This window comes from Magnolia sinica, chromosome 3 (assembly GCF_029962835.1).
Source record: "Magnolia sinica isolate HGM2019 chromosome 3, MsV1, whole genome shotgun sequence".
NCBI lineage: Eukaryota > Viridiplantae > Streptophyta > Magnoliopsida > Magnoliales > Magnoliaceae > Magnolia > Magnolia sinica.
In genome coordinates, this window is record NC_080575.1 from 22226314 (window position 1) to 22298402 (window position 72089).

The following is a 72089-nucleotide window of genomic DNA, read 5'->3' on the forward strand; positions in this document are numbered from 1 at the left end:
ACACATCGAATTTCAGCCCTTGGAACCTTGTGGAAGTGTCCCAATGGACAGATCAGCCACCAAATCCCTAATCTAGGGCCCACCTGATCTCTGGATATGCTTCAATTTTGGTCGCAACCCCTTAAATTAAAGGACACAATGGATGGATGGAGCGCATGAGAGACGATGTGCACCGAACCCAGGCTAGCGGTCAACAGATCGCGGACTGAGCCCGCCCGAGCCAGCGTCCGCCCAAGAACATTGTCCGCAAGGTGTGGACACTGCGACTCTTTGTGGGCCACCATCTTGGCCTAGATGATTAATTTGGACTATCCATTGGAACCCCAAGGTCCATCTTACCTAGGCCTAGGTGACGGAATTCCAGAAGACAGCATGTATCGGATTTCAACCATCCAAACGGAGGATGGATGGCAGTTTGAAGAGCCCACGGGCCACACCGAATCTAAGCCAAAACAGTCCATTTTCAACCGGTTTTTCAAGATGCATCCGGTGGATGGTGTGGATTTCTTAAATGACAGACGCAGTGGGACCCACCAAGCATCAGCGTAAGCCGATTTCTGCATGCCCTGTGTCCTTAAAATCTGGACGCTGTGGGCCGATTCATGATCAAGATCGGGATCAAATCAATGATCCAGACCATCCAAACTCTTGTGATGGTGGTCCTAACTCTGTCCAAGAAGTCAATTTTGAGAAATTTGGACAGTTAGACTCCCCAACTCAGGCCAAACGCAAGATTTTTCAGCGTTTTCTTGATACACAAAAATAAGGCATGAGTCTGGTTCTTCTACGCATTGAACTGCGTAAATTGAGTCGATTCTATGACTCTAGTTGACCGACTACAATTGCTACAGAGAGAGAGAGCGTAAATTCCATTCAAGTTCTGGATGTGGAGCAGAGAGAAAAAGAACTAGACATGGAGCAGTTTGTTTTTCTTAAACAGAGTTTTTCTCTCCTTTGTCTTTTTTTTGGTTGATTTATGCTTTATTTAGGGATTAGTTAATTATGGTCATGATTTGCTAAACCTCTTAGCTAGGGCTAATAGGTGAAGCTTGTGGCGTGATGGGAATGATTTTATGGCTTTGATTCATGTTAGACTAAACTAATGTTGAATTTAGTTTGATTATAAGGAATACCTTTAGTTTTTAATGGTTTGTTGTGACTGAAATTACAATAGATCTGCGATGGCTTTAAGTATTTCCTTTCCATTATTTTGATTGTGAAGATAAGAAGCCCTGTTGTTCACCATTGTCCCTTGGATATGGTTGGATGATGGAATCCTTTCTAACATTCATACATCTTGCTGATTGGTTATGGATTGGTTTAATTCTATTGTTTACTTTGTCTCATGGGCATGGTTTTGTGATGGAATAATCTCTAATTCTCATACCTCTCATCTCTTTGAAAACTAGATCGAAGGAAGTTCAGATTGAGTTTTAGTGATATATCTTCCAACTGGATGAAGATGGGACTCGAAGTTTAGTTGAGTTCATGAATCAAGCGTAGATCTCCCTGATCTCTACAAGTGGATCCTCTCAATCCCTAGTTTTCCCACTTTTAAATTCTATAAGTTTTAGTTTACTATTTCACCATTATTCCCTCATGTTCACTTTATTTAGATTTCATCTTCTTCTAGTTCTAGTTCTGGTTACTTTCAAATTATGTACAAGGTTCAATCCCTGTGGATTCGACCTCGGTCTTACCGAGATTATTACTACATCACAACCCTATACTTGGGGTGTGAACAATACACCAGATCGCCACCCACTGGATGCACAACCATGCAAGTGGAAGAGACCTCACTATCTGCCTATCAATATCGACCCAACATTGCGGTCTTACTTAAAGGAGTCGACACTGTCAACCCCTCTCTAGCGGACTCTGTCAGTAATTTAGTCGATCAGTAGAAATTCTCGGCCACAAAGGAATGCGATGCACCAGAATCAAATAATACACATGTAATGCATTCAGAAATAGGGAGGGTACCCTCGACGACCCCTCATGATGACTGAGAGTCTTGCTGGGTGGCGTAAAACCTAGCCTAAGTCGGCTGGGGAGGTGTTTGTCCCCTCTGAGGGTGTTGTTGCCGCTACGGTGGCCTATACTTCTGTCTCGGCTGCGGTTGGGGTCTCTGCGTCGGAGGTGTCTGCGGTCGCAATAATACAAGTCTCGGGTCGAGTCGACTTAGATATAAGGGATGCGACTTAGGGTTGCATGTCAACACCAGTTACATGTCGCAGGTGGCCGAAATTCAACGGGGAGGATCGCGGGAGTCTAAGGAATGGTACGGACTAGGATACGGGTCTTACAATTATACTTCTCTTCAATAAAATGCTCCTTGATAAATCTAAAAAGTATTAAAACAACCCACTCCCAGATCAAGAACAAAAGAACAACCCCGATGTCATCCGAAAATGCCTAATGGATTCGATCAACCAATCCTAGATCAAGAACAAAAGAACAACCCCACCCTCCAAGATGCTTAAACAATCCCCCGTACATGGCCAATCATGCACAAAAAAGTCAAAAGAAGACCCCTCGACTTGTGATAAGAAGATGATTCCCATGGCCCCTAATAATTGCAAGTAAGTCATGTACCAACAAAATCATTGATAGGCAATGGAAACATCACTATCAGTCGTCCGTGAGTCGACGATTAAGGTCTACAAATCCAAGTAGTAACTGTCATTCTAGGGGGGTTGGGTGTGAAAGTCAAACAGTGTGAGGTTCTGAAGCTCCAGGCAAGCGGCAGTCCAAGGTCTTCAGAATTCCCTAATGATCTTTGACACGTAAAGGTTTTGCCCCACTCAAAAGGCCCTCCAGGGAAGAAACCATCTATCGAGGAAACAACCAACATATAGAGTTGGGTGAGAATTAAGGACATCCAACTATCCCTTGCACATAAAAAGGGTGTCTGGTCTCCTAATTTCTTACTCACATATCAACCAAGCTCAAATTCCCTTCCACTCTACACATTTTTTTTAAATTATTTTTTTAAACGCACGCACGCACACCACCACACACTCACGCCGTAGTGGAATTTCACCACCTATGGGTACTCGAACCCTCAACCAGGTGTTGAAACTCCTGGGAGCCTACCACCGGAGTAAGAGCAAGGACCCTTCCACTCTACACATTGCTAGCATATATGCAACACAAAACCGCGTGATTTCTTTCACTTTTCTTTGCATGTTTTATCGCCTCACTTGCCTACCTAGGGTCTAGAGCTCTATGATGTAAGGTTAGGATTACATCTGATTTTATTTAATGCGTTTTTATTTATTCGCATGCCCAAGGTCACTTAACTCTAAGAAGTCAAGGTTAAATAATTCATTAGTCATACTTGTCCAACCCCTTACGGGTTATGTGAAGCATGTCTAGCTAATGTCGAAAGTTTACTAAATTTCATTAAAAGTCACAAAATTCCATGACGTAGAGACACACGTTGTACGGGCAAGAGCAAGTGCCTAACCCTTTCATCTTCTGTCACCAAGACCTTTACCTAGAATCTACGATCGCAGACCAATCTCAAGAGTCAATCTTTCGGCTTGAAAGTGATTATATGGATCTTAGTCGGCTATAAATTCTGAACTTTGTTTAGCTAGTGGATACTTTATGAATTAACATGCCCATTCCTACTTAAGTTATGATTCTATCACTAAACACAACTAAGGAAACAAAAGAACCCAACCGCAGGGTGCATTCACTCTCGACGCGTAACATCGTTCACAATATGTTATTTATACATTATATTTATAAATGCATATTGATCTTAACATCAACTACACTCATTTATTTATTTTTAATTAAATTATAAAAATAAATTAAATTTAAAAATAAAAATTGATAGAATGTTATTTATGTATTTATGAGTATATGCCAATATTAACATTAATCACACTCATTTATTTATTTTTAAAATTAAACTAATTTAAAAAAATATATTTAAATAATTTTAAAATATATGTTTTTAATAAATAAACTGTACATTGTAAGACAAGTTTGGCTTTTGAATGAATTAGTTGTGTTTTCATAAATATCTTCTATGATTTATAAATTATTTGAACTGATTTTGAATTTCATGTTTGTCAAATAATGTATAGTTTATGATGCTATACAAATGAAACTTATTATGTATGCTTGTTTTGTGATTTTTTTAAGTTATAAGTGCGTATTAATGTCTTTTTTCACATATCCTAAAGTTTTATTGTCAAATTCAATTAATCAATTTCCAAATGTTTTCTGAAAATAATAATACATTATGCAATACATACGATATTTCTCATGCAATACCCAATATATTTCCGTGTCCCAAGGGTACAATACACGCGACGATGCCAACACTAAAAGCATTGTGGATGAGTAGATCAGGTTGATGTTTCTGACAATCCATCTTTATGATGGATGGCAAACAACAATTTGATTGAAATATGTCCAAAAGTACATGTAACAAGCTTAATTATTCAATTGATGGCCATTAAGAAAAGTCAGATATTATTGGATTCATGTGCACACGTGTGTATGCATGTGAGCATTTTAATGTATGTATGTGGGATTAAGAGTAATTGGAAGTCAAAAAACTCCAAACCACATAAATATATGTGAATGACAGGCTCTTCATCTTCGCTTATTCAAATATTTTTGGATTGATGCACCTATGCTTGTAATAGTGAGCGACTGAGATTCTAAATCCATGTACATGGCTCATAGGATGAATGGATCCCAGCTTGATTTTATTTCCAACAGCTCTAAAACAATAGAGCTAAAAGAACATAAGTTTCCTTTCACTTAGTAAGTCTTACTAGATAAGATAACCAGAGATTAAACCTTGAATCACTCACACATGTTATGTTGTCTTTACCAACTCTACTAACAAGCTAGAGACAAACAATCAAAGGTTGATATGTGTGCATGCAAAGAGAGAGAGATTCACCCGTGTACTGTTTTACATGGAGAAAAATGCCAACTCATGTTGTAGTAGTTAGATCTTTTCTACATTGAGATTGAGAAAAATGCCATTGCATCATTAGATTGGTAGCCATTAGCTCTAATGGCTACGGATTGCTTCTATAGCAAAAAGTACATACAACTACGGATAATTGAGGGAGCTTCAAATGAAATTGAGCAAGCCTAACATGAAATTGAGTGAGCTTCACATGACATTGATCGGGCCTAACATGAAATTGACTGAGCATCACATGAAATTGACCGAGGTTCACATGAATGTATTTGGTCTATCCACACTGTCCATCCGTTTTTCCATCTAATTCAAGGGGTTAAGTCCAAAATCGAAGCATATCTAAAGATCAAGTGGATCATACCATAGGAAACAGTGGGGATAATCATTTCCACCGTTGAAACCTTGTTAGGTCCCACATTGATGTTTTATTTGTCATCCAGCCTGTTCATAGGATGATGTAGACATGGATGAATGGAAAACACAGATACAAGCTTGATCCAAAAATTTTATGGCCCACAATAAATTTTTTTGGTTTAGGTTTAGGAAAATTTGATCAAATATACTTATAATGCGTGCTTTCTTCGATGGAGGCACCATTTTCATCCTTTCTTAACAAACTAAAACAAAGATAGAAGTAACAGTTTGGTGGAAGGGTATTCTTATATGAAGAAGAGAGAAGATTTCAGAAAATGGGTTTTAGGTAGGGCTGTACACGAACCGGGCTAGCCCGGTTAACTCGCTCAACTCGGCCTGACTCGGAACTGAGTTCGGTCCGGGAAGGGCCATTTTCTTCAACTCAAAACTGAGTTCGGGCCGAGTTCGAACAGGTCCCAGTTCAGCTCGACTCGGCTCGATATATATATATATATATATATATATATATATATATATATGTGTGTGTGTGTGTGTGTGTGTGTGTGTGTGTGTGTATATATATATATATATATAATTTTTCCTAAATCCTTACCCTAACTATTTGAGACAGAGAAGTGAGAACGCCACCCCGACCCATGAACTTGTTGTAAGGTCCGAAATTGGCCCAAACTCGCTCGATTGCTGACCGAGCCGAGTTCGGGCTGGACATGTTGGCTCGGTGACCGAGCTAGGCCGGGTTCAGGCTGGGTATGGCTGGTGACCGGCCGAGCCGGGTTGAGCCTAGTTCGACTCGGTTTGGCCCGATGTACACCCCTAGTTTTATGTAGATGGGTATTGCTGTATGAAGAGGAGAGAAGAATCTAGAAAATGAGTTTTTGCTGAAAATAGATTCTTGCAAAAGAGGAGATGAGAAGATTACAAAAAATGGGTTTGTAATACAGGGTTTTTTTATCTAGAAAAATGCAGTGGTTTAGTCTTGGAAAGTAAAGTTTGGGAGCATTCAAAAAAGTTGGTGGATGAAATGTGAGATTTACAGTCGGAAAATTCTCTCAAAATAAAAAAAAAAACTTTAACACCATAAAAAGCATATCATCATTATCACGGGAGCAGATTATCTATTAGCCGGGTAACACTTAGGACCTGTTTGTTAAATCTGAAATCTGAAGTTTGAATCTAAAGTTTGAATCTGAAATCTGAATCTAAAGTCAGAAAACTAATAGTGAATCTAGAAAAACTTGTTTGTTAACTAACGTCTGAAATGTTTGAAATATATTAATTTGACACATTTACCCATATGAAACAATTGTGATTAAATCCTTACCTTTAAAAACTCCATGAATTTCACTTAAATGTTTATTTGTCATCCAACCTAAAAGGTCACAAACAGCTAGATGAAGAGATGACACAAATATCAACATGGTCCAAAGCTTTTGTGGCCCAAAATAATTTTTAAATGGTCAGTCACTACTATTTCCTATACAAAGGTCCATCTAAGATTTTAAGGTAATTTATTTTTTGGATCATGCCCTAAAATAACCTTTCAATATAGATGGACGGTATAAATGTAGTCACATATATCATAGTAGGCCCCACAGTCAGGGTCCCACCCACCTTGGTGGATCCGGGGTCGCACCAAATTTGCTCCTCGAGATTGGGGAGGCAGATTGGCTAGTTACCCTGCCACTAGCCAATGGCCATTAGTCAGTGTTCAGTGGGCTCCACCATGATGTATTCATTTCATCAGCTCTGTCCAGCTCTGTCCATCCATGTTTACAGGTCATTTTATGGCATGATCCCAAAAATGAGGTATACCCAAATCTCAAGTGGATCACATCATAGGAAACAATGTTGATTGATTGCCCACCATTAAAAATTTATTGGGCCCACAAAAGTTTTGGATCAAGTTGATATTTGTTTTTCCCTTCAATATAGGTCTGTATGACCCAATCAACAGGTTGGAGATCAGATAAACATTATAGTGGTCACTAAGAGATTTTTTATGGTGGGCGCTTAATCACTATTGTTTTCCTTTGTTGTGGTCCACGTAAGATTTATATATGCCTCATTTTTTATATTAATGATCTATTAAATGATCTGAAAAAATGGATGAATGGTGTAGATGAAACACATACATAATGGTGGGCCCACAGAGTGTTCACTCCCCAAGTGCAGGGTTGTGATGTAGTAATAAACTCGGTGAGACCGAGGTCGAATCCCAAGGGACTGATACTTGTACGTTACTTGATACTAGGTAGAAATAGAACTAGCCTAAGATGAAATCTAAATCGAATGGAATTTAGAGAATAATTATGAAATAATTATGTAAAACTTAAGAGAAATCAGAGATCAGAAACCAGAGATTCAGAGGATCCACTTGTAGAGATCAGGGAGATCTTATGCCTGCTTCAAAAATCATGGAAATTAAACTGAACTTCCTCTGATATAATTTTAAAGACATGAAAGGCATATGAATTAGAATGGATTCCATCACCAGACCATGCCCATGAGACAGAGTAAACAACAGAATTAAACTAATTACTAACCAATCAACATGCTATGAAGGTTAGGAAGGGTACCGTCATCCGACCATGCCTAGGAGACGATGGTGAACAACAGGGCTTCCTGACGTCATAAACATAAAAAAAGGATAGGAATATGTTCAAAGCTATCGCAGACCCATTGTAATTTCAGTCACAACAGACCATTAAAAACTAAAAACATTCCCATTAATAAATTAAAATCCACATCAGTTCAGTATAAACAAAAAAGCACAAGCGAAAGATTCCCCCATCAGACTACAAGCTTCACCTCTTAGCCCTAGCTAAGAGGTTTAGCCTGATCTAAACATGATTAGGCTAAATCTCTATTAAACAAAAAGAAGAAAGAAAAGGAAAAGGAAACAAATCTTCTACTCTCTCTCTTCCACGTCCAAAAAGCTTGGCTGCCCTCCAGATTCAATGCCCTCCTCCACGTTTTGGAACTCTTTTTATAGCTGCTGGAGTGGCTGGAGTGGTGGAAATTAGATTTGGAAAGCTATCGCACGCGCAGCGAAAGCCTTTCCGTAGCCAAGTTCGGGGCTTCAAGAATCGCCACTTTCCTCGCTTAAATTCCAAAGAAACACTGTCCCTTAGGACTTTCTTGGGTCCTCTACATGATGGACGGTTCAGATCGTCGAAAATATCGTGATTTGGGCCATGCAACTCCCTGGAAATTCTGGTTTTCATGGACGCACGCTGTTCGCACGTCATCGTGCTGACATGTTCGGTGGGCCCCGCAGTGATGCTTTTGATGAAATCCACCCCGTTAATCAGTTTCCTCTCAAAATTTTGGTCAGAATGGACTGGTTTTTTGTCTAGTTTTGATGCAGTCCACTACTGTTTTTCTTCCACCGTTCATCTTGCGTTCTCTGACAATTCACGTGTGTACAAGTGCATGGGACCAAAAGGCGAGCTTGGTGAGGGTAGTAGCTACCCCCTTGATGCAATGAACGGTTCAGATCATCGAACCAGATGATGAGTAGAGCCCACTAGCCAAAAACGGACGGACAGCATCCGTCCGCTGTTCCTGCGTAAGAAGAAGACGGGTCAGCCCGTCTTTGACCGGGCTGACCGTCTGGTGCACGGCCGGTGCGTGTACACTATGTACATGCACTGTATATGTAGGGTCTACTGTGATGTTCGTGAGACATCCGCTCCGCCATTTGATGTGTCACTCTATTTGAGGCGTTGAGAACAAAATTGAAGCATTTTCAGATACCAGGCGGGCCCCAAATCACTGATTTATGGGCTGATCTATCCGTTGGGCCACTTCCAGAGGGATCCAATGGCTGAAATTTGACATGTATAGTTAGTTTTTGGTCCTCGAGCCATGTATGAAGTTTCGAGCTGAACAGATGATGGAAACCCAGTGATCTTGCATTTTTGCTGACTTTCAGGCTGCTTAAGCTTCAGTTTCTCAATTTTTGCGGATCCCTGGTATGTAATTCCATCGATCTTGGTCCCCTAGAGTTCGTCCCTTGCCTTTGATGTCATCAGAGCATTGAATCTATGCTTTATCATCCTTTTTTAGTCTAAGCTCATAAGTACACTCTGCATCACAAACACGATTAAATCAACCATTAAACAGTATTATGCTTGTAGATCCAACTATTTGACCCTCAACACAGAGCACCAACCACTAGCCACATGACTAGTGGTACCGTCATTGGCCAAACCATGTCCCCCATGTGTGAGCCGGATTTCATGGGAAAGCCTTTCCCAGGAAGTCCACCGCTAGAAATCTAGGTGGGGCCCACCGTGATGTTTGTGTGAAATTCACCCCATCCATCTGTTTTGTGAGATCATTTTAGGACATAGTGCTAAAAATGAGCCATATCTAATACTCAAATGGGCCGAAAATGTGAGGATTGGATGCCCAAAATTAAAATATTTATGGGGCCACAGAAGTTTTCAATCATGCCAATATTTGTGGTTTGAGTTTATCTCACTAGGAATGACAGTATGAACGGTATTAATGGCATGTAAACATCACTGTCAACCCTGGGGAGGTTTCAACGATAGAAATTTTCCTACCCACCTTTTCCTTTAGTGCGGCCCACTCAAGTCTTGTATCTTCCTCATTTTTTTATCTCAAGTCCTAAAATGATCTCAAAACAGGGATGAACAGATTAGATTTATCGCAAACATAATTGTGGGCTCCACCTAAGATTCCAGCGCACGAACTTCTTGCGAAAGGCATTTGCATATAATTTGCACCCAAAATCTAGGAGAAGATTGTGTACTACCCCACCAAGATTTACCTAAATATGGACGATTAAGGGCTTTGTGGCTACCCCACCAAGATTTACCTAAATATGGACGATTAAGGGCTTTGTGGGGCCTACCATGATATATATATATATATATATATATATATATATATATATACACACACACATACACACACACACACACACACACACACACACACATATATCTATTTATCTTTTTTCATATTATTTTAGAAATTAAGACAAAAAACAAGGCAAATCTAAGGCTTAGGTGGGCCACACTATAAGAAATTGTGGGAACTGAGTGCCTATCATTGAAAACTTCTTGGGGCCACATTGTTCACACCCCAAGTGCAGGGTTGTGATGTAGTAATAAACTCGGTAAGACCAAGGTCGAATCCACAGGGACTGATATCTGTACGTTATCTGAAACCAGGTAAAACTAGAACTAGACTAAGATAGGATCTAACCAAATAGAAATTTAAGGAATAATTGTAGAATAATTATCTAAAACTTTAAGAAATTCAGAGGAAGGAAACTAGGGATTCAGAGGATCCACTTGTAGAGATCAGGGAGATCTTATGCATGCATCAAGAATCATGGAATTCAAACTGAACTTATTTGATCTGGTTTTCGAGAGATGAAAGGTATATGAATTGGAATGGATTCCATCATCAAACCATGCCCAGGAGACAAGGTAAACAACAGAATTAAACTAATTACCAACCAACCAACAATGTATGAAGATCAGGAAGGGTACTGTCATCCTACCATGCCCATGGAACAATGATGAACAACAGGGCTTCCTGACTTCATAAACTTAAAAAGGGGAAGAAATATTCAAAGCCATTGCAAACCCATTGTAATTTCAGTCACAACAGACCATGAAAGACTAAGAAAAATATTCCTTGAATAATCAACTTAAACTCAGTTCAGAAATCCAAATTAAACGCATGAGATAGTGTCTCCCATCTCGCTACAGGCTTCACCTCTTAGCCCTAGCTAAGAGGGTTAGCCACACATGGATAGGCTAAAATAAACAAATAAACAAAGGAGAAAGAAGAAAGGAAACATGGCAAGAAGTTTAAGTGAATAAGAAGAGACAAACTTCTCTTCCCTTTCTCTCTCTCTCTCTCTCTCTCTCTCTCTCTCCCGTTCAGCCTCCAGATCTTCTCTTTTTCTCCCTGCCGAACTGCTCCAGCACTCTCTCTTCGCTGCTAAACTTCTGCTCTGTTCATCTGCAGCCACGCCAAGCCAAGCTCCACGTCCCTTTGCTTTTACGTCCAACCGTAGCTGCTCCTCTACACGCTCCAGCCGTGGATACCTCCTCAATCCTATCTCTTTTTCCTCATATAGAGCAGGAGGTCCGTGCGGAAGGCTGGAGTCCGCGGACGAGTTAGCTGCGGAAGAGTTCTTTACGCACAGCAGCCAAACTCGGAGCGTTCCCCTCTTCTTTTTCTTTTCTTTCCTTCCAAAAGGACAACGTCCTTTGGGAGATTTTTGGCAGACCTACGTGATGAACGGCTCGGATCAGCCGTCCGATCGCCCCCACGAACGCGCAACTCGCCGTAAAAACCGGACGGCGTCGGTTGCGAAACAGAGTGCGTTACGTACTTACGCTGGCTGATGGTGGGGCCCACATGGCTTTCGTTTTGGGAAATCCACACCGTCCATTCATATCAGCTCGAAAAAACAGGTAGGATTCACTGTTTTTGGATAAAAATCGGTGCGGTCCGGGGATGATTTCATTCAGCCGTCCGTCGCACGTTTGGGGCAGCTAGAGATCAATATCCATTGTATAGTCAAATTCTGTCGCCTAGGACTTGGTGAGCAGGCCGTTATGGACTCGATGAATGGCTTGGATTCTTTATTTGGCCAATGGGTGGGTCCCACAGGAAAGAGCCGCAAGTTTTTCTTCCTTCCGCAGGGAGGAATTTGAATCGGAGAAGGAGAGCTCGGTCAGTGCTTGCTGACCGAGGTTTGGATTTTTGGTGTGCGCCCGGTGCACCTGCACAACGTGTACGTGCACTACTGTATGGGTCCCACAGAGATGTTTGTGAGAAATCTACTCCGTCCATCTGGTTCTTCACACGATTTAAGGCATTGAGACCGAAGATGAGGTGTATCCAGAGATCAGGTGGGCCCCAGATCAGAAACTTGTGGGCTGATCTGTCCGTTGAGCCACTTCCACAGCGATCCAATGGATGAAAATTTACATGTACGGTTCATTTATGGTCCTCAGGCCACGTATGGAGTTTCGAACTGAACGTGTAAGACCCGTAACCTAGCCTGTACCATTCCATAAACTTCTACGGTTCCCTCTAGTCGAGTTTCGGCGACCCGGGACGAGTAGATAGCATTGGCGCATGCTCTTGAGTCACATCCTGTAAACCCGAGCCGACTCAAAATGAGACCTATGTCATTTTGACCGTGCCGTCGCCGCGGTTCCGACGATACGTCTTGTGCGTCAATACGATGCTCAGATTATAAGATCCGGCCCGTGCATTATCTAGGCCGTTGATCGCTTGATTGTGGGACCCACCTATTCCTATTGTTGTACTTCCCTAGAAACATTAATTACTATGATGTCACCCTAGGGGTGACATCACCCTACCATACCACCTTACCTTCCCTTTTCCCCATAAGTCAAACTCATTAATTCCCATTACCTCACCATCCCTCTCTCCCATCACTCCCTTACATCATTTCTCTCTTTCACTTCTCTCCATTCCAAGCAATCCCTCCATGGAGCAACCCACGTCCATTGCTCCCATGAGAGAGCTAGTGTGGCCCACCTCCCTATCTCCCATCTCCACCATCCAATGATCATCTCCACCATTGAAATTGTTTCTTTGGGGCTCTATCATGCATTGGCGGAAGAAGGAAGAAGAGATCTCGAGGTGGGTGCTTCTTTCTCTCTCTTTTTCTCTCATTAATTTGGTATGATAATGTGGCTGTGTGGCCCATCTGGATGTACCCCACCTTGATGTATGTGATGTCCAAGCCGTCCACCAAATGGACCCTACGGCCGTCCAAGCCATGTGGGCCCCACTTAACAGCAATTGGAAAACATAAATATAAGATTGACCCAAATCAAGTGGGCCATGTCCATGTGGACCCCACACGTGGGACCCACCTTCAACAATACGTGCACACGGTCCGTCCAGCGTCCCTGGACGCTGGACGTTTTTCACAAGTAGGAGCAATGCACAATATATCAAAAAAAAGAGAGAGGGGGGAGAACTTTTGGGGCAGGCTACTTATGTAGGCCCCACCTTGATGTAAAAATTGAATCCACACCATCCATTTCATTTCCAAGCCAATTTTAGGCGTTGAGCCAAAGAATGAATCCAATCCGATTTTCTGGCGGGCCCTGGCGGGGGAAACAACTTTTTTTACCTTTAAGATCCATTAGGACCCACCTTGATGTCCCTACCCGCCAAAAACATACTGCATAGCGGACTCGTTTGATCCGTCTTAGGCCATGGAATCTAATGGACGGAGTGGATTCTCAAGACACGGGCCTCACATATGAAAAACCTCAAAAAATAAAAATGAATAAAAATAATAATAATAACTACAAGGACACGCTGCTGCAGCAGGCGCTGCTGACAGCAGCAGCGTGCGCGAGTGCTGCTGGCGGACGGACAGGCTGACCTCACGGCCATCAACGCCATGCATTTGATGGGTCCCCTCGGACCAGGTGGTCTCCCCAAAAATCAGCCGTATACGGAACTCAGGTGGGCCACACCATATAAAATCATGTGAAGATATGCCTAAAACATATAAAATTACTTGGTGGGGCCTACCTGAAATTTGGATGCAGATGAAACTTGTTTTGGACCCCTAATTTTGTGTGACACATACAATGGACGGAGTAGATCTGATTAATGTGGGTCCCACCTAGGATAAATAAATAAATATATGTATGTGGCATGCATTTGCTACTTGACGTCCAGAGGAGTCTGGACGTCCAACGTGAAATAGGGAGGGCCCCCTTGGCCTCAATTGTGGACACTACTATGATGTATGTTCTACATCCATGCCGTTCATTTAATAGGTCCCCTTTTATGATGCGTTGGTTCCAAAATTAACAAAAAGTTCTCGAATGGCCCACACGATCACCTTTCATGCGGTGGTATGCCAATCCACTTGGAATCAACTGCTGGGTGAGACCTGCTGCTTGGATCCACCTGAAACTCGGTTTGGACCCTTAAATTGGTGGGACACACATAATGAATGGGTTGGATTTGTGAACTACATCATGGTGGACCCCCAGGACCACATAACCATACCCAAAAAAAAAAGAATAAATTTGGTGGACAAATAAATATTACAGTGGGCCAAAGGCCCACGTGACCTTATGAACTGGTTGTATGGTAAGTAAACATTGCAGTGGGCCCCTGGCCCATGCGACTTTATCAACAGATTGGATGCAAGTAAACATTTCAGTGGGTCCCATGATCATGTGACCCTATCACAAGGTTGAAAAAAATAATAATAATAATAATAAAAATAAAAATAAATAAATAAATAAATACTGTAGTGGGCCCCAGGTCTGTATGACCTTATCAACAGGTTTGAATGGAAATAAACATTTTGGTGGGCCCCAGGTCTATAAGACCTTATCAACAGGTTGGATGCAAATAGATGTTATAGTGGCCCAAGTTGGATGATAAATAAATATTACAGTGGGCCCTAGGCCCATGTGACCCTATGACTAGTTTGGATGGAAGATAAACATCATGTTGGCCTCATTTTGGATGGACAGTATGTTGGGCCCTAGGTTGGGTGGAAAATAAACATTTTGGTGGGTCTTACTTAAGACTTATTTATGTATGTGTTGTGTCCACAACTGTGGACCTCCATCATGGAACATGTGACTTATCTATTCCTTCCATCCCTATGGGACCCACTATGATGCATGTGTTTCATCCAACCGTCCAACCATTTTTGGAAAATGATCCTTTTTTTTAGGTTTGGGACGAAAATAAGTCAGATTTACTTATCAAGTGGACCATAGTGCACGGTGAGGATTGAACGGCTATCTCTGAAATCTTGAGACCCTATGATTAGATTAGATGGGAAATAAATGTTATGGCGGACCTTGAAAATTTTAGTAGTGGAAATCATTATCACCACTTATATTGAGTGTGGCCCATTTAACATACATGGGGCCCATTGATGTGGTCAATTTGATGTATGTATGACCATGTTATGAGGCCTACTTTGATGTATGTTGTGGCCCATTTGTCAGGCCCACTTTGATGTATCTTTATCTATGCCATCCAGGGCAGGCACCCCATTATGATATATATATTAGGGCCCATGGGTCGAGGCCCATTAGTGCTGCCTATTTGATACAACCCACTTGATGTGTACGAGGCCCATTAGGGCGGCCCATTGATGCAAGGCCTATTGTGACATGTATTAGGCCCATGACGCGTGACCCATTTGATGTGTATAAGACCCATGGGTAGGGCCCACATATTATGTATTTGAAGCCCATGAGCAGAGCCCACCTGAGGTTTATATATGGGCCCCATTAATGTGGCCCACTTGTATTTGAGGCCCACGGGTTGCGGCCCATGGGTCGTGGCCCATTGTGATATATACTCGGCCCATACGTCGTGGCCCATTGAGATGTGTTTCCGACCCATTTAGTGAGGCCATTGTGAAATATTCCTACTCTTGTGATGAGGCCCATTGAGATGTATTTTTGGCTCATTGATGCGGCCCACTTGTTGAATTGAGGCCCATTGGTGTGGCGTGCGGCCCAATGTATCGACCCACCGTGATGTGTAGGTCCACGTGCTGTATGTGTAAGGCCCACCTGTGATGACTATTTGAGGCCCACTTGTTGGATATTTGGGCCCATCTTATGTTTGACTCTATGTGGACCACTCCTTGGGAGCAATGTTGGTTAAATGTCCACATTGCTGGGCAGTGATGGTTGGATGTCCACATTGTGACCCTTCCTTAGGCCTTATCAGGCCCATTCTCATCATTCTCTTAGTGGGTTAACCCAAATAAGTGGGCCCCATTTACCATGGACGGATGGCTCCATGCTACCAGATTTGATATAACCATGGTCGAGGGCTGATCTTTATATTATGATTGATCAGATGTTCATCTATGGACCCAGTCTTGTCTATGTGACCGGTCGTCGGTGTTGATTATCGAAGCTGATTGTCGGTGCTAATTATCGATGTAGATTATCGGTGTCGATTTGTCGAGGTAGATTGTATTGGCCGGTTCCGATTGTCGAGGCCGATTCTGAGTATCGAATTCGATTGCCATGGCCGATTGTCGAGACCTGCATGATGTATATGTGACCCGTAGTTGAGGGCCATTGTGATATGTATTAAGCCTATGATGCATGGTCCATTTAATGAATTCAAGACCCATGTGTAGGGCCCACATGTCCTGTGTTTGAGCCCTATGGGCAAGGCCCATTGTGATGTATTCATGGCCTATGGGCAAGGCCCATTGTGATATGTATTAGACCCATGAGCAGGGTCCACCTGTTGTGTATATGTGGCCTTTGAGTAAGACCCATTGTGTTGTATATTAGGCCCTTGTGTGAGGCCGTGGGCCCATTATATGTTTGACTCTATGTAGGCCATTCCTTGGGGGCAATGTTGGTTAAGTGTCCACATGGTCGAGGTCGATTATCGATGCTGGTTGTGGATACCAATTATGAGTATGTGACAGCATAGCATCATGATACATGCCCATACGCATCATCTGCATGTTTGTTATGAGAGGTGGTTGATCATTGCATATGTCATTGAGCATGTTGTTATGAGACTCCCTGATAGGTGGAGGTTATCTCACATGAGCACACGGTATGTGCAGGACTGATGCATGACTGGATTGTATGACTCATGCATCTCGCATTATGATTATTATACGCCCTAGCGACATCAGGGTCGTAGCCTCCACAGACATATCGTGGATGGCCAAATAGGACACCGGAAATGTTTGGTTCTAGCATACGGGCGCCATAGATGTCCCTGGGTGAAAATTCCTAAACCTCCGTGGCCCGGAGACGCCCCAACGTCGAGACCGAGTGGCTGCCTGAGCGCCCGAGTGCCAAATCCCCGGAGGCCGCGGCTCCCACTGTGTCGTGGTCGGTTGGAAAGGGGTGTGGCCTTACTCGCCCGAGGGTAGGGGGCAATACTAGGCCGAGTTTGACCAGCTCGTGAATGGGTCCGCTATCGACGTCTCGGGTAGGTAACTCGATATTGCAGGCGGATAGTGAGGTTTCTTATGCTCACTTGGGTTGTGGTGGGAGAGCGGCGGTGCCATTTGGAGTGTACTAAACCCGGTGATGATCCCAGAGATGAACCGTCTTGTTATGTGGATTTAGTGAGCAGGAGTTGCATACTCATTCATGCATTCATTCATTCACTATCTACTCGGGTTGGTGGTAAGCAACTAGTTGATACGTGTGCCTTCGCAATGGCCAGGATTTCGGTTGGGGCGCGCGACTAACCTGAGATCAGGAGTCTACCACATTGAGTCTGACTATCCAAATTTAGGTATGGGACTGGTTTGGATAGAAGTCTCTTGTGATGGACCCCATAGCCTGCGATACTACGTACTACCATCCCGACTTCACACTCCAGTATGGTCATTCCATCCGCACCGCATATTGCATTACATCCGCGGCATACGATATCTTGGGTTACTGTGTTTCTACATTTATATGGTTTAGATATGGCTGACGTGTTTGTGAACACATAAGGAATTATATACCCAATTGCATTTATATAGTTATATGGTCTAGGTACGACTGATGCTATTTGTGTTACTCATCAGAAATGTATATTGTATTGCATCCTCTACATTTGATATTTGACTCTTTATGACTCCTCGTTTGCGTAGCTGTTATATATTGCGTATATATCGATTGGCTCATGGACTTGTTCATATTTCCGCTTACTCTGTTATCGTATGATCTATGATCTTGTGAGTATTTCTGTTTACTCAGATAATTCATGATCTTGCTAGTATCTTTGCTTATTCCGATATTGTACGGTTTATGGATTACCAGTACTTCCAGTTTGTATGATAATGGCATTGTATCGAATACTTGGCACTTACCTTGTGCACACACTTACACCACCCTCTAAGCTTTCTATAAGCTTATGCACGATAGATGCGTGCAGGTGTTTTTAGGTTGCAGCAGCGTTGAGCTTGGAGCGTGCAGTTGTATTCTGGAGTTTTGATTTCGATTTATGTATTTCCCTTTCAGCATTGTATTCAAATGATTATATTAGTGGATATGTGATGATGATGTTGCCTTTATGATTTGGGTATACTTGTGGTTATGCTTATTACAAGATAAATGTACATTGGCAAAAAAAAAAAATCCTCCTTGTAGGATCCCAGGATCGGAATCTGGCGTGTGAACGCTAGGATCCGAGAATGGGGTACTACGGAGGCTGTCAGCACCAGATTCGGCAATCGGGATTTCTATGAATCCGATTTTCGGGTTTGGGGCGTGACAGAACGGATGGTGGGAACCCGGTGATCTTGCATTCTGGATGCTTTTCAGGCCACTTGAGCTTCAATTCCTCGATTTTCTTGGGTCCCTGATGTGTAATTCTGTTGATCTGGGGTCTCCTGGAATCTGTCCCTTGCCTTAGGTGTCATCAGAGCGTCAAATCCATGGTTTAAGCACCCTTTTTCAGTTCATGCTTGTAAATACACTCTGCATCACAAACATGATTAAATCAGGCTATTAAACGGTATCAATGATTGTAAATCTATGCAATAACTGGGTCTAATATGCAATATTTGACCCTCAACACAACCCCCAACCAGCATTTTGCTAGTCCCGAGCAAAATATGCGAAAAATAAGTTGAGAATTACAGGAGAATTTCTATGAACTCAAGTGATTTTAGAAAACAATCCAGATATTTAGAATTCAACAATCCATGAATGTTGGGCCTTACTCTCTCCTAGACTCAAACACACGATAAACTTCATAACCAAATTCAAAGTATTAGTCCCTTAATTAGAATAATCCTAAACATTGAGTTCCACAGGTGTAAAGTGTAATCCCAACTTTCAACATTAATATTCAATTCTTTATGTCAGGATATCGTTGGTAACCAACAAGAGAATTCATAATAACCAAAGCTTGCCTCAAAGATCATCTTTTCATTCCTTCAGCTTTTTTTTTTTTTTTTTTTTTTTTAAAAAAAAACGAAAATCAAGAAGGGGATTAAGTCCTCACCTATAGGGAGCAAACCTATGGTGAAGATTCTTTGCCTAACATTTTTCAACGGTATCTTTTCCTTTTAATTGATCATGACGGGCAATTGTTCAAGTTGGTTCCTTCTATACTTACTGATCACCAAATTAACCCTTCAGTTTCAAACTGAAATCTTAATGCGTAAGCGAGATGTGACATGTGAAATCATGACTCAATCAATGTTTACAACTTCTAATCATGGCTTAATAATTAAACTTAACTGTGAAATCTAACGAGCAACTGAATCCAAAAGCAGTAAATCACCAACATTCCATATCCTGTAATTCTAAATCAAAGATGGTCGTCAAATCACTTTGAATTCACCAGAAAGTCCAGAAAAAATTTAAAAATTTTCACAATTTTTGCTCAAGAAAATACTGATTAGGTAACCTAATCTCCCACCCCCAACCTAAAAGCTACATTGTCCTCAATGTAAAAGATATGAGTATGGAATGCGCATAGGACAACAAAAGTAAAGAAAAAGTGAAGGAAGGATAGTACCTGGATGATGAATCGTGAGAGACTTTCCAAGAGATTGCAGCATGAAATCCGGTCAGCACGAGAGAGAAAGTAACACAAAACTAACAAAAATAAAATCCTACCTATACCACTTTCGCAGGTGCTCTCGATTGCATTTAGCGCATGCAACAAGCCTTTAAACCCCTAGGTTGCCCCTAGTGGACGAGTTGTAGTCTCGTGAGGGTTTGCAGTAATGTTACCCACAAACATTGAACTAACTATCGAAATGAAATAAAGAGCTGGGTTGCCTCCCAGGAGCGCTAAGTTTACCGTCTTTAGCTAGACAAATAAAGCAACTACCCTAGTCCTAAGAAAACAGGAAACTTACCTATACCTCCATCAAACTAGGAGATTAATCCTGGTAAACAGGATCAGTCAGAGGCATGGACATGTCCTCTGAATCAAATTTCTCGACAAATGGTTTCAATCGATGTCCATTGACTTTAAACTCCTTACCATTGTCGGGATCTCTTATCTCAACGGCCCCATGAGGAAAAACAGTAACAACAATGTAAGGGCCGGTCCAACGAGATCGAAGCTTACCCGGGAAGAGATGTAATCGAGAATTGTACAAAAGGACCTTCTGACCAGGCGTGAATGATTTTCGCAAAATGTGTTGGTCATGAAATGCTTTCATCTTGTCCTTGTAAATTCTCGAATTATCGTACGCATCATTCCGGATTTCTTCAAGTTCATTCAATTGAAGTTTGCGTAGCGAGCCAGCGTTGTCCAGATTGAAATTAAGATTTTTGATCGCCCAGTACGCTTTATGTTCCAGCTCCACAGGCAAGTGACAAGCCTTCCCATGACAAGTCTAAAGGGAGACATTCCAATAGGAGTTTTAAATGCAGTACGGTATGCCCATAAGGCATCGGTCAATCGGATTGACCAATCCTTACGATCTGGGTTAACCGTTTTCTCCAGAATGTGTTTGATCTCCCTATTGGAAATCTCAGCTTGTCCACTTGTCTGAGGATGGTATGGGGTGCTCACCTTATGAGAGATACCGTATTTCTTCATTAAGCTCTCAAATAGTTTATTACAGAAGTGTGAGCCCCCATCACTAATGATGGCTCGAGGCGTTCCAAATCGAGAAAGGATGTTTTCTTTTAGGAATTTAATGACCGTGCGATGGTCAATCTTTCGACACGGAATCGCTTCGACCCATTTAGTGACATAATCCACGGCGAGCAAAATATACAGATTCCCAAACGATTGGGGGAATGGTCCCATGAAATCGATGCCCCAGCAATCAAATGCTTCAATGATAAGAATGGGATTCAAAGGCATCATATTTCGATGGGACAATGCTCCCAATTTCTGACAACGCTCACAAGCTTTGCAAAACTCATGAGTGTCCCTAAACATAGTGGGCCAGTAAAAGCCACACTGCAGGATCTTGGCCGTGGTCTTTTTAGCAGAAAAGTGACCACCACAGGCCTCTGAGTGACAGAAGGAGATGACGCTCTGATGCTCATCGTCTGGTACACATCTCCTTAGAATTTGGTCTGGGCAATATTTAAATAAATAAGGATCATCCCAGAAAAAGTTGCGCACCTCGGTGAAAAATTTCTTCTTATCTTGCGCAGTCCACTGTGTCGGTATGGCACCTGTAGCAAGATAATTAGCAATATCAGCGAACCAAGGTGAATGGGAGACTCTGAACAGCTGTTCATCAGGGAACATGTCATTGATATGGGTCGCCTCAAGGGACTCAGAGGTATTAAGGCGAGAAAGGTGATCGGCCACTACGTTCTCTACTCCCTTTTTATCTTTAATTTCCAAATCAAATTCTTGGAGTAGAAGGATCCATCTTATCAAGCGGGGCTTAGAATCATTCTTAGAAAGAAGATACTTCAGTGCCGCATGATCTGTATATATAATGATCTTGGATCCGATCAGGTAGGACCTAAATTTGTCCAAGGCGAACACTACGGCTAAGAGTTCCTTTTCCGTAGTCGAGTAGTTCACTTGGCGGATTTAGAGTCCTACTTGCGTAGTGAATGACGTAGGGCTTCTTATCTTTTCTCGGGCCTAGGACCGCAAGAGCATATTCCGAAGCGTCGCACATAAGCTCAAAAGGAAGATTCCGGTCGGGTGGCTGCATGATAGGTGCGGTGGTTAATGTGCCTTTAAGCTTGGTGAAAGCTTCCTGGCATTGCTCGATCCCACTCGTACGGAACATCCTTTTGAAGAAGATTACATAATGGACGAGAGAGGAGACTAAAGTCCTTTATGAATCGCTTGTAAAATCCTGCGTGTCCTAAGAAGGATCGCACGTCTCTGATGTACTTGGGTGGAGGTAGGTTAGAGATAAGATCGATTTTTGCCTTATCTACCTCGAGTCCTTGGGACGAGATGATATGTCCAAGGACAATTCCCTTCTGAACCATGAAATGGCACTTCTCCCAATTAAGTACCAAGTTCTTTTCTTCACATCTTTCCAGCACACATTTAAGACTTTCCAAGCACTTGCTGAAAGATGGACCGTAAACAGAGAAATCATTCATGAAGACCTCTAGATATTGCCCCACCATATCAGAAAGAATACTCATCATGCATCGTTGAAAAGTGGCGGGGGCATTACATAGTCTGAATGACATCCATCAGTAAGCAAAAGTGCCGTAAGGACATATAAATGTAGTCTTTTCCTGATCTTTAGGGGCTATCTCTATCTAATTATAGCCCGAATACCCATCATGGAAACAGTAATAGGAATGACCAGCTATCCTTTCCAAGATCTTATCGATAAAGGGCAAAGGAAAGTGGTCCTTCTTTGTGACGATATTCAACTTTCTGTAGTCAATGCACATTCTCCAACTAGTAGTGACTCTAGTTTATATGAGTTAATTATTGGCATTGGCTACGATGGTGATTCTGACTTCTTAGGAACCACTTGAGTTGGACTCACCCATTGACTATCGGATATAGGGTATTTAATACCCACATCCAATAGTTTAAGAACCTCAACTTTAACCACTTCATTCATGTTTGGATTTAGTCTACGTTGTGATTGCCAAGAAGTCTTCACATTATCCTCAAGATAAATGCGGTGAGTACAAATCGAAGGGTCAATTCCCTTGAGGTCTGCAATCGTCCATCCAAGGGCTCCTTTATGCTCAATGAGAGTAGATATGAGCATACTCTCCTGTTCTTTCTCTAGGTGGGTAGAGATCACCACCGGGTATGTCTCATCTTAACCTAAATAAGCATATTTCAAATCAGAGGGTAAAGGTTTTAAGTCAAGCTTCGGCGGCTTGAGGTTAGATGGTAGAGGCACTACATCGGTTTGTGACAATTCTTCAAATTGTGGCCTCCACCGGTTAACTTCAAGTACCGGTGCAGTATCAAGTAAGGCGTACGTCTCCCTAATCATGTCATCATCAAAATCATGGGAGTGGACCAGGCATGTCTCTAGACGGTCGGAGGATAAGGTCAGAGGTGTCGTATCTTCCACGAAAGAGTCAATCATGTTAATGTCGTGGAAATCGCCATCATCCTCTGAGTTGTTGCCGTTATTGAAAAAGATGTTTGACTCCAATGTCAAATTTTCAAAAGACATAGTCATGACACCATTCCTGCAATTGATAATTGCATTTGACGTGGCAAGGAATGGGCGACCAAGAATGACGGAAATCTGAGTGCTCATGTTATTGATGGGTTCGGTGTCCAGGATGATAAAATCTACAGGGTAGTAAAATCTATCGACCTGGACTAACACATCCTCAATTATCCCTCTTGGTACACGAACAGAGCGATCGAAGTTGTAGTGTGGTTAGGGTGGGTTTTAATTCACCCAAACCTAATCGTTTGTATACCGAGTAGGGAATCAAATTGACGCCGCTCCTAAGTCAAGAAGTGCGTGATCAATTCGATGGTTCCCGATTACACATGATATGGTTGGGCTACGGGGATCCTTGAATTTCTGCGGCACGTCTTGCTTCAAGATGGCACTCACTTTCTCAGTCAAGAAGATTTTCTTTTGAATAATTTTCCGTCGCTTGGTCGTGCATAAGTCTTTTAGGAATTTGGCATATGAAGGTATCTGTTTAACGACATCAAGCAGAGGAATGTTGACTTTCACTTGTTTCAACACCTCTAGGATATCCCGAGAGTTAGAGAGAGGTTTTGGTGAAACCAACCGTTGGGGAATGGAGCAACTGACTTCTCTAGAAGTTTCGGTTCTACTTTTTGTGGGGCATCACTGGATCCATCATTGTTGTCCTCTTCGGTTCTTGAGGCTTTTCGGGCCTAACTGGACGAGTTTTATCAATGATCTTCCCACTCCTAAGAGTGGTGATGGATTTAGCATGCCCCATCTGATTTGAAGAGCTGGGATCATTATTCTCGTATCTGCGGTTTAGGATTGGGGAGAGGTTGTGCAGGAAGCATCCCCTTTTCTATAACCGTCATACGAGAATCTATCTTTGGCATAAAATCTGTAATCCCGCATTGCCTGAGCCAACTCTTGTATGGGATTTTGAACCGGTTCCTCTTGAGGTTTCACTTGATTTGGATTTTGATTGAAGAAACCTGGAGGAGTCGCCGTTTGTCCATTCCTCCAACTAAAATTTGGATGATTTTTCCAGCCAGGATTGTATGTGTTGGAGTTGGGTCCAGTAAAAGGTCTTTGATAATTATTTACGGCATTGGCTTGTTCATTCAACACTCCTCGAAAGGCGGGTATTGTAGGACAGTTTTCAGTTGTGTGAATGTTGCAATCACAGATGCCGTAAACAACTTCATTGACCTTATCCTTCTTTCCTTCCATGGCCTCAACTTTCCTTATGAGCGTAGTCACTTTACACTTGAGATCATCCTCTTCTTTCAAGAGATATAATCCACCTTTCTCCTTTAATTGAGTCGTCCTAGACGTGGTGCCATTGGGTAATAGTCCCATGATTGTGTTTTTTCAGAGAGACTATCGAGGTAATCCCATACCTCGTCAACATCTTTGTTGATGAACTCTCCATTACACATTGTCTCGACCATTTGGCGCATGGAAGATGTCACTCCATCATAGAAAAAATTTGTAATGCGCCACGTTTCAAATCCGTGTTGTGGGCATGAACTGACCAAATCTTTGAACCTTTCCCAACATTGGAAGAATGTTTCATCTTCCTTTTGGGCAAAGTTCATGATCGCTTTTCTGAGGGTAATCGTTTTATGATGGGGGAAGAATTTTTTTATGAATTCCCTCTGCATATCGTTCCATGTGCCAATGGATCTAGGACGCAGTGAATGTAACCACGTCTTAGCTTTCTCTTTAAAGGAAAAAGGAAAGAGAATCAGCCTAATTGTAACCACAAAAACATAAGGAAAACATAATGTAGCTATAATCTCATCGAACTCTTTCAAGTGTAAATATGGACTTTCTGATTCAAGTCCATGGAATTTGGGAAGGAGTTGGATAACTCCTGGCTTGATGTCCATTTGTCCTGTATTTTCAGGAAAAATCATGCATGAGGGCATACTCACTCCCGCCGGTTGTAGATAATCTCGTAAAGTACGAGGCGGGGTGCCTGTTGCACCTCATTCTCATCTTGGGTATCCTCCACCCTGGGTGGAAGTGGAGGAGGTTGGTCTTCAGCCATAACCTCAGTTAACTCAGGGGATTTCGAGCGGTGTCTAGTCCTGCGATGGATAGTCAACCCCTCAACCAATCCTCCTTCAGTCAAGAGACGTCGAGTGTCGTCACGGGCCCACTTGGGCATGAAAACACTCGCAGCCCTCAATTAAAAACTTAACCCTAAGAAAGGAAAAGAAAAGCTAGAAAGAAAAAGAGAGTTGGAAAGAAATTACCAAATTGAAGCCCCTAAGTTAAGGACCTGCAAAATAAAACAAAATAAGTCAGTTTCTAAAGCGAGAAGAACGATCCTTTAAAAGAAAAATAACAGTAATTTAATTTCTAAAAGAAGGTATTCTTAAAAGAAAGTGAAAATTTCTAAAGTAAATTGGGGAAGATCTAAACTAGAAAGTAAATTATTAAAGGAGAACTAAAAAATAAATAAATTGAAAGTAGGGAAGGAGCTTACCGAATTAGGAATTTCTATCTTAAAGGCCTACAAAATAGGAAGGTTAGTTTCTAAACAAAAATTCTAAAGATAAATTAGGAAACAAATTAGATTCTAAGATTAGAAAGTTAATTAAGAAATAACCTAGTTTCTAAGACTAAACTATTTCCTACAGATGAGAGGAGACTAGAATTAGAAAATTTCTAAGATTTAAACCTTAATTCTAAAAACAGAAAAAGTAGAGAATTTAGGAAAGAATTACCAATTTAGGAGTTTATGTCAGGATCCTACAAAACAGGAAACAGATTAAGTTCTAAACATAGAATAAAATAAAATAAAATAAAATAAAAACTTTTATCCTAAAGTAAATCTTAATTCTAACCTAATTCTAAAACTAATTAATCCCAGAAAACGTAACCGTCAGTCCCCGGCAACGGCGCCAAAAACTTGTTCACACCCCAAGTGCAGGGTTGTGATGTAGTAATAAACTCGGTAAGACCGAGGTCGAATCCACAGGGACTGATATCTGTACGTTATCTGAAACCAGGTAAAACTAGAACTAGACTAAGATAGGATCTAACCAAATAGAAATTTAAGGAATAATTGTAGAATAATTATCTAAAACTTTAAGAAATTCAGAGGAAGGAAACTAGGGATTCAGAGGATCCACTTGTAGAGATCAGGGAGATCTTATGCATGCATCAATGGTTATGGAATTCAAACTGAACTTATTTGATCTGGTTTTCAAGAGATGAAAGGTATATGAATTAGAATGGATTCCATCATCAAACCATGCCCAGGAGACAAGGTAAACAACAGAATTAAACTAATTACCAACCAACCAACAATGTATGAAGATCAGGAAGGGTACTGTCATCCTACCATGCCCATGGAACAATGATGAACAACAGGGCTTCCTGACTTCATAAACTTAAAAAGGGAAAGAAATATTCAAAGCCATTGCAAACCCATTGTAATTTCAGTCACAACAGACCATGAAAGACTAAGAAAAATATTCCTTGAAAAATCAACTTAAACTCAGTTCAGAAATCCAAATTAAACGCATAAGATAGTGTCTCCCATCTCGCTACAGGCTTCACCTCTTAGCCCTAGCTAAGAGGGTTAGCCACACATGGATAGGCTAAAATAAACAAATAAACAAAGGAAAAAGAAGAAAGGAAACATGGCAAGAAGTTTAAGTGAATAAGAAGAGACAAACTTCTCTTCCCTTTCTCTCTCTCTCTCTCTCTCTCTCTCTCTCTCTCTCTCTCTCTCTCTCTCTCCCGTTCAGCCTCCTGCCGAACTGCTCCAGCACTCTCCCTTCGCTGCCAAACTTCTGCTCTGTTCATCTGCAGCCACGCCAAGCCAAGCTCCACGTCCCTTTGCTTTCACGTCCAACCGTAGCTGCTCCTCTACACGCTCCAGCCGTGGATACCTCCTTAATCCTATCTCTTTTTCCTCATATAGAGCAGGAGGTCCGTGCGGAAGGCTGGAGTCCGCGGACGAGTTAGCTGCGGAAGAGTTCTTTACGCACAGCAGCCAAACTCGGAGCGTTCCCCTCTTCTTTTTCTTTTCTTTCCTTCCAAAAGGACAACGTCCTTTGGGAGATTTTTGGCAGACCTACGTGATGAACGGCTCGGATCAGCCGTCCGATCGCCCCCACGAACGCGCAACTCGCCGTAAAAACCGGACGGCGTCGGTTGCGAAACAGAGTGCGTTACGTACTTACGCTGGCTGATGGTGGGGCCCACATGGCTTTCGTTTTGGGAAATCCACACCGTCCATTCATATCAGCTCGAAAAAACAGGTAGGATTCACTGTTTTTGGATAAAAATCGGTGCGGTCCAGGGATGATTTCATTCAGCCGTCCGTCGCACGTTTGGGGCAGCTAGAGATCAATATCCATTGTATAGTCAAATTCTGTCGCCTAGGACTTGGTGAGCAGGCCGTTATGGACTCGATGAATGGCTTGGATTCTTTATTTGGCCAATGGGTGGGGCCCACAGGAAAGAGCCGCAAGTTTTTCTTCCTTCCGCAGGGAGGAATTTGAATCGGAGAAGGAGAGCTCGGTCAGCGCTTGCTGACCGAGGTCTGGACGGTGCACCTGCACAACGTGTACGTGCACTACTGTATGGGTCCCACAGAGATGTTTGTGAGAAATCTACTCCGTCCATCTGGTTCTTCACACGATTTAAGGCATTGAGACCGAAGATGAGGTGTATCCAGAGATCAGGTGGGCCCCAGATCAGAAACTTGTGGGCTGATCTGTCCGTTGAGCCACTTCCATAGCGATCCAATGGATGAAAATTTACATGTACGGTTCATTTATGGTCCTCAGGCCACGTATGGAGTTTCGAACTGAACGGATGGTGGGAACCCGGTGATCTTGCATTCTGGATGCTTTTCAGGCCACTTGAGCTTCAATTCCTCGATTTTCTTGGGTCCCTGATGTGTAATTCTGTTGATCTGGGGTCTCCTGGAATCCGTCCCTTGCCTTAGGTGTCATCAGAGCGTCAAATCCATGGTTTAAGCACCCTTTTTCAGTTCATGCTTGTAAATACACTCTGCATCACAAACATGATTAAATCAGGCTATTAAACGGTATCAATGATTGTAAATCTATGCAATAACTGGGTCTAATACGCAATATTTGACCCGCAACACACATGAGGCTTTGATCAAGCTGATTTTGGTGTTTTTCTTCATCCAGGTCTATGTGACCTTATAAAGAGATTTGATGGCAAATAAGCTTCACAGTTGACATGAGGAAGGTTTTAACAGTAATTGTTCCTGTCCCACTACTTTATGTGGTGTAGTTGACTTGAGATTTGGATGTGCATATTTTTTCGGTTCATGCTTTAGAATGATATAGAAAAGTTAATAGATGGTGTGGATCTAACATATAAATCATGGTTGGCTCAGATAAGTGCCCCATGTTAAAAGTTGAGATGTGTACAATGCAAGGGAGAAAATCTTTCTCGCAAAGGACAATTTCGAATTAAATAAAAAATAAAAAAATCACGAAGCGCATTCTTGATTCCCCATTAAGCTAGACTCCTATCACGGATAAATTTCGGCATAAAATGATGAAGGGTTTTCCTTCTTCCGCGTTAACAAATACGACTAAACATGGAACATTTTTGAATTCCGCATTAAGTACAAAAATTCAGCATTAACAAACCCGCCCTTAGTGGGTGTTACTCTAACCATGTAGGGACCACCTTGATGTATATTTTGTTTATCCAAGCTGTCTAACATTTTAGAAATACATTCCAAACCTTAATAATATCCAAATCTCAGGTGAACCATACCACTAAAAACAGTGACAAATGACCATTAAAAACTTTTTATGGAGCACTAAAGTTTTGGATTAATCTGTCTTTGTAATTTCCCTTCATCCAGGCCTTCTTGACATTATCAACAGATTGGATGGAAAATAAAAATTACTAAAACCTTACCATCGGCCCTTTCGAATTTTTAATGGTGAGACACTCAAGAAAAACTGTTTACTGTGGCGTGGTCCACCTGAGATTTGAATCTGCTTAATGTTACTTGTTACCGGTGCCAAGATTTAAGTTGCAAGAAAACAAGCTGGGCCCACTTCATATCAATGTCCAACGCGAACGCGGATTGCGTCCTACCGCCTGTCTCCAGCTTAGAACGGGCAGGAGCTTTGAGTGGCCACCGTGATGTATGGGTATTATCCACACCGTCCATCCACTTTTTCATACCATTTTAGGGCATAAGCCCAAAAATGAGACAGATCCAATGCTTAAGTTGACTACAAAATAGGGATTAAACTCTTTCCGTTGAAAACTTCTTGTGGGCCACAGAAGGTTTGGATGGAGCTGATATTTGTGTTTTCTCCAGGTATACGTAACTTCATCATGACAAGCTTACATCCTAAAATGATAGGAAAAAATGAATGGACGGTGTGAATAAGACCCCTTTCATCACCCATGACATCTTGAATCACAGTGCACATGCAAACAGGGTACACGTGTGAAAGATCCAGGCCAACCATCATGACAAGCTGGACGCAAACATAAACTTATCCATAAATCATGCCAATCCACTCATCAGCTGGGCCACACACCCCTGAGGAAAGTGAACCATTAGAAACAAAGCCTTTATTGAGTAAACACGTGGCACAATCGACGACTTGACCAGCCTGGCTTGTCCATCTAATTCACGGCCCGGATCTCCCACACGTGCCACTTTGGCACGTCTTGCTTCTATCCTCCCACATTTGCTCTATTATTTCTCTTCCAAAACACACAATATTAGAATATTTACACGTCTTAGCTCTTAAACAAATATACATATACGGGTATGCATGCACGTTTGGCCACTTATTACAATTTAAAAGAATAGCATTTTTTATCTTTCATTTCATTCATTGAATACAAAAGAAGCTTACATGAAATAAAACAGATAACAACACGTTTCCAGCACTTGCAATTAGTGGGTCAACACCATAATCGTGTCATCATAACCAGGAAGCTAATACACATTCCTGGGGTCTAATCCAATGGCCAAGAATCACCTGTTTTTTTGAAGTTTAGCAGATTAGCTGGCCACTGGTTCTGGGGAAAGGAATGGCGTCTCGAATGTCATGAAGGCCGGCCGTGAACATGACCATGTGATCGAATCCGAAGCTGAATCCAGAATTTCCTGCGCTCCCATGTCTTCGAAGATCTAAGTACCATTCGTACTGATCTTGCTTCAAACCACATTCGACAATCCTGCAACCATTTGTGTTGTGGGCATTGTATCAGTGCGCATATGTGGATGATCAAAGGGGGCACACATAGAGTGGGACATTGGAGCCATGGCGATCATGATAAAATGATATCAATGTGTGACGCAGGGAAGGACATGATGAGGTCGATCACTGTCTTTGTTAGGGATTACTATTCCGAGTCTATGGAGCTCTCTGGATTTCTCAGACAGTTTCCTCGAATGCACCAGGGATAAAATATATATAATTTCTAATAAAATTAAAAATAAATTAATTGATCATGAAAATGAAATTACAATCCTTTAAATGGTAAACTCAAACCTGGGATGAAGTTTTAGACTCAAACTCTCTAAGAACGTGGCTTACTATAAATAGTAAATTTACTAATGGGTTTTCACCAAAAATGGTAAGTTTCTAATTTTTCTAAGCCCTTTTCATTTTGTGCATGACTCTTATAATGCAAAGGATCAAAAGTTATGGTCAAATTAAAACTTACTATTTATAGTAAAGATGAAAATAAAATGGACTTTCGACCGTTAATTTGATGGAATCTCGCAAATCCAACATAGGCAACCCGGCATAGCAAGCTTGGTTGACTAAAGTAGCTTCTCCTAATCCAAAATTATATAAATACGTCGAAAAATTCATTCCGATTTGCGAGATACGACTGTTTTAAGGTTCTCACGGTCATGATCACTTCCGCCTCCGATCGGGACTTCTCTGGTCCATCTTGGCCATGAAAGTGTCCACGACCCACTCTACATTAGTGTCATACAATGCTGAAGCTGAGAGATCGCAAAGCACGATCAGTTTTTCAGTTTCCGCAAGTAGGGTCCATTATGTTGTTCAAAAGGTTGATATGATGGGACCCACCAAGGTGGACCATGAGCCGAAAATACCCCAAATGGAAGCTGGGCTGTCGCAATGATACGTTCTACCTGCGTTCTTGGTGAATGGTACATGGGTTTTTAATTCTGATAAATGGGACCTATGGTTCATGAATCCAGGACCATTTGCCCTTTAGGTCCCACCATTTATTGACCATGCTCCAAAAAATCTCCCAGATTACACAATGCCAACGGCCCCCATCTTGGGATTTTTATTTTTATTTTCCAGCTGAATGAAGACTGCAATGTATTTCTCTTATTGAGAGATTAAAGATCATCTCATCAAGGAGGTTTTTGGGCATGGTCCATCCAGGGTGGGAAGCAACCTACATTGTTGTATTGAATTGTAGTTAGAAGAAAGTATACAATATACAGGGGCCACATCAAATTCTGTGATATGTGTGCTGCGTGAATGGTGGGCCGCCTGCAGAAGAAGTTCCCAAATGGACGGTCACGATGGATTTTCTCATTGAATGTGGACCATTCCCATGTCATTTCTAACCATCAGGATTCCAATCAGTGAGAATTTTGCCACGTGAACCATCCACACAAGGACTCACCCCAACGACAGTCTGGATGTTGCGACATGTAGCCCGTTCATCATGCAACTCCTCATTTATAGACAAAAGGATTTAAAGATTAATCGCGACATTACCGTCTACTGATCACATCGAGACGTTCTTCCCTTTGGCTTCCTCTGATCAAGGTCCCAACCTACATATCAAATCCAAAACACTCAGTAAGTACCTTCTAAAGATCGTTGGCAATACAGCCACTGAACATTCCATTTCCAATCAGAAGATGATTTGCACTAAATGAATTTTCAGACATTGACATCCAAACAACATTATAAGAAAAAAAAAAATGAAGTGTTAACACTAGAACTGTACATGAATCAAGTTAGCTCGGTTAACTCTCTCAACTCGACTCGACTCAAAATTGGGTTCAAGCCTATTCGAGCTGATTTCTTGTGTTCAAACAAATTCCAAGCCTAGTCCGAGCTAGACCGAACTCAACTCGACTCAGCTCAGAACTTGACTCAGTTCGAATTGATTTGACTCGGATCGGTTATATATATATATATGTATTATATACAGAGAGAGAGAGAGAGAGAGAGAGAGAGAGAGAGAGAGAGAGAGAGAGAGAGAGAGAGAGAGAGAGAGAGAGAGAGAGAGAGAGAGAGATAATATTATATTATATGTATTGAAAACCCTAAAATCTAAACTTGAACTCAGCTCGTAAGCTCAAACTTGAACGTGAACTCAGCTCGAAAGATTGAGCTCAAGCTCGGCTCTAAGTTGGCTCGAGCTAGCCCAAGCTGCTGACTAAGATGAGACAAGCTGGCCAATCAGGCTCAAGGACCAAGCTGAGCCAAGTTTAAGCTGGGGTAGCCTGCTGGCTGAGCTGAGCTGAGTGGGGCCAAGCTTGACTAGGTTCGGATCATGTACAGCTCTAGTTGACACAATGCCATCCAAATAGATTTAAGATAAAAATAGTTTTCAGAAACTGCATTTCCACATAATGGATTTTTTGAAAACTAATTTCTAGACTGTCATCCAAACAGGTCGGCCTAACCATTTAAATGAAACGACTAGAACTTACTTTTGGGACGACAATGTCCATAGTAGCGACTGTTGTCCCATCGTCATTAAGGCGCGCGTAAAATGGCCTAACTTCCTTTGGATGATCATATATAATGACCGGCTTTTTGTAGGACTCATCAGCCAAATATCTTCCAACATCACAAACAATGTGTAAATATCGAAACCGCATTCAATTTCCATGATTTTGAAAAAAATAAAATAAAAAATCAGTAGACATAATGAGTAAATATCACATACCTCTCATGTTCTTCAGCTAGATTGATACCCCATTTGGCTTTTGTTTGGAATTCCTTATCTGTGACCTGGTCAACCAATCGCATAGATACAAAGAGATTAATTCGAGTTCAATGTGAAATAAATAGATATCAAGGCCGTTGATCAGGGTCCAAAAGAAGAGAGAAGTGTAAGTGTTCTTCCTGAATGTAGGATTTTCTTGTGTTTCTGTGTTTTTTTTTTTTTTTTTTTTCCAATGTATTGCAATGGGGTTGCTAATCCCCTTTTATAGAATCCAATCCACATTCCTAATGGTTGGATCTTTAATACTCCAAAGAGAAATACCCCCTCATGCTTTCAAAATGTTAATGAAAATGGATTTTTCAATATAAATATCTTGATTAGCAGATAATTGTGGTGATTACCCAGGTCTCCGCCATGAATGGTCAGGATCAAGAGGGCCTCAAGTCCATTGGTCCGACAGAACAGACATTAAAGTGACAAAATCCACTCTTTTGGAGTGGTTTCTTTGGAGTAATTACCTCATTCAAAAGCTCGACTGCTTTTGTGTAGGTGATCCGCTCGAATGAGCTTGATGTGATGGATCCAAGGCAATCAATGCTGGCCTTGTCTATTCTCTTTGAGTCGAGTTGCAAATCATCTGAACAATTTTCTAAAATCTGTTGACAGAGGAACTTCAAGTAGTCTTCCGCGCAGTTCATGAGGTCCTGATGTAAAAAAAAAAATACCAAGAAAATGTTGGATTTATACATTGTGAAACAGAAAATGTAAGAAGTTGATAAGAAGAGAATAATTCACATGCGTTCTGATTTCCTAAAAAATGATAAGATGGAGATTTTTGTTATTGGACGAATGCAATGACGATTCCTGTGTTGTCGAATTGCTTTGCAGTTTCTAATTCACCATACATGTGACAAACATGTATGATGATCATGACTATACATGAGTGGACCAAAATTTGCAGTGATCGGTCAGATTCGATGCCGGTTTTATGAACATTTCCTGTTTAATGTGGACCAGTGTTCTGTTTTGAGAAGATCGCTTATTTTTCATGCTGCTGATCAGATAACTACCACAGACCAATCCCTGTGATTTTTATGGCATGGACAGTTATGTGCTGTACTACAAAATCAACGGTCCTGATCACTCTAGATGAGTGTGACATGTACAATAAAGATTTTATATAATTTGTGTCATTGAACTCGATGACTTGCAGCTGCCTAGTAGCATTCATCTGAGAGATGCATCCCTAGAGAGTCTTGATGACAAATCACAAAACTGGGTAGAAGAATTGCAGTTAGTGAGGCAGTTAGTGAGGATGTTGGATAGTTCTTGTAAAGACTGGATACTATATTTATATAAATTGAGATCGCAGTTAGAGAATTATTTTTTTTCAGCAAATGGCTTCATTTTCATAATTTCCAACTGGGGTATTTGAAAATATTGGCATTCTATTCAGAACTGAATGAAAATTAAGGAGATCTTATACAACATGCATTGTTCATCCAAACGGCTCTTATTCTATTCAAAATCAATGTAAAGGCAACCGAGTTAATAGTGCAATTCAAGCAAAGAAAAAAAAAGAGAGTACAAAAAAAAGAGAGTCTGATCCAAGTCGAATAGCAAGAGTATGGAAAAAAAAAAAGAAGAGAGTTTTTCTAATTGAAGGTTCTTCCTAACATGGTGGACACATCTTCCCTAAGACAACTCTACAGGAAGTGCAAATGCTTTCAAAAGACAAGATGCCTAGAGTATAATCTTATGCAACCCAGCAGTGATGGGCATCAGTTTAAATTTCTCTCTGATGGGTTTTTGTGGTTTTTTTTTTTTTTTTTTTTTTTTTAAATTATATATGCGACATAAAGTTCATGGAAGATAAGAACATCAAGGAAAATTCGCATGAAAGAAGGAAATTTAGTGGGTATGAGGTGATGTGAAAATTTCCAATCTTCTCAAAAAAAAAAAATCCACTAGGAGATTTCAAACACGCCGCTTTCTTAAGTTACCAAGGTCCCAGGCACCTAAATATAGGTATAGTACCTGCGTTGTCAGCATCATTTTCACCAAAGCGTTGTCCCAGCTATTCAGGGTTGGCTTTTCGAGTCTTGTTTCTCCTATAAGTTCTAAGACCTTATCCTCCCTTCTCACCACTTCAATCCAAGTCCTTTTGGGTCTTCCTCTCATATGTAAACCCATGTCTAAAACATACTGATTTTTTAGTACATGTTCTTCTAGGACCTCATGTTCCCGTCCTAGCCGATGTGAACACCTAAAAACTATTACAACATCCTTTAGGCCCTTTTTGGTAGAATGCCTAAAAGTTGAGTTATCTTATTTTAGTTAACAGTAATTATGTATTACATATCTATGGTTAACATGAACTCATTATGTCTTAGAGTTCAAGGTTGTCACACCTTCCAGCTACATTGTCAGCTTGAAATGCATGTTCATGGAGATATTGATACAGATGTGAACGCGAACATGATAGCAAAGATACAATTGTATGTTTCCCAAAACTCTAGGCAACTTTGGATACGGAGACGTTTGTTGATGTTGCCAAACACCGAAATTTAAAATCCAGGTTCATCAACACATCCATACAGATATTAAATATAATATAGTTTTATATTTTACTAGTACATTGTTATTAATTATATGGAAAATGACCCGATGCCGTTATCTAGTACCAGTATCGGTGTCATATCATGTCAATACAGGTAAGTATCTGGGTTTCCCAGCTTGAATAAATCTGAGAAACCATAAGAAACATGCACTAAGAATCCTAAAATGAGTTTCTTAAACATACCTCCAAATCTGCAAAGACCATGTCAATCTCGACCATCCATGACTCCGCCAAATGCTTTGAGGAATGAGACTTTTCAGCTCGGAAAGTCAGCCCAAATGTGTAAACGCTACCAAGGGCGCATGCGTAGCACTCGAGGTGAAGCTGAGAGGAAGCTGTTAAGTACACTTGGCGAGAGAAGAAATCTTCAGAGAAGTCCACCTTTCCGACCTGGAAAGAAGTTCTGGGGCTTGATTTTTCTCGTGCTTCCATCTGCAACGCTAGCTCGTTGGTTTTTTGTAGATCCCAGAGGGCAGCCAGCAGTGCTTCCTTGTCACTATTGCTCCTCTGCAGCTCCTGGACTCTGTTGCTTTTCTCCTTTATTGCTGCTCTAACAACTTCAATGTTGATTGCGCCATGATCATTCATAACATTTGAGTCCTCTATCTTCTCTGCTTTGTTGAAAAGAGTTGTAGCCTGAAACGTATCGCTTCTATCCGTCAAGTCGGTTGAAGTGATAACAGGCATATGCACATGAAGGAACCCATTGTTTTGGAAGAATGTATGAGTTCCATGAGTCAAGGCATTGCGGATTCGAGTAACAGATGCCACCTGCAAGTTGGGCAAAACAGAAATCAAAAGAGCAGTGCTAGTATCAATTTCCTCCAAAACATGTAGGGAAAAAAACAGAAGAAGAAGACCACATATCGAATAACAGAATTACATGCATTTACTGAGACTCAGTGGGTTAACCAGGTGGGTCAAAAAAATATTTTTCTTTTCAATATTATTTATACTCTAAAATAAATCAATTAATCTCTCTCAAAATTACAAATCTTCCCCAGAAGACTGGCTAGACCCGTTTTGACTCGGCCCGGGCAACCAAGTCATACTTTGACTCAGGAAACCAGACCTGAGTCCTGTGCATCCCAGTTCTCCCAACTTGGTGACCAGGCCAGGTTGGCCTGCCCGCGTGGGTTGACTTGCCTGGTTTGTAAACTATGGGTAAAATATGTTGATTGATGTCTGAAAATCAACAGTCTATCGATGACAGCTCGATGGCATCGAGCAGATTTCGATGCCATCGAAGGCTGCTCGATGCCATCGGAAAAATCCGAAAAATCCATATTATATCCTGGAACGTTTTGGTGTTTAGTTTGACAACATCGAAGATGTTCAATGCCATCGACAGTCTGTTGATGCCATCGAAGTGCCATCGAACGATCACACAGAGTTGCGTAAGTGTGGGATTTGTTTCCTATTTCAATTGTGATTCTCATGGAGGCTATATTTATGGGTGTAATCGGGAATAGGTTGTATCTCAAAGCTTTTTAATTCGTTCCAAAGAGTTTCAAGGGCTTGTAAGGGAGATTCGAGGCTTGTTCGAATCGGGTAATCTCTATCTCTTGTAATTTCTGCTTTCATAGTGCATAACTGTTGCTTTGTGCCATGTTCTTTTTTTCTCTTTTTTTTTCCCGTAAGGATTTTTCCATGTTAAATTCGGAGTGTTTGTGATTGTACTTGATTGTGCGATTTGAATACTTTGCTTGATTAATCTTTTTGTGCTTTTGCAGTTCCCCAACAAAATCTGTTATGATTCTCAATAACCCCACAGACAGGGAAAGCAGATTGTGAAACAACAAAGCTGCAATCGAAAGTGCAATTTACTGCAGTTGTTCTGGGACGAAGGTGTGGATAACTCCTTAGAATTTCCAAAGGTAATCTTCGCTTTGCCAACGGGTACTTTGCGAGATCAACAGTCCCAACATGGAGGATTTTCTCCACTTCGAGCTCTATAACTTGTTTTCCCGCTACAGATGGCCGCTTCAGCACACCTTCTGCTAAAATACAAGTCCCGATCGGGCTAATTTTGCTGATCGGAGCTTCAGATGAATGCACCACCACCTGCAAGTGGATATCAAAAACCAGTTCAATAACATAATAAATAAAAACGAAGGAATTAAGCAGAACTCCGAAACATGTAAAGATATTTGCTTGGACTACAAGCATGTATGCATACTGTTGCTAAAAGACAATTGGGTGTTCCTGAATATGCATTTCTTATTGCATCCATGTAAATAGCCCCAGCATACATCTCTGGAGGAAAGATATTTTCAGACCCCGTGGGCGCCATTAGTGGGGCCCACCCTCACAACATCAGCCATTCTGATTGCAGACATCTTGGTCCCACTGGATGGTGCAAGCAAAAGGAACTCGATTGGTCGGACCGTACCACGTCATTCCCCATGTCCAGTATGATGCCCAAAATAGCTGCATTGGGGCCCACCTTCTGGTGATCCAGACCATTTATCTGATGACCTTTCTGTGGATGAGCGACGTTCCCACATCCCACGTTATCAGGTCTTCAGAACTAAAAGAAATCATAGCCACTGCTTCAAATGCAGCAGGAGAATTTATCCAACAGAACAGCTGCAATAAGAAGCGAAGCAACAGAATAGCTGCCATTTTTCAATGGCAGAGATTTTTGGTCGAGACCCATGAGGGGTGGGCCCCATCAGATAACATTCTTAATCAATTAAAGGTGGTCCCCATCTGTATAAAATGCTTATCCAATTTTTCTGTTTTTTCTTCTCTATAAAAACATATCTACTACACTAGACAAAGAAGATGAGCAATCAAACATATACACACCTGAAGGCTTGAAATGCAGGAACCATCATTCAATAGCAAATAAGCAACAGTGGGCAAATTTTTCGCTGGAATGTTGATATCCGTTGGCTTTCCATGTGGGCGGCCCCTATCTCCGATGAATACCCTTACAATCGACCGCAAGAAATGTGGAATCCGGGACTCTATGATTTCCCAACAAGTCACATCTTCTGCCATTGTCACGGTGGACCGTCCAGTTGCCCCTGGAGGAATATTCCCTCCTCTCTCTTTTGACAACTTGACCCATCCGCCGATAATGATTCTCTTGCCAACCAATCCCAGCCCTCTATCAGAGCGGCCCAAGATGGTTTTCATGAGAACCCGTTTCGAGTACTTGGATTGATCTATGAGGTGTTCTATGGGGTGTTTGGCAACAACATTGGCTTCTTCTGATGCCATATCTAAAAAAGGAATGTGTATATGAGAAAGAGAGAGAATAAGAGAGATAGAGAGAGAGGTGGAGAGATATAGGGAGATGGGGAGAGACAGATTTGTGTTGGATCTTCTTATAGAGACAGAGATGAAAGGAAGGATGCTTTGCTTGAAAGAGGCTTGATGAAGAGAGGTGGTGTGTTGGAGAAGGAAAGGGATTTCTCTGATTTCAGCCATCTCAGGAGAGAGAGAGAGGAAGGAAAGGAGTTGGGATTTTGGAAGTCTTCTCTTGTTTTCAAGTTGGGAAATTCGCGGGAGTCGAAACTGACTTTTCAAAAATCAGTTGGAAGAGTTTGGAGGAAGTGGTAACCGCCGAACGAATGTTTGGGAAAGAAATAAACGGTAAGGATATGATACAATCATATCTATCATAATATCATATATCTCACCCCTTCCACCGTCCATTTGGAAGAGAAAAAAGCGGATCTGGACAGTAAAGTTAGTGGAAATTTCTATGGATGGCCCATAATTAAAAATTCATATGAAAGAGATGGTCCGATTTATCGGATTGGTGATCTTTGAATGGACGGAAAAAAGGTGAAAACAGTGAGATGGCTAGGGTTATTCTAGTTGGAATGTCTACCCAACGTCTCTCTACCACTCTTGAGGGTTATATTAGATTTTTAACAGGTTGATTTCCTATCCCCACACGCATGCCGCACAAGTACCAATCCCGCTCGTGTGTGGGTCATCCGACCTCTTAATAAAGTGGACCCCAAGAAGAGTGGACGCAAAGGACGCGGTTTGGCTAGTAACGCTGCCATCAGCCAGGTGGCTAGTGGTCGGTGCTACGTGGACCCCACCATGGTGTATGTGTTTTATCCACACCGTCCATTTATTTTGAAAGATAATTTTAGGGCTTGATCCCAAAAATGAGGTAGATCTAAATATCAGGTAGACTATACTATGAAAAACGGTAGTGATTGAATTTCCACTATTAAAAACCTCCTAGGACCCACTGTAATGGCTATTTGACATCTAAACGGTTGATTAGGTTACACATACATGGATGGATGAAGGGAAAATATATATATCATCTTGATTCAAAACTTTCGTGGCTCCCAAGAAGTTTTCAATGGTGGGCGTTCAATCAACACTGTGTGGTCCACTTGAGATTTGTATCAACTTAATTTTTAGGATCACATTATAAAATGATATGGAAGAATGGGTGGACAAGATGAAGCACATACATTATGGTGGGTCCACAGAGTACCGAACACTAGCCATTCGCAGGGTGAGTAGCCAATCCTTTTCTAAAGATTATGCCTGTCTCCCAATGCTAATGAAATGGAAGGAAATAGATTGGCTACTCTCACTACCACTAGCCTGGTGGCTGATGGTCGGTGCTCTGTGGGCCCACCATGATGTATGTGTTTCATCCATGTCGTTCATTCATTTTACCGATCATTTTAGGGCTTGATCCCACAAATGAGAGGGATATAAATCTCGGGTGGAATACACCACAGGAAAACAATAGTGATTGGATATCCGACAAGCTTAAGGGGGAGTGGTTGAAAGTTATGCAATAGGAGATGGAATCCTTGCATAGGAACCACACATATGATATAGTAAAATTGTCTAAGGACAAGAAAGCTCTAAGCAACAAGTGGGTGTTTAGAAAGAAGATTGAGTAGAAGAATTCACAAACGAGGTTCAAGGTCAGACTTGTGGTGAAAGGATTTGGTCAGAGGAAAAGTATAAACTTCGAGGAGATATTCTCACCAGTAGTGAAGATGACATTCGTACGAGTGTTGTTTGGGTTGGCGGCTAGCATAGATCTGGAGATAGAGCAGTTAGATGTTAAAACTGTCTTTCTTCATGGTGACCTGGAAGAAGAGATCTACATGCACCAACCAGAGGGGTTGAAAGTCAAGGGCAAAGAGCATATGGTGTGTAAGCTAAGGAAGAGCTTGTATGGGTTGAAACAAGCTCCAAGGCAATGGTACAAGAAGTTCGACTCGTTCATGTTAAAGCATAGATATGACAGAACAGAGTCGGACCACTGTGTGTTCACGCGCAAGTCCTCAGATGGTGATTTTTTAGTTATGCTATTATACGTTGATGACATGCTCATCATGGGTAAAGACATCAAGAAGATTGACAAGCTAAAACAGGAGTTGGGCAAGTCGTTTGCGATGAAAGACTTGGGCCTGGCTAAACAAATCCTAGGAATGGAAATAACCCATGATAGAAGCAGCAGAAAGCTTTGGTTATCACAAGAGTGGTATATTAAGAAAGTCTTAAAACGGTTCAGTATGAATGCAGTGAAGCTGGTCAGTACTCCACTGGATGGTCACTTCAAATTGAGCGACAAACAGTGTCCAAAGATGAAGACAGAGGTGGATGAGATGAGGAAGATACTATATGCGTCAGCGGTAGGAAGTTTGATGTATGCTATGGTGTGTACGCTCCCAGACATAGCATATGCGGTTAGTGTTGTCAGTCGGTATCTTGCCAATCCTAGAAAAGAACATTGGGCAACAGTGAAATGGATATCACGGTATCTAAGAGGCTCATCCAGGTTGAGCCTGTACTATGGTGATAGAAAACCTGTGTTAGAAGGCTACACAGATGCAGATATGGCAGGTGACATAAACTCCAGGAAGTCTACATCGAGGTTCATATTCATGTTTGCAGGCGGAGCAGTCTCTCGCAGAGAAAGCTACAGAAAGTCATAGCATTATCGACTACAGAGGCAGAGTATATTGCGGTCACAGAGGCATGTAAAGAGATGCTTTTGATGAAAAGATTCCTACAAGAGCCTGAAGCAAGAGCAGCACGTGGTCTATTGCGATAGTTAAAGTGTTATACACTTGAGCAAAAATCCAAGTCAGCACTCCAAGTCGAAGCACATAGAAATTCAGTATCGCTGGATTAAGGATACTTTGGAACAAAAAGTGTTACAGCTTGAAAAGGTCTACACAGACGATAATGAGTCAGACATGATGACCAAGGCATTGCCCAAGGGCAAGTTTAAGGTTTGTAAAAACCTGGCTGGCTTGAAGAAGATGAATTCCTCCTGAGTCGGAAAGGGAGAGATTTGATGGGGTTTTCCTCCTCAGTTCAGATGAGAGGTAGTGCAGATCAGATGCCTCAAATTTTGGCATTAACGCGCTGCTTGACCGGTCGAGTGGACTGCTCGATCGGTCGAGGCTCGCTCAACTCAAAGTCCAACAGGCTCTATTTTTTGGTCTCGACTACTTGACCAATCGAGTGCCTGGCTCGACTAGTCAAAGGTAACGTAGATTTTGCGCGGATTTTGTGCGAACTGCGTAAATTTGAGACAGTTTCGCAGAGGTGCGGAAGGAGAGTTACTTAAACTATAAATAGGGGTCCCTAGGGCTATTCTAGGGTATGCTAAGGCTTCCTAAAGTGATTCTAGGGAGAGAGAGAGAGAGAGAGAGAGAGAGAGAGAAAAGAAAGAGAAGAAGCTTGTGGAATAGAGGATTCTGCTCGTAAAGGTGATCTACTGCGCAGTCGACGTCTCAGTGCTTCTACGTCCTCGTGATCAATGAGATCTCCCCATTTTCATTATTCTCTTGTTCATCCACTCCTACGTGAGTGAAGAAGGTTTGATCCAAGCTGTGTGTGCTTGTGATCAGTTGTAACGTTCTACTTCATAGTGAATTATTGTTCTGGACAAGGTCCCGTGGTTTTTACCTCTTCGAGACTTTTCCACGTAAAATCTCTCGTGTTATGTGGTTTGTGCTTTGATTTATTTCATTACTTTATTATATCCCATAATTCTAGTGTTCTTGGGAGGCGAGATCCTAAGGTTTTTGTGCAACGCTCCCAACACCATTAGATGCCACACAAAAATTTAAGCTTGGGGCCTAAAAGTCGGGCCCATACATGAATCAGGTTGGCCATGCCATGGGAAATAGTTTGGAGGATGGTCATTTCCCTATACACTGTTTCTGATCATGTGGTCCACCTGATCACAGATAGGGGTGATTTTTAGGCCTTTGGGAATTTACATAAACATCACCGTGTGCTCACCCATTCAGTGGTCCATTTGCTCACAGGCCCGCCAAACCAAAAATGTAACAGAAGACAGTGAGATAGCTGTTTCAAAAACTTTTTAAAAATGTACTTATAATGTAAATTGCATACTAATGAGAATCTAGAATGGAGGACATTTGCATTTTAATGAGATATTTCATTGTAAAATTCTCTTTTTCTTAACTAATGTCCAAGATCGGATGGAGGACATTTTTTTTTTCAAATATTGCACGGTCAAAGGAATTTTTGGGTGTGCAAGTGGGTCAGATCAGGTCAGGTCAAGTTGGGTTGGGTCTATAGATGTGTCACTACACCTGAACCAACAACAATACCATCTGGGTCCAAAACGTAGACCCATGTGTTTGTCTTGGATAGTAACATAATAGATTGGGTTTATTTTCAAAATTTTCAAAAAATAATAATAAAAATAATAACCAATCTCGATCACGACTGTCGAATCATGAGGTGATGGGTTAGATTTATTTTTAAAATTTTCAAAAGATATTTCAATAAAGACTGATCTTGATCGTGATTGTTGGATCATGAGACAATGGTTTGGATTAATTTTCATTCAAAAAAATATTTTTGAAAAAAATAATCTTACTCGCAACGGTTGGACCATGAAACGATGGACTAGATTAACTTTCAAAAAATTCAACAAATATACTTTTTTGAAAAAACACTAATCTTGATCGAATATATTTTTTGAACAAATAATCTTGATCGCAACACTCAAATCGAGAAATGACCGATTGGATTAATTTTTAAAAAAGTTAAAAAGTATTTTTGAAAAAATAAACTTCATCGCGACCATTGGGTCCCCAGATGATGAATTGGATTTATTTTTAGAAAATTTTAAAAAAATCAATAAAAACTAACTCTATTCGCAACCATTGAAATCCCCAGTCGAATTGAAAGGACAAGTCAGACTTATTTAAAAAAAAAAAAAACAAAAAAAAAACAAAAAAAGAAGAAGAAGAAGAAGAAGAAGAAGAAGAAGAAGAAACACGCTTGGCAACACCTTCCCATAAGATCAAGTAGATTTTTTCAAAGTAAATGATCTAAAAAAATCCTTCAAAAATATTTTACAATAAAAGTCCCATGAAACAATGTTCTACATGTGGGGATATTTTTCAATATATATATATATATATATATATATATATATATATATATATATATATATATATATAAAGTGCACAATATTCGAGGCACTTGGAGGTCCTTCATACTTCCTCATGGGTGCCAACTCAACATCGACAATTACTTTTGGTTTTCTTTATATCACTGGTTTTCTCCAAAATCACAAGTCGAATAGGAACAACTAGCTTAAACTCTCAGTATTAGTCTAATAATCTTGAAACACAAACTAAGTATATTTGAGTTAGTGCAACGGAACTCTAAATTGGGGAAAAAACCTATTATAATCAAAGTCTTGAAATTGAAAATTCGGATGGTGATAAAATAACCTGGGTGACTCCAATCTAGGACACTTGTAAGCCTAACACATTGTAATGCGGGAGATTCGTAAGGCCACAAAAAGCTCAGGCAACTACCCATTACAATAACCTACTTTATAAGCGATATTATCTTAGGGGATCATGCAGCATCGAGAACTATCTTTACATATTCAAGTCCATTAGGAGAATCCCCTTAATGTTGGAAAAAGCGCAGGGGAATTAACCACCCAAATTTTAGACTCCTAGACACCCTCAATGCACGCATGCCGATTATGGCATGAAAATGTTACGATTTAATGTTCCATAAAATCATAAATTGTAAATGGACAAATCACAATTTTCTCCAACCCTTGGTAGTCGTCTGGGTTACTCTTTGACCATATGAACTTTTTAACAATAACACTCTGGTTGGAATAGTCTAAACTTCATCTTTGTCTAACGTGAGGGTGGGGTGTCCATCGGATTTTGCACTCAGTTGCTTACAACCTCTATCAAAAGGGGACATTTGTAGACACCCTATCCAAAATGAGACTAAACTACTCTTGGTCCCATCTAGACTTTCATAAAACTATCTTGGTCACCTTAAGAAACATTAAAAATCCAAATCAATCATATGAGTAGAACCCTTAGTGTGCCGTGGAAACAACTAACGGACTTGATCCACAGATTTAAAAATGGATAAATCAAATCTCAGCAGATAATTAGGACTCTTTACTGACCATGATAATATTTCTCTTCAATAAAATGATCCTTGATAAATCTAGAAAGTAGTAGAAATCCAAGCAAGGTAAGTCGAAAGGACCCCCAATGTCATCCGAAAATGCCTAATGGATTCGATCAACCAATCCTAGATCAAGAACAAAAGAACAACCCCACCCTCCAAGATGCTTAAACACTCCCCCATACATGGCCAATCATGCACAAAAAAGTCAAAAGAAGATCCCCCGGCTTGTGATAAGAAGATGATTCCCATGGCCCCCAATAATTGCAAGTCCTGTACCAACAAAATCATCGATAGGCAATGGAAACATCACTATCAGTTGTCCGTGAGTCGACGATTAAGGTCTACAAATCTGGGTAGCAACTACCATTCTAGGGGGGTTGGGTGTGAAAGTCAAACAGTATGAGGTTCTGAAGCTCGAGGCAAGCGGCAGTCCAAGGTCTTCAGAGTTCCCTAACAATCTTTGACACGTAGAGGTTTTGCCCCACTCAAAAGGCCCTCTTAAGGAAGAAACCATCTATCGAGGAAACAACCAACATATAGAGTTGGGTGAGAATCAAGGACATCTGACTATCCCTTGAACATAAAAAGGGTGTCTCGTCTCCTAATTTCTTACTCACATCTCAACCAAGCTCAAATTCCCTTCCACTCTACACATTGCGAGCATATATGCAACACAAAACTGCATGATTTCTTTCACTTTTCTTTGCTTGTTTTATCACCTCACTTGCCTACCTAGGGTCTAGAGCTCTATGATGTAAGGTTAGGATTACATCTCATTTTATTTAATGCATTTTTACTTATTTCGCATGCCCAAGGTCACTTAGCTCTAAGAAGTCAAGGTTAAATAATTCATTAATCATACTTGTCCAACCCCTTGCGGGTTATGTGAAGCATGTCTAGCTAATGTCGAAAGTTTACTAAATTTCCTTAAAGGTCACAAAATTCCATGACGTAGAGACACACGTTGTACGGGCAAAAGCAAGCGCCTAACCCCTTCATCTTCTGTCACCAAGACCTTTACCTAGAATCTACAATTGTAGACCAATCTCAGGAGTCAATCTTTTGGCTCGAAAGTGATTATATGGATCTTAGTCGACTGTAAATTCTGAACTTTGTTTAGCTAGTGGATACTCTATGAATTGACATGCCCATTCCTAATTAAGTTACGACTTTATTACTTAGCACAACTAAGGAAACAAAAGAACCCAACTGCAGGGTGCATTCACTCTCGACACGTAGCATCGTTCACAATATGTTATTTATACATTATATTTATGAATGCATATTAATCTTAACACCAACTACACTCATTTATTTATTTTTAATTAAATAATAAAAAAAAAAATTTAAAAATAAAAAAAATTGATAGAATGTTATTTATGTATTTATGAGTATATGCCAATATTAACATTAATCACACTCATTTATTTATTTTTAAAATTAAATTAATTTAAAAATATATATTTAAATAATTTAAAAACATATGTTTTTAATAAATACACTGTACCTTGTAAGACAAGTTTGGCTTTTGAATGAATTAGTTGCCTTTTCATAAATGTCTTCAATGATTTATAAATTATCTGAACTGATTTTGAATTTCATGTTTGTCAAGTAACATATAGTTTATGATTCTATACAAATGAAACTTATTATGTATGCTTGTTTTGTGATTTTTGAGTTATAAGTGTGTATTAATGTCTTTTTTCACATATCATAAAGTTTTATTGTCAAATTCAAGCAATTTCCCAATGTTTTCTGAAAATAATAATACATTATGCAATGCATATGATATTTCTCATGCAATACCCGGTATATTTCCGTGTCCCAAGGGTACAATGCATGTGACGATACCCACACTAAAAGCATTGTGGATGAGTAGATCAGGTTGATGTTTGTGACAATCCATCTTTATGATGGATGGCAAACAACAATTTGATTGAAATATGTCCGAAAGTACATGTAACAAGCTTAATTATTCAATTGATGGCCATTAAGAAAAGTCAGATATTATTGGATTTATGTGCACACATGTGTATGCATGTACATATACACATTGAGCATTTTAATGTATGTATGTGGAATTTAGAGTATTTGGAAGTCAAAAAACTCCAAACCACATAAATATATGTGAATGTCAGGCTCTTCATCTTCGTTGATTCAAATATTTTTGGATTGATGCACCTATGCTTGTATTAGTGAGCGACTAAGAATCTAAATCCATGTACATGGCTCACAGGATGAATGGATCAGCTCGATTTTATTTCCAATGGCTCTAAATGAATAGAGCTAAAAGAACATAAGTTTCCTTTCACTTAGTAAGTCTTACTAGATAAGACAACCAGAGATTAAACCTTGAATCACTCACACATGTTATGCTATCTTTACCAACTCTACTAATAAGCTGGAGACAAACAATCAATGGTTGATATGTGTGCATGCAAAGAGAGAGAGAGATTCACCCGTGCACTAGTTTGCATGGAGAAAAATGCCAACTTAAGTTGTAGTCGTTGGATCTTTACTACATTGAGATTGAAGCCACTTTTCTGTGCAGAAATCAGTTTATAAAACTACTATTTTCTATATAAAAAAAAAATTATCTCACTCTCCTCTCTCTTTCTCTCGCACGAACTTTACCTTTTAACCCTTTAGTCCAGATTATCGCTCTCAACTGAAGGTATGTGACAGTAAGAGTTGCAATCAAATACACGTGGTCCCAAGTAGTTTACCTGCTAACTACTCCACACTTCATCTAGATTTTACATTCAATGGCCTTAGAAAGGGACTGATTCACCAAGTAATAAGTTGTATTAATAACCTCAGTCCACAATTCCTTACCCAACCCAACATTACTAATCATACATCGGGCCCTCTCTAAGAGAGTCCGATTAATCCGCTTAGTCACACCATTCTACTCTAGTGTGTGGCGCAATGTGTTGTGACTCATGATTCCTTAATCCTTATAATATCGATTAAATTTCTCATATGTGAATTCCCCACTATTGTCTGTCATCAGCACTTTCACTTTTCACCCTAATTGTTTTTCCACAATCGCCTTCCACTATTTGAAGTTGGTGAAAATCTCAAATTCATTTTTTCATAAAATAAACCCACACTCTTTTGAAATAGTTGTCAATGAGCCTAACAAACCATGACGACCCTTCACCAGAAATTAAGGGCAATGATCGTCGTACATAAGAACACAGATAATCTAAAACTCCCTTACAAATATGTTTGCCAACTTTAAATGATAACCTTGACTATTTAACATATATATAATGCTCGCATATAATAAAATCAATAATTTTAAAAAGATGGAATTAAACAATAATCAGAAAATACCTTTATACCCCACTCGCTCATGTGACCCAAGCGTGCATGTCATAAACGTGCAGACGTGGAATCCGCTACAGGCACTGTATCTCCACCCGATAAATACTCCCAATCAAACCGTAAAGAATTCCATTCCTCCGTGCCTTTATGATTATAAGTATAACGTCCCAAATTTTTGATATTTTGAATTTTAAAAAACCCTTAAAAATCTTCGATATGACTAGCCTATATTGTCGTTTATTGGACCTTGATGCTCGAAGTGAACCTATACGTGGGTGGTACTGGTAAAGAACTGCACAAATTCGATTAATCAATCGTAGGAAGCCAACAAATCCGCCCGATAACTTAAACATTGAGCTTAGCCTCGAGATTTGTTCACGTAGGGTTCAAATCTACCCGTCCTATCATTGACTAATCGAGACGACCATAATTAAATAAAGACCTGCGAAAAGTTGAGGCAACCAGGGGTCAGATCTTAATTAATAAACTAAATCAATCCTGTTACTTCTTTAACCTAAGAACCAACGGTATAGGGTTATTAGGATCGAATCGTTGTTTTTACTAATTACAAATAAGCCACACTATGAACTTAGCTGATCCAAACCCTAATAATTGCGCACAAGAAATCTCAATATCCAATTCATTCCAGAAATACCCTGATTATCCAAACGAGCTCTAGACCACTTGTTAGTGGGCTACTAAACCCGAGGTTATAGAAATATGTTTGTCTTAGTGTGCTTGACGTCCATTGCGAGACATCGAGCTAAGATCGGGTCTCGAATCATTCAACTTGGACTTGCAAGTCAAGTGCTTGGGTTGTGTGAATACCTTATATGAAAATATGAAACTTAAGTGAAATAAGTCCATTTGTTCTTTCACAAAGTTGACCGTCAATTCATGACCAAAGTTGGGGTACCGACTAAAGATATTTTTCCAAACATATCCGTATAGCCGCGGCCCCGATTAACTATCGGTGACCATTGAACAAACTTCTAATCATATTCATTGATCGACACATCTAAATAGTGGGCTGATCATATCCATATGTAAATCATTGTTAGGGCTAGCTATCTTACGGTGTTTATCAACATATACACCCCATAGTGGGCCCTAAAGGTTAGAAACACACTCCCCTAGGGTTAGTATAGTAAAAACCCAGCCTTTGAAGCCATTTTCATCAATTCTAACACTATTTAAGGCCCTCATTTGGGCACTCCCTTCTCCCATACGAATTTCATACCCTAGTTTGGGGGAGGGAGAAGAGAGAGAAAGAGAGAGATAGAGAGAGAATGGAGAGAGTGTGTGTGTGTCAGTGATGGAAATCTTGGTTCTTGTAGGGTTAGTACTTCTTCAACTAAACCTTTAGCTATTACCAAACCTCCATTAAATCCACCCATGCCAAGAATCGGAGGTAAAAATTATATCTTATCCTTTAATTAAGCAACCTAGTGTAGATTTCTAGCCATTAATTGTGTTTTTTTGATTTTGAGTTAGGAATTGATAATTTTTCCCCAAATTCCTAACCCTGGGAGCTTAAAATTGGAGATTTCTTCTTAAAGGTATAGACCATTATCTCTAGGTTATCATTTATTGACCCTTAAGGGTCTCAGTTAATAATTTTATTGCTTATAGATAGGTCGGTGTATGTTAATATGTTCACATTTCAATTTGATTATAACATATGTGATTACTTGTTTATAGATACTCACATGTTTGATAAAATGCCTAAGTGATTGAATGCGTTATTCTAATGATGGTCACATATTTAGTTGAATGCTTAATTAGATGTGTTGATTTGTTAACGCTTACATGTTTGATTAAATGCTCTAGTGAATGTATTATTCCATAGAGGCTCACATGTTTGATAAAATGCCTAGGTGATTAGATGAGCGTTCTATATATGCTCTTATGTTTGATAAAATGCCTATGTGGTTGTGTTGTTGAATCTATGTTGACAGCATGACGAATTGCTAAGTTCGTAGTGGTGGTTAGGTTGCTTACAATGTTGAGTCAGTCGGTAAATCACCCAAACTAAGGGGTGACCCTAGTTAAGCCGGCCACCCTAGGCTTGTTTGATCGACCTGGGTGAACACGAGCAACTGACAGTAGCTGAACTACACAAGATGCTTATACCTAATGCCGGTTGCGTCGGGGTTCTCCAAGGTCAATAAAATTAGTCTACTAACCGACTAATCATGTATGTTCACAATGTATGACACGACTAAATTTAATTTAGGATACTACGTTTCCAATGGATGGTCCATTCATAATCGTTAATGCGATACGATCCCCGTAAGACTTATGAGCCGGGCATGGTGGTATAGGACATCGTATTCGAGCTGTCGGCCTACGTTGGGGTGACGAACCTCCCCGTAGTGACCAGTGAGTACTAATGGAGGTGATAGGTCATTATTTGAACAACCCCCGTCAAATTACTCAGCCAATGGTTTCATGCTAAAGTACCATTCGTACGACCTGGGCATGAATAGAATTGGGTGATGAACCCTTTCCTTTATGTGTTTTTGGTATTATGTGACAAGCTTGCATCTCAGAACTAAGTGATCATACTCGGTGTTTGGGTGACGACCCATACCGGGTTAATCCTCATATATTTGGGTATTATGTCATACCTTTAAAATTATTGATTGGTGAGATAAATGAGCGATACCTGAAGTTGGATCAAGAAACACTGGTAAGGAACCGCTACATGCGGCAACGAATCATCTGATCCGAATAAGGCCTTGTGATATAAAATCAGTATCCTAGCTTCGCCAATATGTTGTATAAATGGAACTTAATAATTACTCGACTAATATACGCATCAATCGCATTGCATTAGATAGGATGTGGCGATTTGGCGTTGGAGTCACGTAATGAGGGAGTGTTAGCATTTGCGAAATAGGCGTTGAAGTCACGTGTGAGGGAGTGTTGGATTGAAAGGTGCATGCATCATTTCATAAACTCATTCATACACTTAACAAAAGTATTTAGGAAATACTTGATGTCTTATTTATCATTAACTGCGCTGATTGAGTTGATAACATGTGTAACGTAGAACTAATGGAACCACTGAGTTAACTACTCATTTCCACATGGGACAGTGTTTTAAAACACCAACCAGACATTGTTGTTGATGCAGGTTCTACCCAAGCCTCTGGCGGGTAGACTTTGTTCAGCTTTCACTTTCTCCGTGATGCCTTGGGAGTGTTGAGTGAAGCTGGAACATATTGCTTTTATTTTAGTTATGTGCTTTATGTGTAAATCTTGTCCCATGTTCGTTGTGGCTTGTATAATCCCCATTTTGGGTGATCCTCACTATTGGAATGTGTTTTTGACTCTAGCCCTATATTTATAAATATTTTGTTATCTTTACCTCGCTTTAGTTCCCCTAAGTTGAATTGCGCAATTCTAATTATCTGTGTGTGAAATGAATTTGAATCTAAATGAGGACACACATCTGTTTTCATTTTGTTAACACCCGGGAATTCAGAACCACAGTCTATGCACTTGGGTGTTGATTTTCAGGGTATTACAATAAGTGACCCTTTTGAAACTTTAAATACATGATTTACACTGGTGAATTTGCACCCAGTGCCTCGAGTGATCCCGGATATATTAGTATCTTCCTCAAATTAGGAACGTGTTTCACTTTAGTTAAGATATATATATATATGTATATATGTTATATTTTATATAATATATATAATATAATATGTATTATATATATAATATAATATATATATTATATGCATATATGTTGGTGGGCCACATCTACGTGGGACCCACCATAGCAATGTGTTTATCTATGCCGTCTAGCGTCCCTGGACGCTGGACGTTGGCAACAGTGAAGTGAAGTGTTAACTGGCATGGGCGTATAAAAAAAAAGAGAAAAAGAGAGAAGAAGTGGTGGGCCTCTCATGCAAGCCCCACCTTGATGTATAAGTCAAATCCAAGCCGTCCATCCTCTTCCTCAGATCATTTTAGGCTTTGAGCCGAAAAATGATCTCAATCTGAACTTATGATGGGCCATAGCATAGCAAACCAATTTCCTACCATTGAAATATACCCCGATGCTGCTGTACATTAGAAAACTATTCGATATTGATCTCGATAGATTTGTATCGAGCCATAGGGGCCAATGAATGGTGTGGATCTGGTTGATGTGGGCCCTGTTTGTGGAAAACCACAGAATATCATTTTTTTTCAAAAAAAAACAAGAAGAAGCAGCATGCAGCGGCGCTGCTACTGCTGTCAGAGCGCCACAGGCGCTGCCTGCGCCCGACGACAGACAGATGGACTGGGCTCACGGCCCCAGTTGTGGGCCCCACCTTGATGCCTTTTGACCATGCACACCGTGCATTTGATGGGTCCCTACGGACCATCCATCCATACCAAAAATCAGACTTATACGGAACTCATGTGGACCACACCATTTAAAATCATGTGAAGACATGCCTAAATATATAAAATCACTTGGTGGGGCCTACCTGAGTTTTGAACGTTGCTGAAACTTGGTCTGTACCGTCAGTTAGATGGGACCCACATAATGGATGGGCTGGATTTATGAACCACATTTTGATGGGCCCCACGTCCACCCCCATTCGGGTGGCCCTATAAACAGGTTAGACGTCAAATACACGTCACGGTGGGCTCCCTGCCCGCGCGACCTGATCAACAGGTTAGATGAAAAATAAACATTTCGGTGGGCCCCTCCCTGACAGCGTGGCCCTGTGAACAGGTTGGGTGCAAATAAACATTTCAGTGGGCCCCTGGTCCACACGACCTATCAACAGGTTGTATGGAAAACAAACATTACAGTGGGCCCATTTTGTATAGAAAATAAATATTACAGTGGGCCCTATCCAGGCCCACGTGACCTTATGGATAGATTGGGTGATAAATAAAAACTACAGTGGGCTCTACCCTGGTCCACATGACCCTATGAATAGTTGGGTGGAAAATAAACATTATGTTGGGCCTTAAGTTGGGTGGAAAATAAACATTATATTGGGCCTTAGGCTGGGTGGAAAATGAGCATTTTGGTGGGCCCCACTTATGTAAGTATTGTAAACCACACCCTCTATTAGTGTGAGCTCCATCATAATGTATGTGTTTCATCCAACTGTCCAACTGTTTTGGAGATAATTTAAGGCCCATTGTGGAGGCCCATCTTCATGTATTGGTGGTCTTTGTTGAGGCCTACCTTGATTTATATTAGGCCCATATTATGAGGCCTATTTGATGTACTGGAGGCCCACGGGTCAAGGCCCAATATGGTGTAATTCCACCATGGTATATGTATTGATTTTGTAACGGGCCACGCCTTGGGAGCAATGCTGGTTTGACGTCCACATTGAATGGATAATGTTGGTTAAATATCCGCATTATAACTCTCCCTAAGGTGCACTGATAGGCCCATACTTGGGTAAGTAAGCCATCTAGGCCCATCTCCGTTATGCACAGAGCTCATCTCTTTATATATGTTTAGTATAGATCCATGATTCATGATCATCCGCATCATATGTATGCCTGATATGAGGAGTGACCGATCATATCATATGCCTTCGGGCGGACTGTCTATGGGCTCCCTGATAGGCGGAGTTGCCCCATATAAATGCATGGTACACACAGGACTGTTGCATGACTGATAGTATGATTCATGCACTTGCATTTGTGTGATTGTAGTTACTATATGCCCTAGCAACATCAGGGCCATGGCCTTCACAGACACATCGTGGATGGCTGGGTTGGATACCGAAAATGTTTGGTTCTAGCATACGGGCGCCATAGATGTCCCTGGGTGAAAATTCCTAAACCCGATGGTACCAGAGGATGACTCCAACGTCGAGACCGAGTGGATATGTGAGCGCACGAGGGCCGAATACCAGGAGGCCGCGTCTCCCACTGTGTCGTGGTCGGTTGGAAAGGAGTGTGGGGCAATACTAGGCTGAGTTTGACCAGCTCGAGAATGGGTCCGCTATCGACGTGCCGGATAAGTATTGGCAGACTATTGGCCAGGCGGATAGTGAGGTTTCTTACGCTCACTTGGACTGTGCAGCTAGGAGAGCGACAGTGCCATTTAGAGTGTATTGAACCCCGGTGATTATCCAGAATGAGAACTGTACTGATACATGTTGAGGATTGGCATGCTTGAGTTGCATCTCGCATCGCATGGTTGTGTTATGGCCGATAGCATTCATATCTTGCACCGCATAGCCTTAATACGGCTGCTTGCGTTCATGTGCTCATCGCCATGATTCCGCATTACTCTTACCTTGCATTTTGAGCACGCTTATATTGCGCACATACTTACACCACCCTCTAAGCTTTCTATAAGCTTATGCACGATTGATGCGTGCAGGTGACGCCAGGACGCAGTCGCAGCCATAGTCTCGCCGTAGTTGGACCGTGCAGACGAGCTTTAGAGTTTCTATCTTTTGCACTATATTGTATTTTCTCTTTCTGTTGCATTGTACTTAAAAGTTTTTTATCATAGTGGATTTTGTAATGGTGTTCCTGTGGTTATTGTTGTGGGTTATGCTTTTGTTATGCTCATTATGAATCAGACTGATGATTTGAAATCCTCCTTGTAGTATCCCAGGATCGGAACCTGGTGAATGGGTGTCGGGATCCGAAAATGGGGTTCTACGGAGGCTGTCGGCGCCGGATTCGGCGATCGGGAATTTTGTTAGCCTGGTTTCCGAGTTCGGGGCGTGACAGAAGTTGGTATCAGAGCATAACTCGGAAATAACCAAGAACAACATTATATGTCTGCTATGAATGATTATGTCCTAAGCTTGGATAGCCTAGTGATCTTTTATTACCGACCCTTAACGTGCGTGCCTTCGCGAGCCTTTAAGTTGATAGGCGCCTTCGCTCCTTCCTGTAGGACATGGCGTGCAGGAGAGTGACCCGATCGACTCCCGCACCACCACCTGAGACTCCGGCTCCACCACCTGCGGCTCCCGCATTACCACCTACGATCCCTGCTCTACCACCAGAGATTCCTACTGCCCAGCCTGAGGATGCTGCTCCTCTACCAGAGACAGGTGCGGATCCGACCGTATCCGTGAGTGCTTTCCAGTTACAGCAGATGTTGCAGGCTGTGACGGCCGCACTTCAGGGGCAGAGCAGACACCCGGTTGTTTCACCGGCCCAGGCAGAGCAGGAGCGCGCGAGTGCCCTACTTCGAGAGTTTCGACAGTTTGAACCTCCACGATTCCAGGGAGAGCCAAATCCGACAGCAGCTGAGAGATGGCGCTCTAATATGGAGAAGATCTTCGATCCATGTCATGCACGACCGAGCAGCGAGTTCGGTTGGTAGTGTTTCTTTTTCAGGGCGAGGCCGAGCACTAGTGGACCTCGGTTACCCGCGTCGCAGGACCTGACTACGTCTGGACATGGGATGATTTTATAGACCGATTCGAGGAGCAGTATTTTCCTCACCATATTTGACGTCAGAGAGCACTAGAGTTTGAGACTCTGGTGCAGGGAGACATGACCGTGGCACAGTACGTGGCTTGTTTCGTGGCGCTATCGAGGTTCGCGCTGTATATGGTTGATGATGAGGGGCGGAAGGCCCGCCGTTTCGAGAACGGCTTGCGTTACGGCCTTCAAGGCCGTGTGATTGGGTACGAGCTTCCGACCTTTCAAGTAGTAGTGCGGAGGGCTCAGATTTATGAGACAGAGTGGGCTGGCGCACAGGCCGATAGAGATCAGAGGAGGGGTCAGAAGAGGCAGACCCCCTCCAGTAGCTCCCAGCAACAGCGACGACCATAAAGATATAGGAGTCACTCACCTACTAGAGCACCAGCAGCCCTAGCAGCACCTCCAGCGCCACCCCAGCAGCCATTTGCAGGGACTTGTTTTGGATGTGGTAGGACAGGGCACCGCCTGTCTGAGTGCCCTCGCCCTCATCTGCAGCAGCCGAAAGCACCACAGCAGCCTCATCTACAGCCGCCGAGAGTACCACAGCAGCCTCCAGCACAGCAGCGACCTCAACAGCAGCCTCCAGCACAACAATGACCCCATCAGCAGCGACCACAGCCACCTCAGCCGCCGAGACCCCAGCAGCAGCAGAGGCAGCAGCAGCACCAGGGACCTCAGAGGGGATAGGCACCTCCCCAGCCAGCTCAGGCTAGGTTCTACGCAGCTCAGCAGGACCCACAGTCATCCGGAGGAGTCGTCAAGGATATACTTCCCGTCTCTTCATGCATCGCCCCAGTATTATTTGATTCTGGCGCTTCTCACTCATTCATGTCCGAGGATTTCTGCCGATCAACTGGATTGCCGACAGAGTCTACTAGTGAGGGATTGACCGTATCGACGCCCTTGGGGAGGACCACAGTATTGGGCCGTTTCTGTCCATCTTGCCCGATTCTTATCGGTGATATCTTTTTGCCCGCTGACTTCTTTGTGCTGCCGATGACAGATTTTGATGTTATCTTGGGCATGGATTGGCTTGCCAAGTACCATGCTATCTTGGACTGTTCTGCGAGGATAGTCACATTCTGCATACCACGCTTACCACAGTTTCAGTTCGTTGCAGAGCCCCGAGGAGAGCCGTTATCTTGCTTGATGTCTTACGCCGTTGAGGAGCCTATTGCCTTGTGTATTGATCGGTTGCCGGTGGTCTGCGACTTCCCTGATGTGTTCCAAGAGATTTTGGGATTGCCTCCGCGCCGTCATATTGAGTTCCAAATTGATCTTGTGCCCAGTACCGCGCCTATCTCGAAGGCCCCGTACCGTATGGCACCGATGGAGTTGCGTGAGCTGCAGCGTCAGTTGGACGAGTTGCGTGAGTTGGGATTCATTCGTCCGAGCAGTTCACCTTGGGGAGCGCCGGTACTCTTCGTTAGGAAGAAGGATGACTCATTGAGGCTCTGCGTGGATTACCGCGAGCTCAACCGGGTCACAATTAAGAACAAGTACCCGCTCCCGAGGATAGACGATTTATTTGATCAGCTGCAGGGTGCACAGTTCTTTTCAAAGATCGACCTGCGTTCTGGTTATCATCAGATTCGTATCCGAGAGGAGGACATCCCGAAGACAGCCTTCAGAACGCTTTATGGTCATTTTGAGTTTCAGGTCATGTCCTTTGGACTGACCAATGCACCCGCGGTCTTCATGCAGTTGATGAACGAGGTCTTTCGTCCATATCTCGATCAGTTTGTTGTAGTCTTCATCGACGACATTCTGATATATTCAAGGACCCGTGAGGATCATATGCAGCATCTGGAGATCACCTTGCAGACCCTCCGTGCCCACCAGCTATATGCGAAGCTGGAGAAGTGTGAGTTTTGGCAGGAGAAGGTGAGATTCCTCGGTCACGTGGTGATGAGGGAGGGTGTCGCAGTGGACCCCTCGAAGGTTGAGGCAGTGCGTCAGTGGGGCCAGCCCACGACTGCGTCCGAGATCTGCAGTTTCCTTGGTTTAGCGGGATATTATCGGCGTTTCATTGAGGGCTTCTCCCGTATTGCAGCCCCGTTGACCAGGTTGACTCGGAAGAGCGTAGAGTTTATTTGGAGTAACGCCTGTGAGTGAGCATTTATGGAGCTAAAGGACCGCCTGACGTCCGCTCCTGTCCTCACTCTTCCCTCTGGGAGTGATGGATTCGTGGTATTTACTGATGCTTCGCGTATTGGATTGGGTGCTGTCCTGATGCAGCACGGCAGACCTGTAGCATTTGCGTCTCGTCAGCTCAAGGTTCATGAGCTAAACTACCCCACGCACGATTTGGAGCTAGCAGCAGTCGTCTTTGCACTGAAGGTGTGGAGACACTATCTCTTTGGGGTTAGGTTCGAGCTCTTCTCTGACCATAAGAGCTTGAAGTATCTATTTTCTCAGTCTGAGCTGAACATGAGACAGAGACGCTGGATGGAGCTTCTGAAGGATTATGATTTTGACCTCCAGTACCACCCAGGCAAGGCAAATGTATTGGCAGATGCCCTTAGCCGTCAGCCACAAGGCCTAGTGGCACATATGATGATTCAGGAGTGGAAGATGCTCGAGGATATAGCAGAGTACGACTTTGATTTTGGTCTGCGGTCTTCTATCGTTCAGTTATCGAGCTTGTCGATTCAACCCTCTCTTGTCGCAAGGGTGATCGAGGCTCAGCAGACAGATGAGTTGTTACAGGATTACCGAGCAGAAGCGACATCTGAGAGTCAGACAGATCGACAGATTGGTGCTGATGGTGGACTTCGCTTTAGAGGCCGATTGTGTGTCCCGGATATTTCTGAGTTGCGCAGAGATCTTATGACCGAGGCACATCGGTCGCGGTTTTCCATCCATCCTGGCTCGACGAAGATGTACCGTGATATGAGGAGGCAGTATTTTTGGGCAGGGATGAAGCGCCGGATTGCCAGTTTTGTAGTCGAGTGTGACACATACTAGCGTGTTAAGGCCGATCATCAGAGACCCCCTGGTCTATTGCAGCCGTTGAGTGTCCCAACGTGGAAGTGGGAGCACGTATCTACCGATTTTATCATGGGTTTACCGAGGACTCAGCGCGGTCATGACGCCATCTGGGTTGTCGTGGACCGTCTGACGAAGTCGGCACATTTTCTTGCGATTCGTGCGACTTGGCCTTTGGACCGGCTTGCGAGGTTATTCCTTGAGGAGATTGTGAGGCTACACGGCGTACCAGTCTCGATCGTTTCTGACCGAGATTCGAGATTCACGTCTCAGTTTTGGAGGAGCTTTTAGAGAGCTATGGGCACTGATTTGCAGCTCAGTACCGCGTATCATCCGCAGACCGATGGCCAGACCGAAAGGGTCAACCAGATCCTTGAGAATATGCTTCGGGCCTGCGTGATTGACTTCGGTGGCAGCTGGGATGAGCATCTACGATTGGCTGAGTTCGCATACAACAACAGCTATCAGGCGACCATTGGCATGGCTCCTTTTGAGGCATTATATGGTAGACCGTGCAGATCTTCGAGTTGTTGGACCGAGGTTGGAGAGCGCCGTCTCCTAGGTCCTGAGCTTGTGCAGGAGACATCAGAGGTTATCGATATCATCAGGCAAAGGATGTGCACAGCTCAGAGTCGGCAGAAGAGTGTTGCTGATCGCCGGCGTCGTCCCTTGGAGTTTGATGTAGGGGACCATGTGTATCTCAAGGTCTCGCCCATGAAGGGCATAGTTAGATTTGGAGCGAAGGGCAAGCTTGCCCCGAGATTCATAGGACCTTTCAAGATCACTGAGCGCATTGGCGCTGTGGCCTATCGGCTTACCTTACCATCTCAGTTGTCTGGCATCCACAACGTTTTTCACGTCTTTATGTTAAGGAAGTGTGGGTCAGACATCGTTCCTGTTATCGATTGGCAGCCGTTGGAGGTTCGTGAGGACGCTTCTTACATCGAGCAGCCAGTTCGTATCCTTAATCGGAAGGAGCAGGTCCTCCGAACCAAGGTCATTCCCTTAGTGAAGGTTCAGTGGGGTCACCATTCTGTTGATGAAGCGTCTTGGGAGTGCGAGGCTGAGATTCGAGAGCGCTATTCTCATCTTTTTGATGATTGATTGTATGTTGTATGTTGTATGTTGTCTCTGATATTTATATGATGATGCCTTGTTTCCTCTTCTATCATGAGTTAAGCCTGGTTGTGATGATTATGTAAATTTTGAGGATGAAATTTTTATTTGGAGGGGAGAGCTGTAAGACCCGTGTCCTAGTCCGTATTGTTCCGTTGGCTTCCGCGGTCCTTCCGGTCAAATTCCGGCAACCTTCGCACCATATCCGGAGTTTACGCACGATCCTAAGCCAGGTCCCGCGCACCGACGTCGGCTTGATCCGAAAGTTGTATCATAGCGACCGCGTCGTCGCCGCGGTTCCAACGCCGTGACCTGCGCACCGAACCGATACCCAGGCAAGAAGATGCTGATCTGTGTTTATTACGAAGAAACACCGCGCGTTGCCGATTTCGAGAGAATCTCCACACAATTAGTCCCATCAATCAACCATTAATGCAAGCCTTACCTCAAGTACAACAACCCATCTCCTCCTTTTTCAAAAGTCTACCCTCTTTCCACCTCACCACTCCTCTTTTTCCAAATTTCAACCACAACCATACCACCTTTACAAAATTTCAACCCAACCCATCACCCATCACACCTCACCCATCCATATCACCTCTCTCCCTCTCTCATTTCTCAAATCTCCAAGCAACTCAAGCCTCTCAAACGTCCAAGCTTTCCTCTCCCTCCCAAGTGTGGTCCACCTTCTCATCTTCCATCTCAACCATCTAAACCCCATCAACCCCCATCAAAGTTGAAGCTAAGGAGCATTGGAGTCTAAGGGACCACGAAGAAGGAAGATAAGGTCGGTGATTTGCCATTATTTTAAACTTTAGGGCCCACTTGTTGGTGGGACCCATTTGGATGTATGTGATTTAATCAAGAGGGCCCATAGTGGCGGGGTTCCTCTATCTCACCGTATATCTCTCTCTATCTCTCTCTCTCTCTCTCTTTCTTTGTAATGGTGTGGATCCCACCAATATGTGTTACATCTACCCCGTCTATCTACATCAGACGGTGTGGCCCACTCTATTGCAGGTGATGATCCACACCATCCATTATTTGGATGGACCCAATGCATTTTATATATATATGTATATATGTTATATTTTATATAATATAATATGTATTATATATATAATATAATATATATATTATATGCATATATGTTGGTGGGCCACATCTACGTGGGACCCACCACAGCAATGTGTTTATCTATGCCGTCCAGCGTCCCTGGACGCTGGACGTTGGCAACAGTGAAGTGATGTGTTAACTGGCATGGGCGTATAAAAAAAAAAGAGAAAAAGAGAGAAGAAGTGGTGGGCCTCTCATGCAAGCCCCACCTTGATGTATAAGTCAAATCCAAGCCGTCCATCCTCTTCCTCAGATCATTTTAGGCGTTGAGCCGAAAAATGATCTCAATCTGAACTTATGATGGGCCATAGCATAGCAAACCAGTTTCCTACCATTGAAATATACCCCGATGCTACTGTACATCAGAAAACTATTCGATATTGGTCTCGATAGATTTGTATCGAGCCATAGGGGGCCAATGAATGGTGTGGATCTGGTTGATGTGGGCCCCGTTTGTGGAAAACCACAGAAAATCATTTTTTTCAAAAAAAAAAAACAAGAAGAAGCAGCATGCAGTGGCGCTGCTGCTGCTGTCAGAGCGCCACAGGCGCTGCCTGCGCCCGACGACGGACGGACGGACTGGGCTCACGGCCCCAGTTGTGGGCCCCACCTTGATGCCTTTTGACCATCCACACTGTGCATTTGATGGGTCCCTACGGACCATTCGTCCATACCAAAAATCAGACTTATACGGAACTCATGTGGACCACGCCATTTAAAATCATGTGAAGACATGCCTAAATATATAAAATCACTTGGTGGGGCCTACCTGAGTTTTGAACGTTGCTGAAACTTGGTCTGTACCGTCAGTTAGATGGGACCCACATAATGGATGGGCTGGATTTGTGAACCACATTTTGATGGGCCCCACGTCCACCCCCATTCGGGTGGCCCTATAAACAGGTTAGACGTCAAATACACGTCACGGTGGGCTCCCTGCCCGCTCGACCTGATCAACAGGTTAGATGAAAAATAAACATTTCGGTGGGCCCCTCCCTGACAGCGTGGCCCTATGAACAGGTTGGGCACAAATAAACATTTCAGTGGGCCCCTGGTCCACACGACCTATCAACAGGTTGTATGGAAAACAAACATTACAGTGTGCCCATTTTGTATAGAAAACAAATATTACAGTGGGCCCTATCCAGGCCCACGTGGCCTTATGGATAGATTGGGTGATAAATAAAAACTACAGTGGGCTCTACCCTGGTCCACATGACCCTATGAATAGTTGGGTGGAAAATAAACATTATGTTGGGCCTTAAGTTGGGTGGAAAATAAACATTATATTGAGCCTTAGGCTGGGTGGAAAATGAGCATTTTGGTGGGCCCCACTTATGTAAGTATTGTAAACCACACCCTCTATTAGTGTGAGCTCCATCATAATGTATGTGTTTCATCCAACTGTCCAACTGTTTTGGAGATAATTTAAGGCCCATTGTGGAGGCCCATCTTCATGTATTGGTGGTCTTTGTTGAGGCCTACCTTGATTTATATTAGGCCCATATTATGAGGCCCATTTGATGTACTGGAGGCCCATGGGTCAAGGCCCAATAGAACATACATAAGGCCCAATATGGTGTAATTCCACCATGGTATATGTATTGATTTTGTAACGGGCCACGCCTTGGGAGCAATGCTGGTTTGACGTCCACATTGAATGGATAATGTTGGTTAAATGTCCGCATTATAACTCTCCCTAAGGCGCACTGATAGGCCCATACTTGTGGTAAGTAGGCCATCTAGGCCCATCTCTGTTATGCACAGAGCTCATCTCTTTATACATGTTTAGTATAGATCCATGATTCATGATCATCCGCATCATATGTATGCCTAATGTGAGGAGTGACCGATCATATCATATGCCTTCGGGCGGACTGTCTATGGGCTCCCTGATAGGCGGAGTTGCCCCATATAAATGCATGGTACACACAGGACTATTGCATGACTGATAGTATGATTCATGTACTTGCATTAGTGTGATTGTAGTTACTATATGCCCTAGCGACATCAGGGCCATAGCCTTCACAGACACATCGTGGATGGCTGGGTTGGATACCGAAAATGTTTGGTTCTAGCATACGGGCGCCATATATGTCCCTGGGTGAAAATCCCTAAACCCGATGGTACCAGAGGATGACTCCAACGTCGAGACCGAGTGGATATGTGAGCGCACGAGGGCCGAATACCAGGAGGCCGCGTCTCCCACTGTGTCGTGGTCGATTGGAAAGGAGTGTAGCCTTACTCGCCTGAGAGTAGGGGCAATACTAAGCTGAGTTTGACCAGCTCGTGAATGGGTCCGCTATCGATGTGCCGGATAGGTATTGGCAGACTATTGTCCAGGCGGATAGTGAGGTTTCTTACGCTCACTTGGACTGTGCGGCTAGGAGAGCGACAGTGCCATTTGGAGTGTATTGAACCCCGGTGATTATCCAGAATGAGAACTGTACTGATACATGTTGAGGATTGGCATGCTTGAGTTGCATCTCGCATCGCATGGCTGTGTTATGGTCGATAGCATTCATATCTTGCACCGTATAGCCTTGGTACGGCTGCTTGCATTCATGTGCTCATCACCATGATTCCGCATTACTCTTACCTTACATTTTGAGCACGCTTATATTGCGCACATACTTACACCACCCTCTAAGCTTTCTATAAGCTTATGCACGATTGATGCGTGCAGGTGACGCCAGGATGCAATCGCAGCTATAGTCTCGCCGTAGTTGGACTGTGCAGACGAGCTTTGGAGTTTCTATCTTTTGCACTACATTGTATTTTCCCTTTCTGTTGCATTGTACTCAAAAGTTTTTTATCATAGTGGATTTTGTGATGGTGTTCCTGTGGTTATGTTGTGGGTTATGCTTTTGTTATGCTCATTATGAATCAGACTGATGATTTGAAATCCTCCTTGTAGTATCCCAGGATCGGAACCTGGTGAATGGGTGTCGGGATTCGAAAATGGGGTTCTACGGAGGCTGTCGGCGCCGGATTCGGCGATCGGGAATTTTGTTAGCCCGGTTTCCGAGTTCGGGGTGTGACAGTCTATGCACTTGGGTGTTGATTTTCAGGGCATTATAATAAGTGACCCTTTTGAAACTTTAAATACATGATTTACACTGGTGAATTTGCACCCAGTGCCTCGAGTGATCCCGGATATATTAGTCTCTTCCTCAAATTAGGAACGTGTTTCACTTTAGTTAAGATACGCTACATGTCATCAAACATTTAGATGTGCACCGATCCAATGCCTACCACTTTATATATTCTAATAAACATCTAGTCACCATCGCACTCACTGTAACTAGTGAACCAACTCTGATGATGGGTTATGTTGTACGAAGTCTCGTATTCAAAATTCATTCTTCTTCGAAGTATCTATATTTTGATGCGGTTAGCACGTTACTACCATTCATCTCCTTACTAGATTCCGCAGTGTTGGCTTCCTTGGAAGAATTATTTGAATTCTCCTTTCTCGACTTAGGATTCTGACAATCTTTCTTCATGTGCCCGATCATGTCACAATTCCAACACTTCAATTTGCCTTTTCCATTACCCTTAGATTCGGATGTCGATTATGAAGATCCACTGTCCCACTCAGAATTTCTCCCCCTTGTAACCAGTGCATCTATAGATGTACACATGTCACCATTTTTCTTTCTCATCGCCTTTAACTGAAGGGCTGAGATAACGGTGTCAACATTAATTGTCATTCTACCAATGTATAAAGAGTTCTTAAATGACTTATACGAAGCTGGGAGAAAATTCAACAATATACATGCATGATCCTCATCTTTCATCATTTCTTCTAGATTCAATAATTTGCAAATCAAATTGTTGAATTATTAATATGGTCGTCAATGTCAGCCTCCTCCACCATGTTCAATTGAACAATTGTATCTTCAAGTACAAACGATTTTCAAGAGATTTCTTCGGATATATATTTTCTAATTTTGCTCATGTACTTGCTACAGTTTTCTCTCTCATAACATTATAGAGGACCTCATCCGTTAAGCACAATTGGATAGAGGTTTTAGATTTTTTTATCCATCTTGTTCCATTATTCTTTTGTCATAGATTCCAGTTGCTTTTCAAGGAGAACTTCATCTAATCCTTGTTGAACTAGGATATCGTTCATCTTAACTTTTCATAGTTCAAAATTATTTTTACCGAATTATTTTTCTGCATCGAACTTCGGATTAGATGCCATTAATAAGTTGTTTTTAGATTCTATCTGCTTCCCAATGTTAGCTCTGATACCTCTTGTTGGAAACCATAGAAACACCCAGAGATAAATCAAGCAAAGTACACGCAATCACATAATGAAGTCCAAACAAGAACAATCTGAATTTAAGTGGAAAAACCTTTGTGGAAAAAAACCACAACACAAAGCAACGAATAATGCACTATGAAAGCAAAAATTACAAGAGATAAGAGTCTTACCAATTCGAACAAGCCTCGAATCTACTTCACAAGCCCTATTTATGCCCTTGAACTCTTATGAATGACTTCAAAAGCCCTAATAAACCTCTTCCTCTCTCCCAAAACCCGATTACACTTGATATATATATATATATATATATATATATATATATATATATATATATATATATATATATATAGTGTTACAACCGGAATAGGAAACAACTTACGCACTTATGCAATTTTACGCACATCTTTGAAGGGATCTTCGATGGCATCGACACCCCATTGACAATCTGTTAATCGCATCGAACTTACTTTAATGTCATCGAGTAGCAACACTAAAACATTTCAACAACCAACATGGATTTTCTGAATTTTTTCGATGGGATCGAGCACCTGTCGATGGCATCGACATCTGCTCGATAGCATCAAGTGGTTTGTCGATGGCATCGACAGACCCTGTTATTGACAGATTTAAGACATCAACAACACTTTCTATCTCTCTCTCCCCCCTTTCTCTCTTTAAAAAGGCATGCTTGTAAGAGTAAAAGTTTAGTTGAATATGAAACAATATAACATAATGCATATTACACTCCAATGATCCAATCAAGGTTAGCCCCACTGTATGTTCTTGCACGCTGCCATAGCTTTGAGATGGCACATGGTCCTCAAAGCCCTTAAAGGTTTTCATCTTTTGATATATGGTGGCTCTGGTCGACATATAAGTAGCATAGAAGGGTCCTGACTCATGCCTCGGTGGTGGACTCTCGGGAGTTTCAACACGTGGTCAGGGGTTGAAGTTCCCATTGTGGTATAAAAAAGTCATAGTGGTGTGTGCGTGCATGGGTTTGTGTGGGGCTGTGAGTGTGTTAAAAATAAAAAATAACACAAAAGAATGATGATCGAGTACCAAAACGTATTAATATGTAATGGCCATAATTATCTTTGCACCCAAATAAATAATCATACAGTCTAACATTATTACTTATAAATCCATCTGCATATAAACAACTCACCTTCAAAGGCAATGTTTATAAAGGACCCCTAAAAAATTTAGACAGGGATTATGTGTTACTTGAGTAACAGCTTGTATATCCACTCTGTCTGTTCGTGGTTCCAAAAATTTTAAGACAAGTTGTAAAAAATTAAGCATATCCAAATCTTAGGTGGACCACACAACAAGAAACAAATGGTGATGATTGAAAAATTACCATTTAAAACTTCCCAAGGCCCACTTTAAGCAGATACATAATGTTTATTTTCCATCTAACGTTGATAAGGGCAAACAAAAATTAATGAAGGAAAAATATAAATAGTAGCTTCATTCAAAACTTTTATGGCCTAAAAAAACTTAATTATTATTCATCACTCTTTCCATGGTATTGCCCATAAGAGATTTGGATTGGCATTATTGGATAACGTCCTTAAGGGCCCATTTGGATACCACCAAATAAGTTACTTTTTCTACTTACAACAGTAGATAAGTAAATTCTTTGAGATAAGTTTGGTTTATGATCAATTATAAGTAACTATTTTATTTAAAATTAGCTAATCACATCAGCTTAATAAGTAGAAACTAAGATAAGTTACTTAAGGATCACCCCCCAAATGAGCTGAGAAAACGGACGGATGACAAGGATATGAAAATAAATCATCAAGGTGGGCCCCACATGGTAAGGGTAACACCCACTAAGCTGTTACCCAGGTAACATCTAATCAATTCTCAAAAATTTCTATGGTAAATAATGAGTTTTTTCCGATTGTATGCCTCACTTTTAACCACCGTCCTTTCTGTGCCTCTCAAACCTTACTTTACCAAACTATTACCCTGCAGTACTGGTGCTTTTTTATCAAACGAAAATGCCTCTGCTTTATAATTTGCATTCCTTTCACTCACACCTAAAAAAACGTCACAACTCATCTGTATCAAAATATTCCTTCATTTCACCCATTTCCTCTATTAAATCTCCATTGAATCTCCATATACTATCATTGTACATCTGCCATCTTCCATCTTACTCAGGTTACATTCATTCCCTCAAACAGGATGCATCAATAAATGTGGAATCTAGAAGGCTTTTCTCCGTAAGTCATGTTTCACTTCAATGCACTCTTCTTCTTCTTCTTTAACACGGATTTCACTAATACGGTGGTTATGGGAGGTAAGGATGTTTAAATTTTGAAGAATTTACCTAGATCTAGGGCAATTCCACCCAAAAATTCATGAAGCTAACCGAGAAGTCGGCAAAATACTTGCTCAAATTTACCGGAACTTGAGCAACTCATGAATTTCTCAGTTAAATTGTCTGAGTTCTTGGTTAATTTAATGAATTTCTCGTTCATTTTCATGAAGTTCTCGGTCAATTTCGTGAATTTCTTACTTAATTTTGACAAGTTGTCGCTCAATTTTGGTAAGTTCTTGGTCAATTTCATGAAATTCTCGGTCATATTCATAGAGTTCTCAGTCAATTTCACGAAGTTATCGGTCAATTTTATCCAGTTATCGGTCAATTTCATGCACTTCTTAGTCAATTTCACCCAGTTATCCGTTAATTTTCATAAAATTCTCAGTCAATTTAGTGAATTTCCCAATCAATTTCATCAAGTTCTCGGTCAAATTCAATGGCGTAGAACTCAATTTCACTCAGTTCTTGGTCATTTTCATTACGTTATCGGTCAATTTCACTCAATTATCGGTCATTTTCATTAAGTTATTAGTCAATTTGGTGGTCACCGAAATGCACTGATAAGTCGACCATATGGACTGAGAACTTCATGAACTCCCTGCAATTGATTAATTGAGAACTTGGAAATTTTGACCAATAAGTTGGTCATATTTCACTTAGTACACTGGTGAATTTCCTACTACTTGGTTAATTTCACCTTATATATGTGAATATTAACGAGTTATATCTTATGTGTCATTGTGTTTAATTTCAAAAAATGGTTTTGAGAATCATCCTATGCTCTTATGGCAGGGAGTTACTAAGTGAAAATAATCAATACACGTACAAGGGTGGAAAGTTGAAAAGTACTATTGTGGGCGTCGAGACTACATATGAGGAGCTTCTATATAAAATGTATAGGATTGTGAGGAGTACGCCAAAGGATTATGATATTGGGTTGAAAGTATTATACCCTTGATCAAACCAATCAATCCCTCCAATTGAAATTGAAGATTACGAAGATGTGAGAGTGTTCTTGGCAGCATAGTCGGAGCATCTGGATTAATACATCCCTTTAATCATCAAGACAATGTAGCGCATTAATGAGACAATACTCGAGGACCTCGTAGCTTACAGTGGTGTCAAACATGACACCCTAGTAGTTGAAAATTTAGGTGAGAGATATGGCGTGAAATATGAATATATGACATCACCTTCACAAGTTACTCTAAGCAATGCTCTACTACTCGAGCCAGTTCAAATATCAAACTTCATGACTAGTCAAGTGAGTTGGACAGGTGACCTTAAGCTCAGAAGTGAATATACGACATCACCTTCATCTACAAGAGTAGATTTACTTTCATCATCTAACACCAAATATGTACGGGGAGGCGACATTCCACTGCCCGAGCAGGCTCGAACATCAGACTTCATCACTGAGCAAGCTATTGTGCCTTTTAAGGATGTTACATTCACCAATGCAGACCTGTCAGTGTATTCATATTCATTGGATGAGCCGATTAATATAAGCATTGGTCAAATGTTTAAGAACAAGAGCCAGTGTCAGTATGTTTTGAGCTAATTTGTAATTTGCAACAACTTCCAATACAAGGTCTTGTACTCGTCACTCAAGAAATTCATAGTGGCGTGTTTCAAAGATAAGTGTGAATGAAGGGTACACGCATCTAGGGTGAATGATATGGGGATATTCAAAATAAGGACTTACATGTCCATACATACATGTGGCATGTCATGGATGAAGAGTGATCACTGGCAAGCAAGTAGTAAGTTAGCCAGTGAACTAGTTGTCAATTGCATTAAGCAACGCCTAAGATTAAGGCTGAGGGACATTATCTTTACAATGCAAGAGAAGTATAATATTCTTATTAGTTATAAGAAGGAATGGAACACTAATGAGATCGCAATCAATCGCGTAATGGGGTCTTATGAAGACTCTTACAATGAACTCCCGATGTACTTACATGAGCTGAGGAGGACGAACCTGGGGACGGTAACTGTCATGCTCGTTAATCCACAAACGAGCAGGTTTGAGAGATATTTTGTTGCACTCGAACAGTGTGTTAGAAGTTTTCAAATATCTTTGTAAAGGGCCTTGGCCATTGATGGCACACATCTAAAAGGTAAGTACAATGGTGTTCTATTCATTGCTACAGCCTTGGATGACGACAATCATATTTTTCCAGTCGCTTTTGGTATTGGAGAATCAGAGAACAGCGACAGTTGGAACTAATTCCTTACCCACCTCAACTGTATGTTAGGGGATCTACCTGGTCTTATGATCATATCAGATCGACATAAAGGTCTAATGAAAGAAGTTCCCCATGTCTTCCAAAATGCAATTCATGGCTACTGCAAAAGTGAGTGAAGTTCACCACGAAATGAGCGAAGTTGACCGCGAAGTGAGTGAAATTGACTACGAAGTGATTGAAGTTGACCGTGAAGTGAGTGAAGTTGACAGCGAAGTGAGTAAAATTGACCGCGAAGTGACTGAAGTTCACTGCGAAGTGAGTGAAATTCACCGCAAGTGATTGAAATTGACCACGAAGTGAGTGAAATTGATTGTGATGTGAGTGAAGTGAAGTTCACTGCAAAGTGACCGAAATTCACTATAAAGTGAGTGAAATTGGCCACGAAGTGATTGAAATTGACTGCGAAGTGAGTGAAGTTGACTGCGAAGTGAGTGAAGTTGATCATGAAGTGATTAAAATTCACCACGAAGTAACCGAAATTTATTGCGAAGTGAGTGAAGTTGACCATGAAGTGAGTGAAATTGATCGCTAAGTGAGTGAAATTGACTGCGAAGTGAGTGAAATTGACTGCAAAGTGACTAAAGTTCACCCAGAACTGAGTGAAATTGATCGATACCAATTCAAAATAAATCACTATTCATAATGAAATCACTATTCACAAATAAATTAATTAACAATTCACAAGCAGGTCTTCATTCACCATAAATTTTATACAAGACATCATTCACAACAAATTACAACATTTTACAAAATTTCCCCATTCCTCTCATGCTTAAGACAAATATCATCTATTGTGAACACTCAAACAATCATAGGCTATTAAATTCCTAAAAATGAGAGTGAATTTTTACAAGTCTATTCCTAACAAAATTTGACCGCTGCCCAAAATATCAATATATTTTATGACAAAAATGCCGCAATCATATCCGTTCATCTGCTTCAGTATGGAAATCTCTTCTCTAATAGTCTAATCCTTCTCGTCTAGCGTAAACGTAACTCCTGTGGCATGGAAAATAATAGGCAATCCCTCATTCATCAGCTCGATCTGTTCCTTGTATCAACTGACTGCCCTCGAATATAAATTATTGAGAAGAACAATCTCTTGTTCTTGAGGGTGTATGACCATCAAGTACCAGTGACTACTGTTATGGTTCACGGGTACGTATGCCTGTCCATGTTTGACAAAATAAGATATCATTAAAGATATGATAGAAATGGGTACACCCAACGTTGATAAGTTGCAATGACAGCATTACCCGTTCATACTACCACATGGCCTTGGCCCATTCTCGATGTTTAACAATTCCAGTCACAGCGACCTTATCGACTTATAATGTTTTTCGCACCAAGTCATTGCATATGTCCTGATACATTCTCAATATCGGCATATTCAACTAGAGACATGACTATTACAAACAAAATAAAAAATTAGAACAAATCTCATATAAACACAAAACAGAGTAACCATAATCCAATTTAAACATTTATAATAAAAAAAAATGTGTAGCAGAACTTGCAATCCTGAGGATATAACGTTGAAAGCGAATCATGCCTTCTCTTCAGGAATTCAATGTATTTGTCAAAAGCCTAATTAATAAAATTTAATGATTAAGCTCACAGCTAGTATAAGAGCTAAATACACATCCATATATGTATGTGAATTACTTGTGTTACTATCAACTCATGCATCTTACCTCCGTTTCTTTGTTTGTATTATACCAACTCTCTAATTCTTGTAGTTCCTCCTCTAATATAACCCTGAATGGGTCCATCTTGGCCTGGAAGGGTATCGGAGAAGTACAAAATTTGTTGGGTT

The 72089-nt window shown here is 41.5% G+C and overlaps 1 protein-coding gene and 1 non-coding gene across 2 annotated transcripts; one reads left to right on the forward strand and one right to left on the reverse strand.

Annotated features, from left to right (window-relative positions):
• The first annotated feature begins 24935 nt into the window (after positions 1-24935).
• On the forward strand, positions 24936-25042 carry LOC131241559 (small nucleolar RNA R71). The gene has a single exon (XR_009169119.1). It is a non-coding gene; the product is annotated as a small nucleolar RNA R71 (small nucleolar RNA).
• A 5140-nt stretch (positions 25043-30182) lies between these two features.
• LOC131239691 (asparagine--tRNA ligase, cytoplasmic 2-like) lies at positions 30183-39322 on the reverse strand. The gene is made up of 8 exons (XM_058237522.1): positions 38800-39322; positions 37816-38052; positions 36172-36759; positions 33887-34072; positions 33369-33433; positions 33130-33259; positions 32183-32241; positions 30183-30644 (listed from the first exon to the last, which is right to left on the reverse strand). Exons 1-8 carry the CDS (start codon positions 39214-39216, stop codon positions 30461-30463), a joined length of 1866 nt encoding a protein of 621 aa, XP_058093505.1. The 5' UTR covers positions 39217-39322; the 3' UTR covers positions 30183-30460.
• Positions 39323-72089: the final 32767 nt, after the last annotated feature.

Bases quoted from the DNA above. Each gene is read 5' to 3' on its own strand.
- LOC131239691 (XM_058237522.1), bottom strand. From the start codon at position 39,216: ATGGCATCAGAAGAAGCCAATGTTGTTGCCAAACACCCCATAGAACAC. The intron at 36,760-37,815 runs GTAAATTGCACT...CCCAACTTGCAG, and splicing joins TTCGTCCCAGAACAACTGCA to GTGGCATCTGTTACTCGAAT. The intron at 30,645-32,182 runs GTAATGTCGCGA...AAATGGTTGCAG, and splicing joins CTCGATGTGATCAGTAGACG to GATTGTCGAATGTGGTTTGA.